Genomic DNA, 72,089 nt, shown 5'->3' with positions numbered 1-72,089 from the left:
TGAAGAAGACTTAACAACATATTTTTCTGCTGAGTTGGAGGCATAGCATGAAATGAAGCAGGAATAGGTTGCATAGGCCCCTGTGGTCGACTCAATCTCAAGAACGAGATATCCATTTTTGGTGGAGGCATCATCATTGGTGTTGGAGAAACCGCCGAAGTTGCAGTAGAAGTCATTGGCAATGTAGATAGGACTGAATGTAGAATCATGCCGAGCCTAGGATCTGAAGTAAGCGTGGTTGTCAAAGTAAGCTCCGGAGTGCTAGTAGTAAGCGCCACCGCAGGGCATAGAGGAGTGGATGACCTTGGAGGTTGAACTCCAAACGAGACGCCAGCATCAGCCGACACTCAACGCTTAGAAGAGCCTTCAGAAGCCAACTCTTTACCCTTTCTCTTTCGTTGAGCTACAATTGTAGCAGCAAACGCCTCTTCAACCGCAACTTGTTGTTCTAGAATAGCTGCATCACCATCACCACCATTACCACCGTCACCACCATCATTACCATCGTTCCCACCTGGTCCCTCCTCACGCTCAGAATCCGAATCTTCATGGATCCAGTGATCATTGTCAGGACATACATAATCAGGATTCACAATATGACTAATCAAACGTTTGGTCCTAGGTCTCTCCTTTCGATATATCTTCATTCTTCGTACCGTGTCAGCTGTCATGTGATCTAATTCCAACACGTCATCTACCAATGTTTGGTCGATGACCAAATTTGGAATCAAGTCTTGAATAATTAACTGAAGAAAACGTGGATACATCAAGAATTTCTTCTTCTGAACCGTTTTTAGACACTGTTCTTTAAGATGGTAGAAGATCATCTCTGAAAAAGTAAACTGCTTGTTAAGACCAAGTGCCACAAAGGCTGACTGCAACATGAGACGACATTCATCAAACCCGCCTTTACGTCCTCCCAAGCAATGTATCAACACATGCAATAGATATTTGTAAGTAGGACACAACCCATTCTTGTTATACATAGACTCTCCGATGTCACCACCATAAAATACTCGACGAAACAGACCCTTGATTAATTTCTTTTCAAACTCACACGGATTGTCAATATTGTCCCCAAAACTAAGAACATGTCTAATCACATCGGTGTCAACAGTGATAGAAGTTTGATTGATTGTGGCTTCGATGTGGTTCTCAGCTTCAACGTATCTCGCCGTATTCCAAAATTGACGAACAAACTAAGTCGAACGTCAGGATTAGCAGTGATTGCATAGTGAGTACGTGAGCGATGAAGAAACTCCAATAACCCTCCAAGGATGTTTTCATCTGCAAAATTTGTACCAACAAAGGCACAAATATTGTGTTTCTTGTCATAAGGTAGCAAAAGCAAATTTTGTTGTTGTTGTTGTTGCTGCTCAGCAACTGGTGGATTTTGCTCCATATTATCAGCTATATGTCTAAATAAATAATATTGAGAATCAGTAATCATCAACATTATTATAAAGTTTGTACATTTAAATAATTTAACTATTATAAACATGTTTAAGATGTCATTCGTTAATGAATCAGTCTGATTCGTTACAAAATTTATAACGAATCATCTGATTCGCTATCAAGTAAATTATTAACGAATAAGAAGTAGCGAATTACTATTGAAAGATAACGAATTAACAATTAGGTCATTATAATTTAACAAGTACACATCTGATTCGTAAATAAAATGGATTCGCTATTCTAGTTCGTGTGATTTACTTAACGAATTGGACATGAATGAGTTCCAATTCGCTAAGTATAACGAATGGTCAAAATGGCTTAATCTTTGACTTAAAAGTTCAAGGTTCCCTATATAGTGAAGAAGAAAATGAATAGTGAATAATGAAACTAACTGTCCTCATAGTTCCTTATATAGTCTGACACGTCACGTTTTCTAATGTAACGAATCAGATGATTCGTTAGAAATTTGAATTAACGAATCAGATGATTCGTTAAAGTTAATTAAACACGTGGCACAACGAATCATTTTTTATTATTGTCTAATTAATTAACATATGCATAACGAATTGAAGTCATTCGTTACAGAGTGCGGAAGCGAATTAGGGTAACGAACTAAGATGTAGTTCGTTAGAATGACCTAATTCGTTATTCATAATTAACGAATCACTCATAAATTAAAATTTAAATGGAAAAAATAAGTAAATGAAATAATAAATAAGGAATTAAATAATTAATAAATTCATTAAGTAGCCCATTTAAATTAAAAGGATTACCGAGATCCCATGTCTCGATAATAAAATACCTTACTATGTTTCATGTTTTGAAACATAACTTAATGTATTCAGTAATATGTAAAAACGACAACGCAAAATCTTTTTGTATTTTGATCTTTTGACTTAAAATATTTAAAAAAGAAATATCCAAAACTAAAAACATAGAAATGTTTTTGTGTTTTTGTATGATTTTTCAAAAGCAGTACCTATTTTTGGATTTTTTTTGAGTTTAAGCAGAGAATCATATTGACTGAATTGCCCTTCTATCACAGTTTTATATTCCAGCGATATTATGACTGGTGATAAGTCGGTCATTGATATTGTTGTCCACATAAATCTTATAACAAGCCTTCAAGCATATTTGTGATATGATTAATGGTTCAATTAGCGCACAGAATATCAGAAACTATCAGCCTCTAATCTCGGTTCAAGCTTAATTTGATTTTTGCCAAATCACCCCAACCTGAGTTAAACTATTATAGTGTTGATCAAAATTTTGAGAGTTTTAGAACTTTTGAGCAATGCATAAAGTTTCCTTTACTGTGAGTGAATATGCACAAGTCCATCTGTCGGCTTACATACATTGTATCCCATGGGGTCCGTTTCTTATTGATAATGCAGATGTATGACTAACAACGGATTTTGATCAAGTCGGTAATTTGGATTGTACGAAGTACAGTAGTGATCAAGTTTAATTACTTTGGGTTTGCTCTAAAAGCGAGTGAAATATCCATGCTTATGAATAACCAGATGATTAAGCCGCATAAAGACTCACAGTGTCCAGAATCCTAACGCTTGTTATTTGCCTTGTTATATTTTTGAGTGATCAACAGCTATAAGGCTTGAGTATGACTGGTTATTACATTTATGCCATCCTCACCGAGAATTATGCTAGAGACTAACACCTCTTTCAATTTGGCTTTTCTTTATGTTTATATCACATACTTTACTCTAACGACTTGTTTAAGACCTACCAATGCACCAATGATTAAGCACTCAGTCTTTTAAGCTTATTTCTTGCTGGATTTGGGGTCAAATAATCAATGTACTATCATTTTATCTTTTTGCTTCAAAAAATCAAAATTTTGAGGAGCATAAAACAAAATGAATTTAATCGCCCCAGTTACTTTTAGTCTATAGATTAATGGCTATCCTATCAATCTACACGTAGATAATAGGACCAAAACATGTAGACATTCTCCACAAACATAAAATAACCGACATAGTTTTTAGTGAGAAAATAAAATAGAAAGACTAACGAACGCCCCAAATACTTTCCATTTTCAGGTGAATTGTTATCCTGAATATTTACAAGAAATTATCAGGACCAAACATATACAAGTATATGTGCTTCAAAATAGAAGTAATTGACATAATTTTCAGCGAACATAAGCAAAAATCTTTTTTGGTTTTTCTCTTTACATATTTAAAACACAATCTTTTTGTCTTTTTCATATTTTTCTATACAAACAAGGAATTCACAATCCTTTTGAATTTTCAACATTTTCTTATAAATAGAACTAAAAATTTCACAATCTTTTTGAGTTTTCAAATTTTAAGATGTTTTTGGATTTTCAGATTTTTCTGTACAAACAAAATGCACAATCTTTTTGTATTTTCATTTTCACCCCCTAAAAGCCAAAACCAAAATAAAATTTAAAATAAAAACCAACTAAAAAAATAAAGATAGTTATCCTAATTTTAGGATATCAGCAAGGGTCTTTAGGCCATTTAAACCAAGCAAAAATTGAAAACGTGTTTTATCAAATGCTTTTGTAAATAAGTCAGCTCTTTGAAAATCGGTATGTACTTTCTCAAGGTCATGTAATTTCTTTTCAAAGCAACCCCGTATGAAATGATATCGAATTTCGATATGTTTCGTTTTAGAATGTTGTACAGGATTTTTGGTGATGCTAATGGCAGCAGAATTATCAATTAAGATGGGAGTAGTAAGAAACTTCAAACCGTAGTCCCGAAGATGCTGTTGTATCCACAAAACCTGAGAACTGCAACTCGAGGCTGCAAGATACTCAGCTTCGGCGGTTGAAGTGGAGACCGTTGTCTGCTTCTTACACTGCCAGGAAACAAGCCGGCTTCCTAAGAATTGACATCCCGTTGTGGTAGACTTGAAATTAATCTTGCACCCTCCATAGTCTGAGTCTGAGTAAACGGTAAGATCGAAATTATCGTCTTTGGGATACCATAACCCTATGTCAGGATTTCCCTTAGATACTGCAGAATACGCTTGACCGCTGCCAGGTGAGTCACTCGGGGACTAGCTTGGTACCTAGCACATAAACAAACAGCAAACATTATGTCGGGTCGAGAAGCAGTAAGATACATCAAAGAACCAATCATAGCACGAGAGGGTAGGATCAACGAAATCCTCCAATTCATCTGAGTCAGACCAAGCGGTAAGATCAAAAGCATCGTATTTGGGGTACCATAACCCGATGTCAGGATTGCCCCTCAGATATTGAAGAATACGCTTGACCGCTGCCAGGTGAGTCACTCGGGGACTAGCTTGGTACCTAGCACATAAATAAACAGCAAACATTATTTCGGGTCGAGAAGCAGTAAGATACATCAAAGAACCAATCATCCGGTGATAAATTGTATCCTCCAATTCATCCGGTGATAAATTGTGACCCACGGGAAGAGGAGTAGAAGGGGTTTTTCTGGCAGTAATCTTGAATCAGCTCAAGACATTGTTCACATATTGTATCTGATGTATGAAGATTCCTTTCGCAGACTGATGAACCTGCAACCCTAAAAAGAAGTTCATCTCTCCCATCGAACTCATCTCGAACTTGGTTTGCATTGATTTCTCGAACTCCTTACACAACGCGTCATTTGTTGACCCAAAGATTATGTCATGTACATAAATCTGGACGAATCACATACCCCGGTTTCAAAATCAGACACTCTTTATCTGTAAATATTGTAGTGTGTTGCTTGTCACAGATTTGCGACACACTCAATAAATTATGATCTACCTTGTCACAATAGTTAACCTAAAAAAAAGTAATATGCCCATTCGAAACATCACCTTCTTGTGTAATCATACCCCCAGAATTCCCAGCAAACGCCACATAACCCCTTGAATATTTCTCACATTTGTTAATAGGTCGAGATTCCAGTAATATGACGAAAACATCCACTATCCATAATCCAGTTTTCACCAGAAATGGTCTTGGATGTACCCTACACACAAACGAAAATGATTAGTTCAAAAAGCCAGCTCAGTCCTCAGTCTTGGGCACCCTTTTGGTTTTCTTGAGAACAGTTAAACTTAATTGAATTCAACTGTTGTTCAGCAACTTGAGAATAAGTTACAGGCTTCTTAGACTTTCGTCTTAGATAAGCAGTTTGAACTACATTTGAGTTCACATTTTTGCATAACGGTTCAGTTGGAACAAACTTTGGTTTAACAGAACCATGAGTTTCATTCGCATGAATAATCTTTCGAGAATTCACGTTTGAGAACATGATGTGAGTATCATCATCATGAGACACTGGTCGTTTCAGAATCTCAGTTATCAAAGGTACAGATTTTGATTGATCTTTGACATATGGGTGAAGATTCTGAGAACTCTTCTGACCACAGTTTCTCACCACATGTCCTTGTTGACCGCAAAGTAAACAGATTCGCATGTCCACATGATTGTGTTGAGAATTGACAGTAACATAAGATACAGAAGGTTGATAATGACTCACATTCTTTGTAAAACTCTTAGCTTAATCATCAGATAACTCATATTTCTTTTTCAAATAAAAATCTAAGTTAAAGCAATTTGAGAAACTTTTCAAAGTATCTGTTCCAGTTGACTTTACACATTAGACTTTCTTAGCATGTTTTAAAACTTGCTTAGCTTTAGTCAAAGGATCAGATGAAACTGATGTTTTAGCTTGAGCAAACCGACGTTCAAGATCTTGAATCTTGGAAGTTTCATTGTGAAATACACTCTCAATAAGTTCCGGTTTAATGATACTTATTGGAATGTATTTCTTAGTGAACATCATGTCTATCCCCTTTATTTTAAACACACGATCAGTATATGGCTTGGGAACAGTAGGATTTATGAAACGCAATAAATCCTCATCAAAAATTTTGGGTTTTTCTGGTTTCTTAGCCCGCACTGGTTTGACTTTAACTTGAATATCTTGTTTCATCTGAGTTGTGTGCGTACCATACACAGCCTCCTCAAATTCATGAGGTTCACACAGTATGTGATTAGAACTTGGAATGTTCTTGTTCTTGTGTATGATTTCAGGTTCGAACACATCCTCAATGATAACTTTGTCAAAATTTTCAACAAAGACTTTGTTGCTTTGAACATGAGGTTTCTGAGTTATAGGTTGGGCTTTAACAGTTTCAGGTTTAACTGGTTTTGCTTTTCCAGAAATCACAGATTTTTTAACAATCACGTCCTCTTCTTTTCTAGCAAAAGGATTTGGTTTGTAATCATTTTGAAAAGGTGGTGGAATTTCAACAAAACCTATTCCTTTCTTTGAATCTTTTTTCTTACCAGAAACTTCAATTATTTCATTTAGCAAAAAGGAAGAGTTTCTGAATTTGCTCAATTTGTTCTTTTAATCAAGAACCTCATTTTCAAGCTCGGTTATCTTTGATCTATGTTTCAAAATTTCTTGAAACTTTTGATCATTGATAGTCATTTTAACCGATAATTCAGCCTTAAGATCATGATTACATATAGTTAAGGCCTCAATTTTCTCTCTTGAATTCATTTGAGAGGTCAAGGATTGCCTATAAGTATCTTTTAACGAAACAATCTCTTTTAGCAAATTATCATTTTGAAGTTTTAAGGAGTCTATCTAAGGCTTGTTGATTTCACAATCAGCACATGATAACTTAGAAGTAGAAGTACTAACCTCATTTTGCTTAGCCATGTAAGCAGACGTGGTTGAATCACTGATTTTTGTCATACACACAAAAGTGGTTGGAAGCTTTTCACTTGAATCATCTGAATCAGACTCAGTATCAGCATACGAAGATAGTTCACTTCCACTCACATCTTGAAAATTTTCAGGAAATCCCAACATTTCCATATTCGCTTGACTGTTATTGCACAGCAATCTTTATGACCAGTCATCCCCATCCAAATTAGACAACATTGCTTGGCCTCCAGAAGATGACGGTTTCGTTCTAGAAGGTTTTCTCGCATCACTTTCACTTTTACCAGATGAATTCTGATCTTGCTTTCTGGGACCAGTGTACTCCTTCTTTGGCTTATCACATTTTTTTGCAAAATGCCCAAACTCTTGACAATTATAGCACTTGACCTTTAATTTATCAAACCCCAATTTCTTGTTTAAAGATGGAAGATCTTTACCCGTTCTCTGCATAAACTTTTTCACTTTCCTGACTATCATAGCCATATTCCATTTTAAGTCCATCAATTCCAAATCATCAGGATCAATTTAGTCATAGTCTTCATCAGTCAAATCGCTTGTGGCAATTTTACTACTAACCAAATTCTCATATGAAGTCATGAAGGTAGATAAGAAAGCAAAATTTTGTTCGGCCTCCCTCATGTTCACATTTGGTTGTGATGAGAATTGATTTGAAGGTGATGAATTCCCAGATCCTTTAGATGAGCCAGAAAAACCAGATGAAAAATTATTTCCAGCTGTGTAGAAACAAGCGCGTGGATCACTATAGATAGTCGTTGCATTATCGCTTACAGTTTGTGTTAGAAATGCAGTGATAGGAGAAATGGTTGAACTTAATGGCATACTCCCACCATAAAATACAGGATCTTGACTATCTTTTGAAGACTTTTGACATTTAAGATCGTATTCTCGTGCCTCGATCTTTTTCATAAATTCCGATGCAGTCAAATCTTCATTGTTGAAATAATTACTCTTTCAGGATAATCAAGAAAGTCGAGTAAGAACTCGGTAATGCACTTTTAATGGTATCAATTTTATCAATCTCAGAAGTTTCCAATCTCATCTTATCCATCTCAGCTATCAAATGATTAAATCTTGTTGTCATCTTTTCAACAGTCTCACCCTTAAGTATGTTCAAGTTTCTAAATTGAAACTTGAGCATAACCTTTTCGCTTTCAGCGGTGTTACCCATACTTCTCATACGAATATGTTGGAATAATGAGGCACAAATCTTTATACTCCCTACTTGGTGAAAGATGTTTTCAGGTAAAGCCATAGTAAGAGTAGAATAAGCCTTTGTCTCAATTTCCAATGCTTTCTTCTCTTAAACAGAAAATTGTGAGATAGCTTTAGGTGTAAAACCAATAGTCTCATCCCCAATCATTGGAACGGTGTAAACCTCATCCAAGCAATACGAACAATCAGGGTGAACTGACCCTAGATGAGCACGGAAACGGGGTTCCCATTTAGCGAAATTGCTAAATTTCATCAAACGTGGACACTTTGAATGTGAACCGATCTCGGTATCCAGCTGTAACATTTGTTGCATTAACATAATTTGGGAAGCTAATCCATACATACCATCCATGTTTGCTAAATGACAAACTTCTCAAACTCTAAGGGTTAAAATTGAAAATTATATTAACGAACTGTGAACAGTAGTAACGAACTGTGAACAGTATTTGACGAATCACACCTTAACAAAGTTAAGATTGATCAGATAACGAATCAGGAATAGTAAATTTGACGAACTGGTTCAACGAACTAAGTCAAATAACGAATTAAGTGGTCAAACGAATCAGGTGAATTTCTTTAACGAATCACTAAGTGTTTGCTTAGCAAATCAGCTACTGTTGATAGCGAATCAACTTGTAGCGAATTAGTTAGTTACAACGGTTGTAACAAACCTCTGACAACAAATGCCACGTGGCGAAAGTTGTTATAAAAACAGTTAACGAGGTGAGACACGTGTCACACGAACTAGTTGACACGAATTAGAATACGTAGCGAATTGGTTCACGAATATGCTGATAATCGTAATGAATTAGCTAATGATATTAGCGAATTATCCTGAAATGTTAACGAATTAGGCTGAATCTTCAAATCTTCAAACCTTCAAACCTTCTAACTCATATTTTCCAAAATTCTGAAAAATGTATGAACACAAACCCAGAAACCAGATCTGTAATACTTAACCAATACACCACCAAATTGTTCAATCAAACTACCAAAATACACGTAAATACATCACGAATCCAATACGACTCATTCCGTAACTCAATTAACAATTAACTCGCATCCGATCTAACCAAACCCGATTCCCTGTTTTCGGCTTCACCAGATCCAATCCAATAACCACACCAATCCAAACCAAATCTCAATTCCAGTTCATTACAATTTCCCAATACATTATCACACTCAAATCCAATCCAAACAACCCATTACATATCCAATTAATACTCAATTTGATCCGAAATCAAACTGAAAAGAAACATAACACAAAAACTATCAATTATTAGTCTATTAAAACCAATTAACATCCAAATCAAGCGTAAACGAGCACCGAAATCTTTTATACCACTTGTTTGAACTCGTTAATCAGATACCCAGATCTTAGATCTGGTATATATATAATTAACCTCTTAATTAGGATCTAGTTCATAGTTACTCTTGATTTTATGTTGTATATGATATATTAGTTGTATGTATGTATATAATATTAATACTAGATTGAAGCTTGAGAGGAGATTTTGGCAGGGATTCGATAATATAACTCACAAACTTAACTTAAACATTGGAGAGAAGCCACTATATATAGAAGATGGATCTAGTTCGTTACACATTCCGTAACGAACTAACATCCACTTCGTTACATACACTTAAATGAAATAAACTTAATGAATCACCCCTGATTCGTTAAACATCCTTAACGAATCAGAAGGGACATTAACTTAGAAATAGTTCGTTAAACATTCTAAACGAACTAGCCTATACGTTAACGAACTACAATAATAACTTAATATTTTATTACATAAATAAAACGACAAATACATAAACGATAGATACAAAGACTCGAGACGCAAAACCGTGTACTAACACTTGACTTAAACCATTATGTTGCTGATCAAAATTAAGATTTTAAAGATTTATAAACTAGACAATCTCAGCTCATAATCCCCACTACAAGGTATACCCCGAATTATCAAGTGATACACCAAGCTTCCTTTACTGTGATTGAGTATGCACGAGTTCATCTGCAGGCTTACATACATTGTATCCCTAGGGTCCGTTTCTTACTGGTAATAAGACGCACACAAGGGAAGAACAATGTATGACTGACAACGGATTTGATCAAGTCAGTAATGAATTTGTACGATATACAGTAGTGATCATGTTTAATAACTTTAGGTTTTATCTAAAAGCTATTGAAATATTCTTGAAATATTCATGTTTATGAATACGCAGATAATTAAGCCGCATAAAGACTCACAGTGTCTGAAAACTGGATGCGTCCCATCAATACAGGATTTAAGGCCATAAAGCCATACACCATTGAAGCGTTAACTATAAACCAAATGCATTTTATTTTGAATTTTTGTTTTTGGTGATCAGACAAACATAAGGCTTGAGTATGACAGGCTATTACATTTCTGTCATCATTATCGAGAGTTTTGGAAGGGACTAACACCTGTTTCATTTTGACATTTCTTTGTGTTTATATCACATACTTTACCTTAACAGCTTGTTTAAGACCACCAATGCAATTAAGCACTCAGCCTTTTAAACTTATTTATTTATGGATATGAGACCAGATGATCAATGTACTATCATTTTCTCTTTTTACTTCAAAACTCATTTTTGTGGAGCATTTTAATTCAGTCACCCCGGTCACTTTCAGTTTATTGATAAATAGCTATCATATAAATCTACAAGTAGATAACATGATCAAACATGCAAACATGCTCCAAAAACTTAAATAACTGACATAATTTTCAGTGAGAGAATTAAATAAAAACACACAACAATCGCCCTATGTACTTTCCATTTTCAGGTAAATGGCTATCTACAAGTAAATATCAGGACCAAACATGTACAAGTATATGTCCTTAAAATTTGAGTAACTGGCATAATTTTGAGCGAGAGAGTGCAAAATTTTTTTTGACATTTTTGAAATATTTGAATGTTTTTTGGTTTTTCTCTATACATACAGAAATCACAATATTTTTGACTTCTCATTTTTTTAATGTTTTTGGATTTTCTTTGTACAGATAAAAATCACAATATTTATGTCTTTTTTATTGTCTCCCCCAAAATCCAAAATCATAAACTAGGCAAACTATAAACAAAACAAAAATAAATATGATTATGCCAACTTAAGGATATCAGCAAGAGTTTTCAATCCATTTAAACCAAGCAAAAAATTAAAACGTGTTTTGTCAAAGGCATTGATAAACAAATCAGCTTTCTGAAAATCCGTGTGCACCTTCTCAAGATCAATCAATTTATTTTCAAAACAATCACGGATAAAATGATATCGAATTTCGATATGCTTAGTCTTAGAGTGGTGCATGGGGTTTTTGGTAATACTAATAGCAGCAGAGTTATCAATAAAAATGAGAATAGTAAGAAACTTCAAACCGTAATCCCGCAAGTGCTGCTGGATCCAAAGAGCCTGTGAACAACAACTCGAGGCTGCCACATACTCTTCTTCTGTGATTGAAGTGGATACCGTTTTTTGCTTCTTACACTGCCAGGAAACAAGCTGGCTTCTAAGAAATTAACAACTTGCTGTAGTAGATTTAAAATTGATCTTGCATCCTCCATAATCAGAATCAGAAAACGCAGTGAGTTCAAAGCTATCATCCTTTGGATAGCATAACCCGGTTTCTGGATTACCCCTCAGATAGTGAAGTATACGTTTAACCACTGCCAGATGAGACACTCGGGGACTCGATTGATACCTGCCACATAAACAAACAGCAAACATGATATCATGACGATAAGCAGTTAAATACATTAAAGAACCAATCATTGCTCGGTAAAGAGTTGGATCTATGGTATCCTCCAATTTATCACACCCCAACCTATGACCTTCATATGCGTATAAAATAGAATTTTGTGAACAACACATGTTGAGTGAGCAACACACCAGTTTAAATGTACATATAGTATATATTACAATAGGTAATTACAACAAGTCATATGAGAATAACAAATTAACCAAATGAGCAAGTATAATTTAGATGTCGAGAAGCACAAAGGCTAACGAATGGCGTATGATCATACTAAACTGAGATTATGTTGGACCTCTCCGAATGCGGAAGCATATAAAGCAAATAAGCACATAAACAAGTAAGGTATAAGTTGTTAACACATAAGACAATAGTTGCAGTTTTGAGTATAAGTATATACGAGAAATACATTTACGCATATGTACCCAAAACGTGGAAAAAGAAGTAAAATAGGGGAATGTGGTGCTCACCTGATCGGATGAACGAAATTAAAATGATGACGTGGAAAGATGACCCCTTCGGGATACACCGACAAGGATTCCTAGTTAAATAATATAATATAAATTAATTATAAAAGATAAAATATGTTTAATGAATTAATATTTATATGAGATTAAGTTATATTTAGGAATAGAATGTTTATTAATTGATCGATGGATTTCTAAAATAATTATTATTGCAAAGATTAATATTATTATTCATCTTTTATTATTTACAAAATCACCTTTTGTACTTGAAAAAATAACTAATTAAACAATTTAATAAACATGGTTCATAATAAAATAAATATAAGTAACAAATAAATTATAAATAATGTGTAAATAAAAATATACTTTGAATCGTCAACGAATCTTTAAAGATAAAGTTTTATTTAGCGTGCCTAATATGTTTATTATATTATCGTTTAAAAATTAATAATATATATATACATATATACATACATATACACATAGGGTAAGGTTATACTAAAAAGTAATGTTTTTCTAGGAAGTGTGGAAAGAGATCTGGAGCATTGGATCTGATGATCTAATGGTTGTGGTTCACTGTAGTATTTTTCTTAGGTGTGTTCTATTTTTGTACTTGTTTTATAACACTCTATGGGCATTATCGTCTACTGTGTTATATTAAATTTGGAAATAGACAATCAAATTAATTAGTCACATGTGAGAGAGAAAACACTTCCATAACCCACCACAATCCACCACTAAAACCACCACCATCCACTATGAACCACCGTTAACCACCACCATTCTTCCTTTTCCAGTCATCACCACTTTCTCCAGTCATATTTAGTAAGTTTTCGACGCTATGAGTAGTAAAAAAAGCTCTCCACTCATACACCCACATATCTGAAACTGGTGTGTTTATGTTAGATTTGAAATTGGTGTGTTTTTGAAAGTATGAGTATGTAGTTAATGTTACAGTCGGGTTAGTGTGTTTATACGAGTTAGTGTGTTTATGTTAATATTAAAATGCATTTAATGCGTTTAACCGGTTTATAAGGAAAGATATAGGTATTACAAATAAATTAATAATTATATTCCATAATTAACATGTCATGGTTGTTTAAAATCTTGTCCTTATGTGATATATTATATCTAATGGTTAAAATCTCTTATGTGATATAAAATCTTGTCCTTATATATGACGAGTTTGTAAAAACGTTCAATGACCAGAAACGTGAGTTAAAAGTGTCGGGTTTTAAATGAAGTAACGATTATTATATAACCAATATTGACTATAAATAATGAATAAATCATTAAAACTAAATAAAACTAAAAATAGTAAATAGATAGGGCTGGCCAGACTCGAACCTGCGTCTGATGGCCGGCTCCCATGAACACACACGCGCACAATTAATACAACTGCACTGGGTTGTGTGATGTTTATAAAATGAAAACAATGTTTTAAAACCATCAGCAGATCTAACCCAACTCAAAACAAAACCCTAGAGAATTCAATTGATTAAACCCGTTTGTAATTGATCAAACAGCCATAGGTCTATTGAAATATAGACAACGACGACCACAACAATATCACGAATTACCTTAATAGATGTTGAAACAAAGATTAATCGGCATAAAGAAAACCGGCCATAGACGAGGACGAACAGGGTAACGAGAGTTGCGATACTGTGATTAATATTGGGGGTTTAGTAGGCGCTGCTATGAGGGTTAGTCCTGCACCTTTTATTTAATTATGATGATGTATAGACGGTAATTTGAAGTTAGGTCATGGACGACTCGATTAATATGGGATAACAGATCACACTTGAAATTATTTACCAAGTTTATAACGTTTATTACGCCGAAACTAACGTAAAGATGATATTCACGAGATTAATCACAACATACAAACGAAGATTATGATCCAAGCTAACATATTATGTAAATCGGGTATAATATAAGAACACGGATCCGGGTTTCGAGTATGGATATCCAGATTGTCTAATATGTGTTATAATGGTATTTACATAAAGAACCCTGGAGTTTGAGGGTGGACACAAAAGAAGTCTATAGTTTATAATTTGGGTTAAAAGTGTTAAAACATAAAAGTTATAATTATAAATAATAAATAAGAATAGAATAATCAATTTAACTCAATAATTGCGGGAAATTATGTTTATTAAATAAAATAACCCGAACATCGAACCGAGTCGGGCAAAAATATAAATTTGAAAACCCGAGTTGTTACAGCATCCGCTACTTTAAAGAATTTCGTCCCGAAATTAATGAATATTATAACAACACCAATAGATTTTGATAAATAAAAAAATTTTAAAATGAAATATAAAATTAATCATAATACAAAACTTGGAATAGTTAAAACAACGCTCCAAACAAAATCCGATAAAGACATTTATATATAGGATGTATCAGCGGCGTATCCACCATATCCTTATCATCTTTACATTCTTACCATTATCTCAACTACTTTCAATTTTATATTATGACACACAATCATACACGTTATGATATCCATGCGAGAACTTTAGTAATTATGTACGCATCCATAATTACTTAGATCGTCGGATGGTCCACATACCTCATCTCATAGTGTGGGTTACAAAACATTTGAAAGACAAGATTTTTAGAAAAATAAAAATCTTAATACATTTTGGTGATAAATAGAAGGTAGTTATTGTGTAAATATTACTAAAAATGAATTGAATTTTTGAGTTGTTAAAATATTAAAAATTTTTAAACATCTTTTGAAAGTATAGTATTGCAAACACTTGTTTGTGAAAAAGATACATATTATTGTATGAGCATAATTACCTAAACTTAATAAATTATTATAATCAAAATTGTTTAAATTCAAAAATCGAGTGACGATTTGTTATAATGTATGATTGAGAAAGACAAATATGCTTAGATAAAAAATGACAAAAACATATTCTTCGATAAATAATTATGATCGATTTGATTTATCTGATCTAAAATAACTTGATTAATTGGATTTATAAAAATTTGATTAATTGAAGCTGATTGAATTGAAATATTTGATTAGGTTGCAAAGTAGGGTTTAATAGAATAAGATTGCAAAATTTTGAGCTTGATTAACATGATTGAATCAAGAACACTCACATGATGTAGGTGATTAGGATTTCCATAGTTGTAGCAATTACATGTAGCAGGGTATAAAATTTGAGCAAGCGTCGTAGCATGGGTTTTAGAATTAGTTGGCATAAACCGTTGAGGAACCACATGTGGTACATGGAAAGTATCTAACAAAATAATTAAACGATTACATTGGGTACAAAACGATGTGAGGGTTTAATTGAATAGTGATAGTGGCAAGTGAAGCATAACGAGTGAATTTTGACGTAAAGTTTCTTGTTTGAGGCGCTATGATTTTGTTGAGATTGATTGTTAATTTGATTAACAGTATATAGTTGATGTTTAGATTGTTGTTATGAAAATGAGTATGGGTAAAATAATTGAATTTATTAGCGAAGAAGTTAATGAGCAAGATTGAATTGATTGTATTTATATTTTAGAAATTGAGTTTATATTTTAGGGATCGCAGGAGCTATCTCCTTGACTATCATGTGGCCATGAGGCAGTTAAAAATAAATGATTGATGTTGAGAAAACGTTCTATAATTAATGAGATTTAATGAGAAGATTGGATGTTTGTGTAGATTTCATATGAGATATTTTGTAAAACGAAACTTAAATATGTTATGCTGATTAGGATAAATTAGAATCCAAATCGATAATCAATGAGTTAATTTGATGATTGAATGAGTTTATCAAAGTTTAATATGTTTTTAACAAATTAGAGTTTGAGGTTGAATGCTTAAAATATGTTTAATGGTTTATGTATATGATATCATGAGTATTAAATTGTGCTATATTATTTAAATCACTTGAGGTATTAATAATATAATAACGTCATAAGATGAATAGGTTAAAACCGATAGAGTGTAAATTGTTTTGGTTGGCTTGTGATAAACGGGTCTTAATGAATAAACAATTTGTATCCGATCAGTAGAATAAAAATTTTTTGAGTGTATAAATAGATCGAATCAACAAATCTTGATTCAACAAAAATCTAGTAAGTAACTAATTGAGTAACTGAATAATATAATAATAGAATAATTAAATAATAAAATCAAATCATTAATCGTTTCGTATAAAATTAAATAACCAAACAAATAAATAAATAATGAATGTTCTTCGATGTGTTGGGTTTCCCATGAGCTTTCCATGGCATTTTGTTTCCCCAACTTATTAGCATACCAAAATTAAAACGAATATATGAGTTGGCCTCCCATGAGAATTACATGGCAATTTGTATAACCCAACTTAATTAACGAATCAACAAATCAATTGAGTTTGTCGGCCCATGAGCATTACATGACGATTTGACCGACCAAAATAAATAACGAATAAATGAAATCAAGCATAAGTAGTTGAAACATCTCGTGTATGACCACGGATGATAATGTTCCAACAAAATATCGCAAATATAACAAATTGTGCAAATGTACAGTTGGCGTGTCCATGGCGTCCCATGAGTTTACACCCGACTAGACATTGAAAAAACAATTAAACACAATAAATGGTGTAACCGTTTAGCCGATTACGTTAAACGCTTAAAGTGTCGGTCGCATGACAATTTCCACAATGGCGGGGAATCTTGTCGCTCCTTAACTTTAAATGGAAAAGAGCAAAAATAAAGCTAGGAAATTCTCAAGGAACTTCCCGACAATAAAAGACAATCTAATAAAATTAAATAAAAATATTTTGAGGTTGAGGCGTAGCCTCAGAGTTATAAATATATTTTGAGAATGAGACATAGTCTCGGAGTAATAAAATAATTTGAGTGTGAAGCATAGCTTCGGAGTTGTGTGGGTGTGTGCATGACAATAAAATAAACAATTAGCTAAGTAGTTAAATAAGTATTTAATCTAGCAAATAATTACGTAAGCTGTAAATATTCAAATAAAACACATCATGTAAACAAATTAGCATGCATCGGGCTCCTAAGCATGTTACTAAGACACCACTAATGACCTATCTTAAACCTTCAGCTCTGATACCAATTTGTCACACCCCAACCTATGGCGGAAACACCGGGGCGTGAGCTGATTGTCACAGCTCTCAGGGTTACTATCTTGCAACATTATTTAAATGACAATATCTATTAATTAAATTAAGTTTTCAAATAAATCAAATACAAACAAATACATAATCCATAATAATACAAAAATACAACTTATATCACAAATTATCTTGATTAATTAGTCTCTAACTTAAATTCTTCACTAAGTCTTCACCAACTTGCATTAAATTTCTACGATAATCTGCATATGCGTATAAAATAGAATTTTGTCAACAACACATGTTGAGTGAGCAACACACCAGTTTAAATGTACATACAGTATATATAAAAATAGATAATTGCAACAAGTCATATGAGAATAACAAATTAACCAAATGAGCAAGTATATCTGAGATGTCGAGAAGTACAAAGACTAATGACAGACATATGATCATACTAGCCTGAGATTATGTTGGACCTCTCCGAATGAGGATGCATATAAAGCAAATAAGCAAATAAACAAGTAAGGTATAAGTTGTTAGCACATAAGACAATAGTTGCAGTTTTGAGTATAAGTATATACGAGAAATACATTTACGCATATGTCCTCAAAACGTGAAAAAGAAGTAATATATGGGACTGTGGTACTCACCTGATCGGATGAACAAAATTAAAATGATGACGTGGAATGATGACCCGTTCGGGATAAACCGAGAAGGATTCCTAGTTAAATAATATAATATAAATTAATTATAAAGGATAAAATATGTTTAATGAATTAAGATTTATATGAGATTAAGTTATGTTTGGGATTAGAATGTTTATTAATTGATCGATGGATTTCTAAAATAATTATTATTGCAAAGATTAATATTATTATTCATCTTTTATTATTTACAAAATCACCTTTTATACTTGAAAAAATAACTAATTAAACAATTTAATAAACATGGTTCATAATAAAATAAATATAAGTAATAAATAAATTATAAATAATGTGTAAATAAAAATATACTTTGAATCGTTAACGAAGCTTTAAAGATAAAGTTTTATTTAGCGTGCCTAATATATTTATTATATTATCGTTTAATAATTAATAATATATATCTATATGTAAATACATATACATATATATACATATATATATATATATATGTATATATATGTATATGTATATATATATGACGAGTTTGTAAAAACGTTCAACGACAAGAAAACATGAGTTAAAAGTGTCGGGTTTTAAATGAAGTAACGGTTATTTTATAACAAATATTGACTATAATTAATAAATAAATCAATAAAACTAAAAATAGTAAAAAGATAGGGTTGGCCAGACTCGAACTTGCGTCTGATGGTCGGCTCCCATGAACACAAACACGCACAAATAATCCAACTGCACTGGGTTGTGTGATGTTTATAGAATGAAAACAATGTTTTAAAACCAGCAGCAGATCTAACCCAACTCAAAACAAAACCCTAGAGAATTCAATGTATTAAACCCGTTTGTAATTGATCAAACAGCCATAGGGCTAATGAAATATAGACAACGACGAGCACAACCATATCACGAATTACCTTAATAGACGCTGAATCAAAGATTAATCGGCATAAATAAACCGGCCATAGACGAGGACGAACAGGTTAATAAGAGCTGCGATACTGTGATTAATATTGGGGTTTTAGTAGGCGCTGCTATGAGGGTTAATTCAACACCTTTAATTTAATTATGATGATGTATAGATGGTAATTTGATGTTAGGTTATAGACGACTCGATTAATAAGGGATTACAGATCACACTTGAAATTATTTACCAAGTTTATATCGTTTATTAGGCCGAAATTAACGTAAAGATGATATTCACGAGATCAATCACAACAAACAAACGAAGATTATGGTCCAAGTTAACATATTACGCGAATCGGGTATAATATATGAACATGGATCCGGGTTTGGATTATGGATATCCAGATTTTCTAATATGTGTTATAATGGTATTCACATAAAGAACCCTAGAGTTTGAGGGTGGACACAAAAGAAGTCTATAGTTTATAATTTTGGTTAAAAGTGTCAAAACATAAAAGTTATAATTATAAATAATAAATAATAATAGAATAATCAATTTAACTCGATAACTGCGGGAAAATATGTTTATTAAATAAACTAACCCGAACATCGAACTGAGTCGGGCAAAAATCTAAATTCGAAAACCGGAGTAGTTACACAATTCGTCCGGTGACAAATTGTGACCCACGGGAAGAGGCGTCGAAGGGATTTTTTTGGCAGTTATCTTGAATCGGCTCAAGACATTGTTCATATATTTTGTCTGATGAATAAAAATTCCAGCGTCAGACTGATGAACCTGCAACCCTAAGAAGAAATTCATCTTCCCCATCGATCTCATTTCAAATTTCTTCTGCATCAACTTCTCAAACTCCTTATATAGCTTGTCGTTTGTAGAATCAAATATGATGTCATCGACATATATTTGGACAAGGAGAAAATCATTACCAACATTCTTGTAATAGAGAGTACAGTCCACAGTTCCTAGTTTGGAGCCATTATCGGTAAGATGGTCAGGAAGTGTGTCGAACCAAGCTCTCGGGGCTTGGTGTAGGCCATAAAGAGCCTTGTTCAATCGGTAAACACGGTCTGGATAATCTGGATATTCAAACAGGAGGATGTAACACAAATACTTCTTCATGAAGTTCCCCATCGAGAAACGCACTCTTGACATCCATTTGATTAACTTTATTATTTTTGAAAGCTACATAGGCCAAAAATATTTGTATAGCTTCCAATCGAGCAACTGGAGCATATACTTCCGTGTAATCTATGCCTTCTTGCTAATAAAAGCCTTGCACAACCAAACGTGCTTTATTTCTCACAATGACCCCATGATCATCTTTCTTGCACTTAAATACCCATTTTTTTGGAATTGGCTTTTTAACTCTAACAGGCTTGTCAATGAGATCCCAAACACTCAGTCGATTAAACTTTTGCAACTCTTCTTGCATTGCCTATACCCATGAGGAATCTTCAAGCGCCATACAAACACTCGTTGGTTCCATTTGAGATAAAAATCAAGTGTATTTTGCGAGATTCATGATTCCCGATGAGTGCATATCGGCGTACGCACACAATACATTAGCATCACCTGAAGTAGCAATATAATGACGTGTTTGCACACCAGTCTCAAGATCACCAATGATGTTGTCCCGAGGATGATAAGTATGAATCCGAAGAGTCAGATTCTCAGGCACAACAAAATTATCAGCTAATTAGTCAGATTCTCTTCAGCATCATGAGACGATACACCAATTTCATGACTTTCAGGAAATGGAGCTGAAAAAGAATCAACAAAATGACCATCAGGCTGACGAGATAGAAGTAACATCAGATGTATCATGAAGATCATCTTGTGGGAACATCATCATAGTTAGAAATTTAAAGCCTTGGAGGTAAAAATTGATCTTCTAGGTAAGCACGTACCAAGTCTTCATCAGGTTGATCAATGATTGAAGTAAATGAATTAAATAGACTTCCATAGTCGAACATCCAATCAGGACCCTTTTTTGAGCGGGAGGTGTGGTGTATTTTTGATAATCGACATGGTACCACTCTTCAACACAACCCGAAGTAAAATTGAACACTTGTTTCTTAGGTGATGCATAACCCAAGAAATAACCTTCAATTGCTTTTTCTTTGAATTTTCCCGCATCTTTCTTAAACATAGTACAAGTACACCCGAATGGCTCCAGATACTTTAAATTAGGCTTTCGTTTGTTCAGAAGCTTATAACTTGTCTTTTGCAGCTTGTTCACCAGTAAGAACATGATTAAGCGTGTAGCAAGAAGTATTCACAGCCTCATTCCAGAATTGAACAGGAAGCTTACAATCTGCCATCATTGTTTGTGTAGCTTCAATCAGTGTTCGGTTCTTTCTTTCAGCAACACCATTCTGTTTAGGTTATGGAGCACTGTATTCTCGATGAAGTTCTTTCTGAATACAAAAGAAATCCAATACAATGTTTTTTAACTCCGTACCATTATCACTCTGAATATGTCTCACTTTTTTCTTGTATAGTGATTCGATCTTTGTGATTAGATTTTGTACAAAAATCGGTGTCTGATCTTTAAAATTCATAAATAACACCCAAGAATACCTTGAATATTCATCAGTGACAACTAGATAATACCAATCTCCAGCAATACTTGCACGAATCACGGGACCAAACATGTCCATATGAAGTCGTTCCAGAGGAGTATTAATTGAATTAATTAACTTAGATGGGTGAGACTTCTTTTTATGTTTGCCCTTTTTGCATGTAACACAGTGATCGGTCAGTTTGAAGTCTTTTAGGGAAACCCCGTCAACTAAATCATTAGCCATAAGATAGTTCATCTTTCTAACATGAATGTGACCCATACACCTGTGCCACATAATCGAGTCTTTCTCAGTTGCTTTTGAGACAAAACACGGTTCAACAGAAGTAGTTACCTTAGAAGTCATGTTTAGAACATAAATACATTTGATCAAGGAGATCGCATAACAACCATGTCTTCTGGAATGACATATCCTGGTTCAATTATTGTGCACTCCTTGTCATTAAATACAGTAGTATACTTCTTATCACAAATTTGAGACACACTCAACAAATTGTGATCCACTTTATCACAATAATTAACTTTTTCAAATGTATTACAACCATTTGAAACATCCCCTTCTTTTTGTAAATATTCCCCCAGAATTACCCGCAAACGCTACATACTCTCCTTGAATATTCTTGGCATTCGTTGAAAAGTTGATGTTTCCAGTAATATGACGAGAGCATCCACTATCCATAATCCAGTTGGGTTATTTACACAGAGGTGTGGAAAAAATTGCGGAAAATCGAACGATTATACAATATTTGCCTTATGTAACACGTTGGGATATTTGGCTACTATGTTCACATAAGCAATAACTGTAAATGCGCCAGAGCAATTAGGAAATATTAAAGTTCTTTCACCAGATTTAGTCTTGGATGAGCTCTGCATACAGAGGTAAAATGATTAGTTCAAAAAGGCATCCCAAGCCTCAGTCTTGGGCACTTCTTTAATTTCACTTAAAGAGTTAATTTTGACAGAATTCAAATGTGGTTTAGCTACTTGTGAATAATTACAGGTTTTTTTGACTTTTGTCTCAAATATGCAGCTTGAACTACATTTGTATTCACATTCTTACAAATTGGCTCAATAGGAACAAATTTAGGTTTCAAATCACTTACGGTCTCATCATCATGAATCACTTTGCGTGGATTCACGTTTGAAAACAAGATGTGAGTTTCATCATCACAACACATGGTCTTTTTTCAGAATTTCTTTAATCACAGGAACGTGTTTGGCTTGTTCCTTGATAAACGAATGAAGATTCTGTGATATCTTCATTCCACAGTTTCTTACAACATGACCTTTTTCGTCACATAAAAAACTTGTTCTCATGTCAACTCGCTCACGCTATGGTTTGATAGAAACTGGTGCAATAGAAGGTTGATAACACACACCAGAATGGGTCCTTTGTTCAAATCATCAAATGTAACAGATTTCTTTTTCAAGTAAAAATCAAGATTCGAACAGTTAGAAAAACTCTGTAAGTGTCAGTTCCGGTTGAATTAACAAATTGAACTTTCTTAGCAGATTTTAACAATTGTTTGGCTTTGACCAAATGATCTGTTGTGTTTGATGTTTTGGAATTAACAAATGCATGTTCAAGATCTTTTATCTTGGAAGTTTCATTTTGAAAGACACTTTCTATCAATTCGGGTTTGATAAGATTAAGCGGAATGTCTTTCTTAGTGAATACTTTTCTAATACCTTTCAATTTAAACACTCGACTAATGTTTGTCTTCGAAGGAATAGGATTGATGAAACGCATCAAATCTCATCAGACATCTTTTGTTTTTCTGATTTTTTAACCTTAACCTTAGCAAATTTTCCTTTTTCACTTTAGATGTATTTGAACCATACACAGCCTCCTCAAATTCACGAGGTCCACAGAAAATGTGATTTGAACATGGAATGTTCTGGTTTTTGTGCACAACTTCAGGTTCAATTACATCCTCAATGAATACTTTATCAGCATTCTCAACAAAGACCATTGATGTTGTCATTTTTAACCAGTTTGGGTTTTTCCTCAATGATGACTGGTTCTGAAACAAATTCTTGCTTTCCCGCAAATGGATTTGGGAATAATCATCATGAAATGGTGGAGGAACTTCAATAAAACCCAAACCATTCTTTGAACCTTTTTGTTTACAATACACTTCAATAACTTCATTTAACAAAAATGAAGAGTTTTGAAACTTGTCTAATTTACTTTTCAAATCAAAACCTCATTTTCAAGTTCAGTTATCTTAGATCTATGTTTAAGAATCTCTTGAAATTGTTTATCATTAATGGTCATTTTCACTGATAATTCTGCTTTCAAATCATGATTACTTATAGACAAATTCTCAATTTTTTCTCTAGATCTCATTTTTGATTCTAGTAATTGTCTATATGTATCCTTGATTGAAGCAAGTTCTTTCATTAGTGAATCATTATGAGCATTAAGTAAATCAATTCTAGACTTAACAGTTTCACACTTAGAACAAATCACATTTTCAGATAATTTAGCAGAGGAAGAACTAACCTCGTCAGTTTTAGCCATGCATGCAAAAGAAGTTGGTTGCATATTTCAAGAATCATCTGAATCCGATTATGTTTCATTTTCAGGGGACAATTCATTCCCACTAGCATTTTGAAAACTTTCGGTCTGTTCGAACATAGCCAGATTTGCTTGGTTATCATTACACAGTAGTCTTTGAGTCCAGTCAATTCCTTCAACTCTGAGAAGAGCTTGTGACACTGCAGCTTTAGAAGAACAACCTCCAAACGTCTTTTCAGGATAATCATTGACCTTCTTTCCATCATTTTTATCTTGATTTCGAGGTCCATTATACTCCTTCTTCGGCTTATCACATTCATTGGAAAAATGACAAAAATTTTGACAATTGTAACATTTGACCTTCAATTTATCAAAACCAACTCGTTTGTTCAGAGATGGTAGATCTTTACCAGTTCGTTGCATAAACTTCTTCACATTTCTAACAATCATGGCCATATTCCATTTGAGATCCATTAATTCTAGATCATCAGGATCAATCTGATCATAGTCTTCATCAGTCAATTCACTTGTAGTAATCTTGCTACCCAACAAGTTTTCAGATGATGTCATGAAAGCACTAAGGAAAGCAAAATTTTGTTCAGCTTCCTTCATGTTAACATTAGGTTCTTCAGTGAAGCTATTAGAATTAGTTGATCCCCCAGAATTATCATTACCCCAGAAACCATGAAGCTTACATTTGGATCATTGTAAGAAGATGATCCCTCTTGTGAAGTTTGAGTAAGAAATGCAGTGATTGGAGCTGCAGAACTACTCAAAGGCAAACACCCTCCATACAATGTCGGGTCTTGAGTTTCTTTTGATGACTTTTGACATTTTAAGTCATACTCTCTATATTCAATCTTTTGCATGAATTCCATTGTTGTTAGATCTTCATTCTTGAAGTAATTATTTTCTTTAAGCACCATGAGAAATGTTGAATATGAACCAGGTAAAGCATTCTTCACATTATCAATCTTATCAGACTCACTCGGTTCCATTTTTAACCTATTAATCTCAGCAATAAGATGATTGAATCTTGTGAGCATTTCTTCCACTGTTTCTCCTTTCAATAACTTAAAGTTTCGAAATTGAAACTTTAGCATCAGCCTTTTACTTTCTTCAGTGTTACCCATACTTCTCATCTTGATTTGTTGGAACAATAACGGACATATCTTAATACTTCCCACTTGATGAAAATTATTGTCGGGTAATGCTATAGTCAAAGTAGAGTATGCTTTCTTCTCTACTTGAGAATATTGAGTAAATGCTTTTGATGTAAAACCAGTAGTCTCATTTCCAACCACAGGCACAGTGTACACATCATCAAGACAACGTGAACAATCAGGATGTACAGACCCTAAATGTGCTCTGAAATGTGGTTCACATGTAGCAAAATCACTAAATTTCATCAAACGTGAACATTTCGAGTGAGATCCAATTTCAGCATCAAGATGTAGCATTTGTTGAATCAACACATTCTGAGAAACCAGTGCATAATAACCAGCCATCTTAATTAAATAAATGTTCAAATTTTAACAAAATTCAAACTTAAGGGTTAAAATGAAAAATTAGTAACGAATGATGAACAATAGCGAATGAAAATAACGAATGACTAAACATGAATTAGTTAACGAATGACTGATAAATAAGTTAATAAATGAAGTAGCGGATGATTGACGAATACGTGACAAATGGGTGAACGAATGAGTGACGAATGGTTGAGAATGAATGACGAATTGCTAATAATGAATTAGCTACAGTAACGAATGAGTTTGTTATTCTGTTGTAAAAAACTTGACACGTGGCATGAATCAGTTAACACTCACTAGCGAATGACCATCAATAATATAATGAATGAAAGATTTAAGACATAACGAATGTCTATGAGTCTTCAAATCTTCAAAGCTATTTCCAGAATCTGAAAATTTTCCAGATCTAACTTTTCAATCCCGAAAAATTACACTTATGGATAAATCGATCAATTTTGCATCAAATTACACAACCAAATACTCAAACTAATTGTCTCAATCTCGCGAACACACCCTAATCATTCTGGACATATCTAATCGCTCCAATATATATCCAAAATCCAATAAATCAAAAAACAGAACCCTATGTTCCATACACTGTCCAATTTCACCTCAAATCCATTCAAAACACCATTAATTATCCAATTCCAGATCCAATAACATCTATACTATTAAATCTGAATCAAACACACTCAAATTAACATCAATTTATCAGTATATCTTCAAAATTGGTGAAAATTGAAGAAACAGAACATCATATCTTGATTAACTATATAAACAGGGAATAATTGATTAATTCATATCAAATACCCTAACAAAAAAATAATCTAACCGTAGACCAGCTCTGATACCACTTGTTGAACACAGATTAGAGCATCAATCAATAAAATTCGTCGTATTGATTAAATCGAGGTTCTAGTTATATGATATACGTTATGGGATTAGTATAGATCAATAATGTTAATTGAAGTGTTGAGAGAATAAATTGGCAGAGTAACATTATACTTTAAGAACACATATATTATGAAAGGCATAAACAGCTTTATATAGAAAACGAATTGTCATTCGTTACACATCGTGTAATGAATGGCCTTCATTCGTCTTCCTTACATACGTTATCTCTCTAGTATAGCGAATGACTCATTCGCTATACCCCATTCGTCAACATTCCATGACGAATGGCTATAATAATTAACGACTAAGGTCCATTCGTTAAACATCCTTAACGAATGAACATATACCTATAACGATTAAAGTTCATTCGTTAAACATCCTTAACGAATGAACTATAAATAACTACGAATGAACTCATTCGTTAAACATCCTTAACGAATGAGCCATACATAGCGAATGGGTCTTAATTACATAACTGCCCTTTTACATTAAATAATAATAAATTACAAAGACTATTACAAAGACTCGAGACGACAAAAACGTGAACTAACAAATTCCTATCAATAAAGTTAAACAAATTAGTATAAAAATATATATTTAACATAAAACTATTCTTACAGATATATACAGCTTGGGCCAAATTAGATATGAATTTTCAAACGTAAATAAAATACCGGTTATAAAAAACTTTAAAGATGACTAAATATATGATATATGTTTAAAGATGATCATCAAGACATTAAATCTTGCATCATCATTAACTTACCGATTAGGGTTTGAATAAACAGTTCCAACAAGTGGGAGCTAAAAGCGAGCAGATGAATACATATTTATTTGATAGATACAATAACGAATTCAAACTGCGTTTGGTGAAAAAATGTAAACATTATGGCAGGGAATTAATAATTCTAGCGCTCCGAGATTATAACACGGGCAACAATATTAACATGTGTACATGATACAAATTTAAACAACGATTTTAAAACCCGTGTAACTTTTATTGTATAAACTAAGTGAACTAAGTTTTAATCAATCTTTATAATTATTTTCATTGGTATCTATTTTTTTATTTAATATATTTTTTAATGTTTATATGAAACTAAGTTCATATTCATATTAACAAAAACCATCAATTTTTCATTAATAAAAAAAAAGTAAAATACATTCATATTTGATATTCGTCCATCATTTCCGATTTATAACCGCTAAGATCAACTTCTCATTCATATTCATCAGCAGCAATAGCAGCTTCATCCTCATCCTCATCAGGAGCAGCAACCAATTCTCTCACCAACCTCACCACCTCGACTCACCGAACATCATTTGTAGGGTTGACCAATTAAAGCGTGTTAAGTTGCTTCAAATCAATCTTACTGAAGAAAGCAATATGGGAAGGTAGAATTTGAATGAGTCATCCAATCTACTCAGAATCACTTCCCTGTATCCTCATTCCATTCCCACATTGTGATCTTTTCAAATTCAACCTCATCATCATCATTATCATTATAAGCATCATCATCATTATCATTATACGCATCACCATTGTAATTAAATTAAATGACGTTACGCAAGCCAAGATCTAGTCAGTAACATGATGCATCAATACCATACACAAAGCGATTACATTAAGGAATAATTTATTGAATACATTAATGGATGAATACATTATGAGAGAAACTGACATGGTAACATTACTTGAATACATTAAGCACGGATCCCTTTTTTGTGTAAATTTGATCTGCCTATTTTTAGGCACAGACCCCATTAACGAATGAGCTCTTACTATTACGAATGAGCATCCATTCGCTAAATCCCTTAACGAATGTGCTCCTAACTTAACGAATAGGCATCTAGTCTAACGAATGTACCCCATTCACTATACAATCCATAGTGAATGGGTCATATTACATTATAGCCTATTAACTAAACTACCCTTAACTTATTCGATCGGCTATAGACAACATATCATACACTAAAAGACTCCCCTTTTTCCGTAGTTGTCGAATACTTTAACTTTGAATACTTTTAACTGCAAATCATCAGTCACGATTAATGCATTAACAAACCCCCCCCCCCTTAACTGATGATTCTCGGGCTTGTGTAGACAGACAATCTTTAAGTCTTTTCAACAAATCAACAACTTGTAGCTTCTCATATAAGATCCCCCCCCCCATTTCAAAGTAAGAAAGTCCATGTGATCATCCCGATCATCCAACTGGCATATGATATGGTTCACTCTTTCAACAATCAGCATCAAGTCATCAGCTATCCATCAGCACCGGCAAAAAAAAATATCTTTACGATTGACCTCGTCACACTTCTTCATGAACAACCCAATCATTCAAAATCTTTCACTTCAGGTTTCCCTCTGTTGATAATGTCCATCCCAAATTAACTCTTTGAAGCTCCTCTACATCCCATTCGCTTAGATGCACTAATGTTTTGGGAATATGATGCAGAGTCCAACCTCTATTAATCAATCCGGAATTATCTGATTCTTTAATCCAATGACAAGACTTGTATTGCATACTTCAACAACATCAACCCGTTCAAGAATTGTCCCCCTCAATAGAAGTAATCCGCCAAATACTCATAGCCAACATTGTCAAGATCAAAGTCCTTCAGAAAGAAGTAAACGGATAGACACTCATATCCCACATAGTAAGGTTTCAATCTCGAACAAATCAATGAGAAATCAAAGAATAGTTGCAATCTTGAACTCAGTTAAACGTAGCTTTGCAATCATGAATTACCACCCGAATTGTAGTAATTTTTCAAGAAACCCTAAACCCTTGCAAACGTAGGAAGATACAAGCCAGATAACTCCTATAAAATTTTTATCTACCCCTTTTCTTGACAAATACACAAGGTCTTGAAGAAACATCAAAAATCTCAAGCAAATTCTTATTTAAATTAACCATGGTCTCCCCCTCGGGTAGTAGTTACGCGTGAAAAGTCGCCATAAAATATATCACCAAAATTTTCATGAAGAGTACCCCATGTATTAGAAATATCACAGAAAAGTTTCGTTTACGAAATTTTTTCCAAAATACTCATTTTTTACATTTAAAATGAACGAATGAGCCTTCATTCATTATCCACATAAGTTAACCTGTCTCTCATTCTCTATTATAGTATCAACATACATTAATCTATCTCTCATTCACTAAAACAGTATCCACATACGTTAACCTATCTTTCATTCATTACACTTGAACGAATGGACACATTCTTTATAAATATTTATCCTCATTCGTTAGAACAGTTACACGAATGATGTTTCATACATTAAACCAGCCACATTCGTTAGATCCATTACCAAATGTCCTCCATACATTAGAATGGTCCTCATTCGTTATAGAATTAAACGAATGACATCTCATTCATTAAGATATCCACATTCCTTAAACCTTGTTAACGAATGACTCATATGTTAAGAACCCATAATGGATGGATACAGTGATTTAAAGAATGAGTGGTTAAGCGGCTACTGTAGATTCCAGAAAACCGTATTTCTTCGGAAAATACAGTTACGAAGCCGAAAGAAACGGTTATCTTCATCAGAAAATTTAAATCTTCATCAGATCTTCAAAATACCATTCTAAGTCTTCAACGAAGCTTCAGATTTACATTAAAAACATGATTCATACATCAATTTCATCAAACACATACTGAATCAGCACCACTTAAATTAACCAATATTTCAAGCTTTATCCATAGTTGTCCATGGTGGATTCATCAAATACACGAACTAATCCATCAAAATACATTACGAAGATTCGGTTGCAATCCAGAAACACGAATCAACCTTCATTTACATTAGCATTCACTGATTTGATCACTGATTTGATCCAAATCTAGTCAAACAGTACAAAAACCCTATGAACATTATGAACACCATCTCGGATCATAATTTGGCAACGAATTGACGTATCATGAGCAACCGTCTGCTCTGATACCAGTTGTAAATACGTTAAATGACGTTACGCGAGTCTAGATCGAGTCGCTAACATGATTCATCAATACGATACACGAAACAATTACGTTAAGGAATATTTCATTGAATACATTAATGGATGAAAACATTATGAGAGAATCCAGCATGGTAACATTACTTGAATACATTAAGCACGAATCCCTTTTTAGAGTGAATAGGATCCGCCTATTTATAGGCACAGACCCCATTAACTAATGATCTCTCATTCATTATATCCCATGACGAATGAGCTCTTACTTTAATGAATGAGCATTCATTCGTTAAATCCCTTAGCGAATGGGCTCCTAACTTAACGAATAGGCAGCTAGTCTAACGAACGGACCCAATTCTCTATAAAATCCATATTGAATGGGCCATATTACATTATAGCCTATTAGCTAATCTACCTTTAACTTCTTTGATCAGCTAGGGATAACAAATCATGCACTAAAAACCATCATCAATGACGGAGATGACATCGGGGAACCTGTGGCGGATCAGTTGCATAAGCTCATCAAAGGCTCTAGATGTGCTACACAAGTCACCCAGTAGTCGTGCATCTGCCTCAACACACTCTCTGAGCACATCGCCATTACCTGCCTAGGGTTCTTGCATATTCTATTTCTCCTGTTGGTGAATTTGATAATAAATTCACTTTGTGAACATTTCTAGTACAAAACTTGTAGATTAGCCATAACAGAGGGTATTTTAGTAGAGAGATATTTTGATAAATTTGAAAAAATTATGCAGATTTGTCTACTGAATGTGATTATCTTATAGCAGTTAATCTTCGCTTCCTATTCTACTGAAATTTAATGTGGTTTTATCGAGCCATGCACTTGATTAGACGTGATCATTCAAATTAATGCGCATACACAAAAGATTCAATTTAATTGACAAGATGCTCATCTATGATAAATCCAAAACAATGTAAACCAGTGTTTTTGACATAATGAAACAATATAAATGTTAGATATATATAAAGGTTTTTTTTAAACCGGTATAATTATTCACAAAAAATAACGAAAATTTTATAGCAACTGTTGTATATTAGTTAAAGTTTGCTATTTAGAGTTGATGTGGCTAGTACGTTATGATCCAAGTCGGGTCATACCCAATAAAAAGCTAGACAAACGCCACGATACTTATTATTAGATATTATCTAAGTAATAAATATCAACACTTACATATTTGAAAAATAGGTTTTCTAAATATTTGCATTTGTGTGTAAAGTAAATTATATGGATAATTTATGTACGAGAGAAATATTATTTATTTGGATAAATAATATTATGGTTAAAAGAAATAATAATAAGAATTGAGTTTGGGTTTTTGAGGGGAAAACCCCATGGGGTCGGCCCCTCTCTCTCCCACTCTCTATCCTCCTTGTTATTTCCAAGAAATACAATATTGTTCATTGGTAGATCACTTTTGCACATTAGATCTTTCTCTCACACACACAAAAACTCTCTCATTCTCTTCTTCCTCTTCTCGGCCGAGAGTGGCAAAGGAAGAACACAAGGGAGTTTTGCAAGAGTGTAAGGACCCTAGCAACCTTGGTGTTTTGTTGGAGCTCGTTGGGTATACAAGCTTGAGGTTTCCTCCATTGGAAGCTTGCCATTCATTCTCATTCATCCCTTTCAATCTCTAATCTTGAAGGTATGTATGTTAGATAGTTTGATAATGGAATTTGATAATCTTGCTAAAACCCAACAATTTTACAACTGTGTTGTCAAATCCGGTGTATGTTGTTTTATAATAGTCGTTGGTTTCAATAATTTTTTTATGTTTTTCTTTTAATTTTTCATATGTAAAAAATTTGTTACATATAATTTTCAATCTATAACACAACTTATCAAAAATTAAACCAAACAGTATACAAAAGAATACACAAAATTCTATCATGAAAAAACAAGCCAATATTTATTCAATCGAAAATAAGGCAAATATTTTTTAACATTACAAAGGTGACATGTCAAACTACACAAATTTTATCGATTTGAATCACATGGGTTGTCCTCCTGATCATGTTGAGCACGCCCAAATGCAAACCACACCAAGTAACTTGAGATCTAGATATGGTGGTCACATAATACAAGGATCTCAATATGTTCCGAGACCACCAATTCCGTCGTGGTAGTACGCTACATCCATATAGTGGTTTTGGAAGGGGAAGTATATCATAATTTTTAGTTAATATCATAATTTCATGTAGTGTGATAATATTATGAAAATGTGTTCTATTTATAGTTAATATTTAGCAAGGTTTCAACTAACTCATTTAATTTTTAATTAAATGTGGAGGAGTTGAATAGTTTAGAAAACCCTAGAAACTCATTCTCAACAACTTGTTTTTAGATAAATATTAAAAACTTGTGATCCACAATTAAAGTTAATACAAAAATATAAAAGCAAATTATGTTTGTATTTATTTATGTATGTATGTATGCATGCATGTACGTATCTACATATGTTTAGTATCTCTATGTTACTATGTACCTATGTGCGTGTATATGTAGTATCTCTTTGTATGTATGTATGTATGTATGTATGTATGTATGTATGTATGTATGCATGTATGCATGTATGTTTGCTTGTATGTATGTATGCATGCATGTATGTATGTATGCATGCATGTATATATGTATGCATGCATGATGTATATTTGTATGTACGTACGTACGTACGTATGTATGTATGTATGTATGTATGTATGCACGTACGTACGTATGAATGCATGCATGCATGCATGTATGCATGTATGTATGTATGTATGTATGTACGTACGTACGTGTGTGTGTGTATGTATGTACGTATGTATGCATGTATGTATGCATGCATGTTTGTATGTCTACATGTATGTGTATGTGTATATGTATGTATGTATGTATTTAATTGACAAGATGTTTAATGCGATTTTATCAAGTCATGCAACGATTAGACGTGATCGTTCAAATTTACGCGCGTATGCAAAAGATTTAATTTAATTGACAAGATTTTCATTTACGATTAAACTTAAACAATGTAAACATGTGTTTTTGACATAATGAACCTTTGTAAATGTTAGATATTAACAACGGTGTTATGAAAACCGATATAACTATTGTGAAAAAATAACGAAAATTTGATAACAACCATTGCGTTGTAGTTAATGTTTGTGTGTGTGTGCGTGTTATTATAGTTTTTAAAACAAATCGGTTAAAAGACCGGTACAACTGGTGACAAAAAGAACGGTTACCCCTTGTATTTTTTACAATATAGAACGGTTTTACGGACCATCCTACAAATAAATAACGGGTTTTGTCAAAAACCATTGTAAATCACTATATTTAACTAGTTTTTTTTCCCGCCTTTTGTGAAACTGAAGAGCCAATTAGTCTATAATAAATTCTTTATCCACCATCAAACACTTCTCGTTCCTTTCACATACAAACAAGACGATGGCTTACGACGGCTCTAGACACACTTTTACATTAACTCATAATTTGCGAATGCGAACCAAAGTCACGGGAGAATTCGATAACTTCAAAAATATGATTAAGTTGCTAAGACTGAGTGCTATAGCCTACGCCCTAAATGATCAAGTCGATGAACATCGACGATGGACAAAACAATTTTCGGATTCTGCTGTGATTGAAACCTATAGAGTAAATGGCCATTTAAAACGAGTAATTCATGGTGTGGTAAATGGGCCAGAAATCGTTGTGGGTCAAGCGGAAATTCGTGTTTCTCTACGAATAGATGATGCTCAAGCTAGAGAGTTCTTCTCTCAAGATAACGTACGCTAGACTTTTTGGGAGATGGGGTATACTGGAAATTTTCGCCATAACAATGTGAACAAAAAGCACCTATCTAAAGAATGACAATATTTTTGTACACAATTAAGTTTATTTTTCACACAAGTTAGTGAATGTAAGTTTGTGCCACAAGAAGTGCAACAAACAGTTTTTGCTATTGTGAAACAACAACCCTACAACTACTCCAAGCATCCGCTACGAGATACGTGTGACAACACTGAATAGTTTCGAGGGACATGTCTATATCCCAGATTCATCATGAGAATCATTTTGTCACAAGTGTCATGGCCAGGATTGCCGGATAATTTAGGAAGAATTGAAATGATTAATCAAAAGTATGATTTCTTCCAAGTGCTCTTCCTATTAAACATGCCTTAGGTTTAGATACACATTTCTCCATCACTTTACTAGAACTATTAGATGATTTTGACTAATATTATTTGTCTACTCTATATCTTTTTTTTACTTGTAAATATTCTACCTTATCATTAGTTATAATTATGATGTCAACCTGTTTATAATATGTATATGTGCTTTTAGATAATTATTAGACATTGTTACAATATAAATTAACAACCAATGTTAGATTCAATACATATGAGACCAGTTGACTAAAGTCAAACACAAAAAATGTTCAATGTGTTTAATTATTTTATTATATGATCATATACAGCATAATAATTTAACATAAATAAACAATATTTCTAACACTAACTAAATTAATTAGTTAAATAGTACAAAGGATATAATACAACAAGAATCTCTAAACAAAAATAATCTTTGGAATTTCGCGAAGCTGGTATATGTCTACATGATTGGGTATGTGTCTACATGATTTCACTAATGCATATTAGCATTCTTTCATGACACCAGCTATGAATAATCAGACATTATATTTTGGTATCTCAGGTAGCATATATCAATACGCTTACACCGATGCATACCTTAGTTGGATAGGATTCTTCAACATTAAATAACATTTAGGGATGTCGGTTATGCGTTTATCAACACAATTACACCAACATACCGTTTAGCATTTCAAATGCATCTCACCCGGTCATCAGTCTTTGAAGGTGTTGGGCTAAGCTTAGCCAAATAGCCCGTAAAGTCAAACCTTCGGACACCATTGAAATCATATATAAATCCATATCTATGAGAGATCCAGGAGAAAATGACTAGTCGGCCGACACATTGTCTCCAAAGTCTCAATGCCTGGAATCGATCTAAAAATCGAATAAGACAAGAGGCCGTTCAAAGGTATTATATTTCCGAGAACACCAATTCCAACAAAATTTCAAGAACATATAAAGAGGTGGATTTTGGAATAGGACGTAACATTCTGTTATACATAATTTGGTGAAGGGAGGATTTTGCAAGATGATATTATTGGAGAAGTTTGAAAGTGGTCGGGTAGATTGGATGAGGTTTGCAAGTTGAAATTTTTAAAGTGATCAATCTCATATTTATTGATATGAGATTGCACCTAACTCATTTAATCGATATTATGGTTCCACCTAACTCATTTAATCGATATTAATTCATATTAGTTAGCAGATGGACCACCTACCTTATTAAAACCATTTAGCGTTTCTCATATTTTTTTTGATACGATTTTGTTATGGTTGTACTTACCTTATTAAAAACGATTCAATTTATAATAACCATTACTATTTTAAAGTTATAAAACAGTTTAGTATTATAACCGTTCTAATATGCAAAACGTTTTAAGTTTTTGGAACGGGTCTTTGTAGAACCGTTGCAAGTAATGAATAATTGTGAGGATGTTAACTGTTTTAAAATAAAGGTTAAAACCCGTTGTTAACGGTTTTGACTATAAAAAACGTTGGTTTCCTTCTTATATACAACGGGTTGGGATAATTGTTCAAATATAACGGTATTCTGCATTTTATTCAACGGTTGGACCTCAAACTGCTGTAATTCATTTTTTAAACCGCTGCAAGTAATGAATATATTAACGGAATTTAACGTGAAGATATTAACCGTTTTAAAATAAAGGTTAAACCCGTTGTAAATGGTTTTGTCTAAAATACAACGCTAGTTTCCTTTTTATATACAAAGGGTTGGGATAATCGTCAAAATGAAACGGTCTTCTACATTTTCAACGGTTGGACCTCATACCATTGTAAATCAATTTTTAGACCGGTATTACTCTACACTTAAAACAATAATGAATAAAAGAATGCTCCTAAACTAATGCTCAAGAACTACGGATGAACATTAAAAACAAAAATGAATAGCTTATGAATCATTCAAAAGCTGTTTACTTCTCACTAGTAGTTAGGATCTTTTATGTCACTTTGTTTATTCATTGTAACAATATTAGTTGTTTGTAAACTGATATGTTAAATGTTGCTTTTAACCCTTAGCTCATAAGTAGTTTGACACATAAAAAATGATCATGAGAGTCCCATGATCGTCAACGATTATCATTTACACACACCCCTCAGTGAGTACTATTTAAAACGAATTTGAGATGATGAGCTAAGGTTGAGGAGTAGCCTAGAGACTTTAAAGCAATTCCAGTTAATCAAATGGATATAATAATGATTCTTGTACTTCTTATGACATCTTAGTTACGTTACTTATTTTTCTACACAATTGATTATTTCAAACTAAGTTGAATTTAATCAAGCAATTCCAGTTAATCAAATGGATATAATAATGATTCTTGTACTTCTTATGACATCTTAGTTACGTTACTTATTTTTCTACACAATTGATTATTTCAAACTAAGTTGAATTTAATCAACATTATTGGTGGACCAATATACCTTAAACAATCTGATCCAGCACTTGAATTTAAGTGTTGGTTCACCAATAATTGTATGTCAAACTAGTTCAACTATGCATCAGCTTATTACGAAAATATTCTTTTATGTAAATCTTATTGTTTAATCATTCGTTCCATTTTCTCCATAGCCAAAAATCGACATGACCGTCTCTTGAAACCACCTCACATCTACGATAATCAGAAGAACAATCCAAAGTAAATTTTGTTCAACCAAAATACGTGTTTCGCAAAATAATAATATATAATTATGATAAGTTCCGCATATGTCATGAAAATTAAGTGTTTATATAAACGTGCCTAAAAATGCAATTAACAGTATCTTTTTAAGTAAATCATGAATTTATTTTCTGGCCGGGTTGCATGAGACCACCATTATGTAATCATAATTTTAGATTTTGTAATACACGTTGGTATTTTTCACTTTCGTTATGGAAGCATTCAGGGGCGGATCCAGTGTTCAGCCAAGGGGAGCGTTTGCACCCACTCAAATCCGTAGTTTCCTTTAAAAATTTGTAATATATTACTGTTGGGTTTCAACGGTGGTCCGAGAAAAAAATCGGTTAAACTATTTACGGTTAAACTATTTAAAACTCGTTTTAGTTAATATTTCGTTTCGATAATTATTAATCCATATTAATAATTAAACTCATAAACGAACAATAAAACGCAGCGGATAAAAACGAGTATACTAACCATAAATGGAAACCCGAACCCAGATCCGATTACAACAATACGAGTACGAATAAACGAGTAATAAACCACCATAGAGTGTTTGTCGATATACCTCGGTATGAAACCGGGACGATACACCGCGAGTTTACGAGAAACGCTAGATCTGCGACACAATCAATGAACCCACAATCTGACCAGCGGCAACGGCGCCGTCCAACGGCGGCAGCGGCGGCGGCGTAGGACGGCGGCGAATGGTACAGTAGTGGAGGACAGGAACTAACAGTGACAAACACCAGCAAACAGCAACAACAACTTGAAACAACTATCGCCGGAAAAGATGGAGCTCGCGGAGAAGATGGAGTTCGCCGGAAAAACGATTTCGCTCCTTAAACAGTACCGGAGCACGAATAGCTGCGGTGGTGTTTATAGGGATTGAAAGGAGTGTGCGGCGGTGGCTGTGTTAAGCTAGTGGTGGCCGAAAATGTTCGCCGGAAAATCGGGGTTCACCGAAAAAACGTGAATAGCTTGCGGTGAGGTACTGGACGTCGCCGGAAGTTCGTATAGTGTAGTGGTGGTTTTCCGGTGGCCGATAAGTAGAGGGAGTATGTTTGTGACTGGCGGCGGTTTTTCGGTGGCAGGAAAACGGCGCCGGAAATGATGAAAATGGTGGTTGTGTTTCTCTTGTAGATTATCTTTTTTTTTTATAATAATATTATCTCTTATATTTATAGTAAAAGTAATTAGGGTTTAAACAATTTAAACCCAATGGGCTTAAAGCCCAAACACCAAATAAAAGCCTAGTCCATCAACATGTCCTATTATGAGATTGTGTCGGGCCCAGGTAGCGTAAACGTATAAGTGGGTTTATATCTTGTTACCCCCGGTGTAACTCTGTCCGGGTCACGTTCGGGTCGATCACGTTGACTTGACCCGAAACGTCCATAAAATCCAACAGTCTCCCACTTGGACGTATTTGGGTCAAGTATCACAACGCTGACAGCCAGAGGCGTTCTAGCTACACATAGCTGTCCCCAACCGAATGTGACATTTTAAATCCATAACCAAAGTATCTTTGAATACCTTATTGCAAGACAATGAATTTATAGTAATCGTTGTCATCTATCATTTCCGTATAAGACATTAAATTGAACAATGAGACATGGATCAAATCAATCTCATACAGTGTTCAATTATTTTAGTTCTCGATATAGAGTCAAAGTGGTCCAATCAAACACACAGTTAGTTTGGGTGAGGCCTCACACTTTACCAGTTTGAATCAACGAGGGCGCCAATATGTCTAACTGTTACATTTAAATGTAAGAGTACATAATCTCATCTTGACTACATACAACTTCCACCGAACTCCAGAACATTCCCAATCAATGCCTTTATGCTGGCAGTTACGCGACAGCGGTTGACATGATCAAAGAATATTCCTCGGTAAACGAAAGTTCTAATATGTATCTCAGGTCTAAGGATACTAAATGAGCATACTATTATCAAAACATCTTATGATCAAGATCCATGAAGATGATTTGATGCGAGTTACATCCAACGTCATTCATAATGAGGTCTGTGAGTTTGGAAGCCAACTGCTTGAGTCCAAAGTCAGAATAGTCTTAATTCAGAATCGCTCCCACGAGTCTGACCGACTACGGATAATTTAGAATACAATATTCACGGATTAAACGTATTAAAATGAACACAGTTGTATTATTCAACGTTTGCATTTAACCATTAAATCAAAAGTGAATAGAAAAGCACAACTGATTAAAACGTTCATACATCCAAATACTAAATCAAAATAAATCACTAGCAAGTCTAAGCCCGATAGCATCTCTATGCAGATCATGCTTGTCCTGAGTCATCGGCTTAGTGAACGGGTCAGCTAGATTTTGATCTGTGTCTACTTTGCTTTTCACGATGTCACCTCGTTCCAATATTTCCCGAATAAGATGGAACTTCCTTAGAATGTGCTTGGTTCTGTGATGAGACCTTGGCTCTTTGGCTTGAGCAATAGCACCTGTGTTATCACAGAATATCTCGATTGGTTTGTGAATACTCGGAACCACATCGAGATCGGTGATGAACTTCTTCATCCAAGCAGCCTCTTTAGCAGCATCTGATGCAGCTATATATTCGGATTCGGTGGTAGAATCCGCTACTACACTCTGCTTGGAGCTCTTCCAATAAATAGCTCCTCCATTGAGAGTGAAAACGAAACCCGACTGTGAGCGAGAATCATCTCGGTCAGTCTGGAAGCTAGCATCAGTGTAATACTTTACAGTGAGCTCCTCTTCCACTCACCCAAACACCAAGAACATGTCTTTGGTCCTATTCAAGTACCTTAGAATGTTCTTCACAGCAGTCCAATGGGCAATGCCAGGACTCTGTTGAAAACGACTGGTCATGCTCAAGGCATACGAGACGTCAGGTCTAGTACATAACATAGCATACATGATAGAGCCAACCGCAGAAGCATATGGAATTGCTTGCATACGTTTAGATTCAATGTCTGTTGCAGGAGATTGCGATTTGCTCAACATGGTTCCCTTAGTCATTGGAACAGCTCCTTTCTTAGAGTTTTCCATTGAGAAGCGTGCCATTACTTTGTCTATGTAAGTACTTTGACTAAGCCCTAGAATCCGCTTAGATCTATCTCTATAGATCTTTATTCCCAGAATATAAGCGGCTTCTCCAAGATCTTTCATTGCAAAACAAGATTCCAACCATAGCTTAACTTGTTTAAGCATAGAAATGTCGTTTCCAATGATCAGTATATCATCCACATACAAGATGAGGAATGATATAGTGCTCCCACTAGCCTTTCTGTAAACACAAGGTTCATCTTCGTTTTTGACAAAACCAAACTCTTTGATTTTCTCGTCAAAGTGAGGATTCCAGCTTCGAGATGCCTGCTTAAGTCCATAAATGGACTTGTTCAATTTGCAAACCTTATTAGGATATTTTGGATCGACAAAACCTTCAGGCTGAACCATATAGACATCTTCAGAAAGATGTCCATTAAGGAAAGTGGTTTTGACATCCATTTGCAATATCTCATAATCATAGTATGCAGCAATGGCAAGCAATATCCTAATTGACTTAGTCATAGAAACGGGGGAAAAGGTTTCATCATAGTCAACACCTTGAGTTTGAGTAAAACCTTTCGCAACTAGCCGTGCCTTATAGGTTTGCACATTTCCATGCATGTCGGTTTTTCTCTTGAAAATCCATTTGCTCCCTACTGCCCGACTATCGGGGGGTAGCTCAACCAAGTTCCAAACATGGTTATCATGCATGGATTGCATCTCAGCGTTCATGGCATCTTGCCATTTCTTGGATTCCGGATCCAAGATGGCAGACTTGTAGTTAGTAGGCTCGTCCCCAGATTCGGCTACTAATAAGACTTCGGGACCATCTAGATGACATAAGTATCTAGAATTTGGTACGGGAGTCCTACTACTTCTGCGAACGCATGTGTTTATGTCTGATGTATCAGCAACAACAACTTGTTGATCAGACTCTCCAACTTCCTCAGCAGCTGGTTGTGGTTCTTGAATTTCTTCAAGATCGACAATGTTACTTCTAGTTCCATGACTAAGAAATTCTTCTTCAAGGAAGTAGCCCTTCCTCCTGACAGAAATCGTATTTGTATCAGGATGAAATAAGTAATAACCGCTCTTGTAGTAGTATCCGACGAAAATAACTTTTTCGCCGTGGGGATCAAGTTTGTCATCAGACTCACTTGTGATATAAGCATCACATCCCCATACTCTAAGATAAGACAATTTGGGTTTCTTTCCCTTATGCCATATCTCATATGGTGTTTTGTCTATCTTCTTAGTTAGAGCTAGATTGACAATGCGGGCGGCGGTCATAAGGGCGTAACCCCAAAAGGAGTGAGGCAAGTTAGTTCTACACATCATCGATCGAACCATGTTTAGCAAAGTTCGATTTCTCCTCTCGCTCACGCCATTAAGTTGGGGTGTGCCAGGTGGAGTGAGCTGTGAAACAATTCCATGCTCTTTTAGATGAGTGATGAACTCTGTGCTGAGATACTCTCCACCTCGATCTGATCGAAGTATCTTAATGGTTTTATCAAGTTGTTTTTCCACTTCGCTTTGAAACTCTTTGAACTTTTCAAAAGTTTCGTGCTTGTGTTTCATAAGATACACATAAGCGTATCGACTATAATCGTCGATAAAAGAAACGAAGTATCTTTCATGGTTTCTAGTCATGGTTCTGAAAGGTCCACATACATCAGTATGTATGAGTCCTAACAGATCACTTGCTCGTTCACTTTTATTAGTGAAGGAGTCTTTGGCGAGTTTGCCAGCTAAGCAAGACTCACAATTTTTAAAAGAGTCCGGTCCTGTGGATTCAAGAATCCCTTCGGATTGGAGTCTTTTAACTCTTGCCTTGCTTATGTGGCCAAGTCGGCAATGCCATAGAAAAGTATCATTGACACTAGTCTTGATACGTTTTGAAAGATGATATACGTTATTGTCAGGTTGAACATCAATCTCATAAATACCATTTCGAGGTTTAGCCTCAAAATAAAAGATATCATTTAAGTAAGCAGAAATAGCCATGCCATTAAGAACATACTTAAATCCTTGTTCAGATAACAACGAAACTGAAATGATGTTTCTGGTCAAGCCAGGAGCATACAAACAATTATTTAAAGGAAAAACTAGGCCAGATGGACAAGTAAAATGAAATACTCCAGTTGCCAGAACTGGTACTCTCTTCCCATCTCCAACGATGAGTTCCATGCTGCCTTTATTCAGTTTCCTCCACTTCTCAGGCTCCTGCAAGACATTAACGATGTGGTAACCACATCCGGTATCAAATACCCATGTGTTGCTAGAGACAGTGAAAAGTTCAATAACGTATATGGAAATACCTCCAGAAGAGCCTTCACCATTGGCTCTCTTCTTTCTGATCTCAGCAAGGTGCTCGGGGCAGTTTCTCATCCAGTGCCCCATTTGGTTGCATTTGAAGCACTTGCGCTCCTCAAAGGGCGGCGGCTTTTTCTTTGCAACCACCTTGTTAGTGTTGGTGGCAACATGGGCAACAACAGTAACTTTCTTCTTGCCTTTTCCCTTAAAACCCCGATTCTTTGGTTTTGGCTTCTTGACACCAGCAGATCGAATCATCAGAACTTGATTGGTCCTAGAAGGAATGTTCATCTCAGCCGTTTTGAGCATGTTATGAAGCTCCGGCACTGTCTTAACCCAACCATTCATGTTGAAATTCATTACGAACTGGTCGTATGAGTTGGGGAGAGAGTTGAGAATGAAATCCGATGCCATCTCATCGGGCATGGGATAATCAAGTTTCTTGAGCTGATCGATGTGCCCCTTCATCTTTAGAACATGAGCACTGACGGGAGACCCCTCTGCCATCTTGCAACTGATGAGTTGTTTCATGGTGTCGAAACGTTCTTGACGGGCTTGTTTCTGGAACATGCTCTTGAGTTGCTCAAGCATCTCATAGGCACCAAAGTCTTCTAAGCCTTTAGCAAGCTCAGAAGTCATTGTGGCTAGCATAATACAGGAGACCTCAGCCAAGTCATCCTTATGCTTGTCAAGAACTTTTCGTGCAGCGGCTGTGTTGTTTTCAGGCTCGGTTGGAACAGGTCCATCGAGAACATACAGGCGCTTTGCCATGGTTAGAACAAGTCTTAAGTTGCGGTGCCATTCTATGAAGTTGGTACCATTCAGTTTATCCTTCTCAAGGATAGTTGTAAGGCCCCGAACCCGGTAACCTTACTTTAGCGTCGGATTCATAAACACAGTTCTTCAAATGACTGAGTTTATTAAAACTTTTCGCGGAAAGGTAAAACATCAATCATTTGCTACAAAACATTAAATCTTTTCTTTGATACCTTAACACAAAACTTATATTTAAAACATCCTTTCTTCTTCTTCAGATGCCAGCCGTTCAATCCATGCCATGTGCCATCCTCATGCTAACTCTATAATCAGCTCACCTGCGTGCATACTAAAAGTCAGCTACGCTGAGTGAGTTCTAGTTAATCAAGCAACTCATCATACAACCACTACATGCATCATATGCGTATCCGAAGACACGTAGTCCACTATCTAACTTGCTACTGCTTAACCACTTAATTACCCCTATAGCTTAGCCTTTTAATTACCCCTACAGCTTAGCCACTTATGCCACTTTATGCCACTTGATGCCACTTTAATAACGAATATCGTTATGCCACTCTGCCACTTTAATAACGGATAACGTTATGCCACTCTGCCACTTTAATAACGTAAAACGTTATGCCACTTTGCCACTTTAATAACGTATAACGTTATGCCACTTTGCCACTTTAATAACGTAAAACGTTATGCCACTTTGCCACTTTAATAACGAAGGCACGTATAGGCTTACCCTACCACGTACTATCGTTATGCCACTAACACTCTTACTATACTCTTGCCACTTTTAACACGCTCTACCTCTACTTGTCTACAACACGCTTCATATCCTTTACATAATAAGCAAGTCACATCAACAATCATACACACATAATAACGATGGCACGTACAGGCTTTCCCTATCACGCGCTCACGTTATGCCACTAACACCCTTACTAGACCCTTGCCACTTTTAACACACTCTACCTCTACCTGCCTATATCACACTTCATATCAGTTCGGTATTTACGTAATAAACAAGTCACATCATAACATTCATACACACTATCAACCACTTGGAATTTACTATCCTTGGCGATACGTGCAATATCCGAAGATCGTTCACGTACCGACAAGCATTATAAAATATATACCTCGTATAACATCTATAGCATACACTTACCACTTAAGGTAAGTGTATTCACACTTCACATCGAGTATGCACACAGCCCCGAAAACATAACAAGGAATGGGGCTAGAAACTCACCTGGACTTTGCTTCTTCCTCTGATATCTGTAAATCCCTTCTTTAACTGAGCTCGGCTGACTGTACAAGTTACACGTATCAATACTCGCCTGATCTAATCTGGTGGCCTAGTATTAGCTTACTTTAACTTATCGCTTTTAATTTATTTTCTAATCGAACTTGGCTTTAGGCGAAGTTAAACCTCAGGCGAACTTGGCTTTAGGCGAAGTTAAACCTTAGGCGAACTTAGCCTTACAGCGAAGTTGTCATCAGGCGAACATGGCTTCAGGCGAAGATGTCATCAGGCGAACTTGGTCTCAGGCGAAGTTACCAGTTAGGCGAACTTAACTTTACAGCGAAGTTGCCATCAGGCGAACTTAGCTTGCAGGCGAAGTTCATCAGGCGAACTTAGCTTGCAGGCGAAGTTCATCGCTTTGAAGGCGAAGTTGCCCAGATGCAGGCGAAGTTGCCCAGACAGCCGCTGTTCGGTTTCTTTCCAGCATTTTGAGCGATTTTAACACCCTTGCTATGGTTCAATATCACCCACTACGCTTCCCGACCATTTTCGGTCGCTTATACAATAAAAAGCTTGGATCTTTAAACTTCAAAGATCAAGAATCATACCTTTTTGAGCTTGTTTGGATCTCGTTTAACTTGTTAACACAACTAATCGCTCTCTCTCTCTCTCGGATCTGCCCGTTCCTCTCCTCGGATCTGCCCGGTTCCGGCCGCCGGCGAAGTTGTGGTGTATGTGTGTGTTTGGATAATGATAGAAATGAAGATATTTTGGGGTGCTAGGGTATTTATATCCCTGAAATCCCATGGACCTAAGGCCCATTCTCATTTAACCCGTCTCCATTAATCCAACACTAGCCCGACTCATACCAACTCCTACTCTATTATTTATTTCCTGACAACCCGAGTAAACTTCCCTCTATTAGTAAGTAATATATTTAATATCACTTTGAAATTTCGGGATGTTACAAGTCTTCCCTCCTTAAGGAGGTTTCGTCCCCGAAACCTAACTTATTCCCTATAAAAGGAAAACTTCTTATATTTACACGCTTTATTGAATCGCCTTCGCTTTCTGAGTTATCCCTCTTACTCCTGACTTGTAGTCATCGAGCGGTGATCATGTGTTTTAGCTATTACAGTAGCTTGTCCATGAAGCCCTCGATGTACCAAGTCTCGTATCGCCCTCCCGAGGAACCTTGTTTTATATAATAACGCTAACTCTTAAGGCGACGCTTTACCATCACACAACTATTTATCATAACCAACATGCATTCAAGATAAATTCATAGATCGTTCATACAAAAGCACAAGAAGTCACAAGTACTTCATAACATAAAAGGAAATCATTCAAGCTTGCTAAACAAACATAGGTTCAACTGTAACATAAAACACTCTTTAACTACTAAACATAAAACAACTGTGACATGCCACTTATTCTCCTGCAACCTCCTCAGCAGCTAATAGACCATCCTTTCACGCGTTTCCTCTTCCTTCCCCCACTGCCACGGCTTCTCCACACTCCCTAGCTATGTGACCTGACTTACCACACTTGTAACACTTCTGGTCCTCGGTGCATTCACGGGAGATGTGCCCCTTCCTCCCACATTGGTAGCACTGATTTGGACCAGCCTTGCATTCCCCCAAGTGCATCTTCCCGCACACCTTACATGCTTCCCTTCCTGCCATCTTCTGTGTCTTTCTCCCTGCACGCTCCACGACATCCCCAGCTCTTTTAGTTCCCTTCCCTTTTTCCTCATCTTCCACTTCCACATCATCCGCCGCCAGATCATCATAGACCATCTCCGCCAACTCGACCGCAGACTCAAAGGTAACAGGTTTGTTGGCCCTGACCAACATGCGGACCTTCTGGGGAAGTCCTCTAACGTAGCACTTGATCCGTTTCGCCTCGGTGTTCACCATGTCAGGAACCAGCCTAAACATGCGGTTGAATTCAGTGGTGTACTCACGATGTGTCATCTTGTCCGCCTTTAGATTCAGAAATTTCATCTCGGCCCTCTCAACCTCAGCATCAGCACAGAACCTTTTCATCACTAACTCCTTAAGGTCATCCCACCTCATGGCCTTAATCTCCTCTCGGGTCTTCCTTTGTTCGACAGTTTCCCACCAGTACATGGCCTCATCATCAAATGACTGAGTGGCATAACCCACTGCTTGGTCGGGACGGCATTCGCTAATGCGGATAACCTTGTCCATAGTGGCTATCCATTGGAGAGTAGCGATTGCGTCTCCCAAACCAGTCAGTTTTGGCGGGTCGCATCCTTTGAAGGACTTATAGTTGCACCCACCTTGGCCTCTTCTCCTGTCATCAACTTTCACAGACTTATCCTCACTCGAGGCCCCTCTTTCTCCTTCCCCATCCTTCCTACCATCACCACCAGCCCCTTCAGCAGTTCGTTCACGGCTTCCAGCAGACCCTTCGGGATTCAGGTTCTTCACAGCAGCAACTACAGCTTGAACAATGGCTGCTTGAACTGCAGGGCTAAGTTGAACTTCTTCGTTGTTGTTCTGGTCTCCTCCAGCGGCGCTTCCTTCATCTTCGGTGTGGGAAGCTTCTTCTACCGAGGGTTGCCGGACAAGACGAGGCCTGCCACGACGTCCAGTGCGACCCCCGTTTCCCACAAATTCTCCAGCTCCAGCCATCAGTATTCTAGAAGGGACAACACAAACATCATCACTCAAGGAACTATTTAGTACAAGGATAGCAAGGCTAACAGGTAATAACAGTGGCCAGCTGTGACTAGCTGATCACGTTGCTTTCCGTGTCCTATACACTTCCCTTTATGAGTCTCTTTGTGCTGGTTCTACTTAAGCAATTAGTCAAATCAAACAATCAATTATTCCTATCCCTGTCGTTCACATATCTTTTCTTTCTCATTAACATATATCATTTAATCATACACTTTACCTTTACTGATCTTGCTTGAGCGACACATGGCATTCTTGAACTGGCATCTTCTTTCCTTTCTTACTTAAATCCTATTCTCTGTTCGAGTCTAAGCATGTAGGATGCTTAAATCTCTCGAACTTTGCTCTGATACCAACTTGTAAGGCCCCGAACCCGGTAACCTTACTTTAGCGTCGGATTTACTCATAAACACAGTTCTTCAAATGACTGAGTTTATTAAAACTTTTCGCGGAAAGGTAAAACATCAATCATTTGCTACAAAACATTAAATCTTTTCTTTGATACCTTAACACAAAACTTATATTTAAAACATCCTTTCTTCTTCTTCAGATGCCAGCCGTTCAATTCATGCCATGTGCCATCCTCATGCTAACTCTATAATCAGCTCACCTGCGTGCATACTAAAAGTCAGCTACGCTGAGTGAGTTCTAGTTAATCAAGCAACTCATCATACAATCACTACATGCATCATATGCGTATCCGAAGACACGTAGTCCACTATCTAACTTGCTACTGCTTAACCACTTAATTACCCCTATAGCTTAGCCTCTTAATTACCCCTACAGCTTAGCCACTTATGCCACTTTATGCCACTTGATGCCACTTTAATAACGTATATCGTTATGCCACTCTGCCACTTTAATAACGGATAACGTTATGCCACTTTGCCACTTTAATAACGTAAAACGTTATGCCACTTTGCCACTTTAATAACGTATAACGTTATGCTACTTTGCCACTTTAATAACGTAAAACGTTATGCCACTTTGCCACTTTAATAACGAAGGCACGTATAGGCTTACCCTACCACGTACTATCGTTATGCCACTAACACTCTTACTAAACTCTTGCCACTTTTAACACGCTCTACCTCTACTTGTCTACAACACGCTTCATATCATTTACATAATAGGCAAGTCACATCAACAATCATACACACATAATAACGATGGCACGTACAGGCTTTCCCTATCACGCGCTCACGTTATGCCACTAACACCCTTACTAGACCCTTGCCACTTTTAACACACTCTACCTCTACCTGCCTATATCACACTTCATATCAGTTCGGTATTTACGTAATAAACAAGTCACATCATAACATTCATACACACTATCAACCACTTGGAATTTACTATCCTTGGCGATACGTGCAATATCCGAAGATCGTTCACGTACCGACAAGCATTATAAAATATATACCTCGTATAACATCTATAGCATACACTTACCACTTAACGTAAGTGTATTCACACTTCACATCGAGTATGCACACAGCCCCGAAAACATAACAAGGAATGGGGCTAGAAACTCACCTGGACTCTGCTTCTTCCTCTGATATCTGTAAATCCCTTCTTTAACTGAGCTCGGCTGACTGTACAAGTTACACGTATCAATTCTCGCCTAATCTAATCTGGTGGCCTAGTATTAGCTTACTTTAACTTATCGCTTTTAATTTATTTTCTAATCGAACTTGGCTTTAGGCGAAGTTAAATCTCAGGCGAACTTGGCTTTAGGCGAAGTTAAACCTTAGGCGAACTTAGCCTTACAGCGAAGTTGTCATCAGGCGAACTTGGCTTCAGGCGAAGTTGTTATCAGGCGAACTTGGCCTCAGGCGAAGTTACCAGTTAGGCGAACTTAACTTTACAGCGAAGTTGCCATCAGGCGAACTTAGCTTGCAGGCGAAGTTCATCAGGCGAACTTAGCTTGCAGGCGAAGTTCATCGCTTTGAAGGCGAAGTTGCCCAGATGCAGGCGAAGTTGCCCAGACAGCCGCTGTTCGGTTTCTTTCCAGCATTTTGAGCGATTTTAACACCCTTGCTATGGTTCAATATCACCCACTACGCTTCCCGACCATTTTCGGTCGCTTATACACTAAAAAGCTTGGATCTTTAAACTTCAAAGATCAAGAATCATACCTTTTTGAGCTTGTTTGGATCTCGTTTAACTTGTTAACACAACTAATCGCTCTCTCTCTCTCTCGGATCTGCCCGTTCCTCTCCTCGGATCTGCCCGGTTCCGGCCGCCGGCGAAGTTGTGGTGTATGTGTGTGTTTGGATAATGATAGAAATGAAGATATTTTGGGGTGCTAGGGTATTTATATCCCTGAAATCCCATGGACCTAAGGCCCATTCTCATTTAACCCGTCTCCATTAATCCAACACTAGCCCGACTCATACCAACTCCTACTCTATTATTTATTTCCTGACACCGAGTAAACTTCCCTCTATTAGTAAGTAATATAATTAATATCACTTTGAAATTTCGGGATGTTACATCGCCTATTTAAAAGATTTTCATTTAATTTAAAGATTTTCCCTACAGTAAACAGTTCTTTTGAATTCTTACACATCATGGTTGTTTGAAATCATGAAAAAAATTTGAGTTCTTGTGCATGTTTTTTCTAATTGTGCAGCAAACTCATCGGTGCACAATATTCTCACATCGGTACACGGCCCGACCAGAACTTGTCACCTGAAGACAAAGAAGGCCACGGATCCCACACAGCCTCAACAGCTGCAGGTGTACCTGTGGAAGGTGCTAATGTTTATAGTATCGGTAAAGGGACCGCAAGAGGAGGTGTGCACTCAGCGCGCATAGCAGCTTACAAAGTGTGCTGGCATGGCAGTTGTTCAGAGATGGATTTGTTAGCCGGATTCGACATGGCAATCGCTGATGGAGTGGATGTAATAACTGTGTCAATTGGTGGTCATCCTAGACAATTCTTCCAAGATTCACTCGCGATTGGAGCGTTTCACGTGATGAAGAAAGGCATCTTCGTTGCGTGCTCTGCTGGAAATGAGGGTCCTCATCAGCTCACAGTAAAAAATATTGCACCTTGGGTTACAACTATGGCTGCATCAACTTCTGATAGGCAGTTTGTATCTGATGTTCAGTTGGGCAACGGTGCAACCATCACGGTTACTCTCTCACTCTTTACCTCACCTTACTAATAGAAATTATTCAATTATTGATCCGTACCTTTTTAATCTTGTACATTTAACATAAAATGTCTACGTTATGCATATAAAACATTAAACTGATTAGTCGCATATATATAGGTTATGTGTACGAAATATACCTACACATGTTTTGTACATGTGTAATTTCAATAAGTATACGAATTCTGTTTATATGTATATTTTTAAATGTTAGAATAGGTGAGTAAGCAGTTATATTTCAACCATTTTCTTGTGTTTTAATATATCTTAAAACTGAAAAGTTGAATGATTTAATTTTTTATTTTGTTATTTCTGTGGCTCACTGTAACCATTAGAATTTGTGTTTATCATAGGGAATTGCTATGAATACATTTCCGTCTACGAAGAAAATGTATCCCTTAATAAGTGGTGCTCGTGCGGCCAATGCCAGTCAAATATACAGAAACGCAGGGTATTATATTTGATCTCTGTATACTCCCTTGACTGCAAGTTTACTTGAAGGATATGTTATATATATATGATTGAAATATGGGATGACTGTGTGCAGTGCTTGCGACTTTGACTCATTGTCAGATGAAATGGTGAAGGGGAAGATTGTGCATTGTTTGGGAAAAAATGAACAAGATGTTACACTGTACACCAAACGTGTAGCGGGATTAATTTTGTCACAAGATAAGGACTACGATTTACCTTCTTCGTTTCTAATCCCTGGAAGTACAGTCAGTATCAAAGAGGGTTTAAAAATCGATCACTACATCAACTCCACCAGGTAAGACTTCAATGTTCTAACTTGTTGTCACGAAACTGTCCATTAATGAATATTATCTTTGCATAAACACAGAAAACCGGTCGCTACCATACGAAAAACAAGATCCATTAAGATGGCTGATGCACCATTTGTCGCGTCATTCTCTTCAAGAGGACCACAATTCATAGCTCCCAACATCCTTAAGGTATTTTCTCAGCTTCATTTAGCTTCATGGTAGACCTTGACTCGCTAATTAATGAAGTTTATGGTAGTGCAGCCTGATGTCGCTGCACCTGGACTGGGCATATTGGCTGCATACTCGAAACTATCAAGCATGACCGGACACCCAGAATTTGACAAACGGTTTGTTGATTACAAAATTGCGTCGGGAACTTCAATGGCTTGCCCTCATGTCGCTGCGGCTGCAGCCTATGTTAAATCATTCCACCCCACTTGGTCGCCGGCTGCAATAAAATCAGCTCTCATGACAACAGGTAGTTTGTGGTCCTCCTAGCAATGTAAAGACATCTGATTTCAATTTTTTAAATTTTAGATAGAATATATTAGTTAGGTTTATTATAATTATCTCTACCATGGTTATAAGATGTGAATTTGGTTAGTTTTTTATTTTAAATATACCGACGGAATTTTCGTTATTCTTAAAACAACGTTTGAATTGATGTTCTGTTTTCTTTCAGCAAAACCAATGAAAGTGAACACAAAAGACATGGCACTGGCATCAGGTTCGGGTCTTATAAACCCGGCCAAAGCAAGAGACCCTGGTTTGGTCTATGACATCGACATGAGTGCCTACATTCGTTACCTATGCAAAATAGGCTACAACTCCACAACTCTTGGCATACTCATTGGCGGAGACAAAATCTATGATTGCAAAAGTTTTAAACCAACAAAAGGTATTGACGGCCTCAACTATCCATCAATACACTTGCAGGTTGAAAGCAACGTCACAACCTTTTCGGCAGTCTATAAACGGGTTGTAACCAACATTGGTAATGCAAAGGCCACGTACGAAGCAGAAGCGGCAAGTCCTAAGGGGCTTTCTATTAAGGTTGAACCGAGTACTCTGTCGTTCGACAAGTTAAACCAGAAAATAGCATTTACTGTTACGCTGAAGGGGAAGTTTAATCGGAAGGATGCGACTTTGTTGTCAGGATCACTTGCTTGGAAGAGTTCAAAGCATTCTGTAGTAAGCCCGGTTGTTGTATACAGGTATATACCTCCAATATGGTAGTATAAATAGCTGTAGGTGCGAGTTAATTAGGCTTCTTTCGTTTTTATTCATATCAAATCTTGTTCGATAAATTTGAGATGTGATCAGATCGTTATTCAAATGTTAATGTTTATCTTTGTTTTGAATGATGCTTCATTTCTCGTCCAAAACATTTATTAATCTAGTTGAATTAACTTATATGAATCTGGATGTACTATATATATTTTGATTAACCTGAACACGATTTATATTTTTATTTGTCAAAGGCTTTAACCCTAGCCTGGATGTGTCCAAAACTGTATGACTCAGAACCGTGTAAACCATTTAACTAAACAAATCAAATATGGTTGTTGGGCACGCTGCACGTAGGTTCAGGGTGACAATTAAGTTACAAGTTATTGAGTTGACCTTATAAAAATACGTATGTATTTATTTTATTTTAATATTAAACTTTGTGACGGTCTATTGCGTAATCAATCTTTCACTCCAAACATGAATTCTTCACTAAACATATATATCAGCCATGACACTTGTTATCTTTGTATAGGTTTAGTGTCGTGTTACCCACCTTGTTATCTTTGTATAACATGGCTTAAAAAGTAGCACTTGAAAATTGTTCATTTATGCACACTACTAGAAAACAAGACTTTCATTGACGATAATTTTCCAATAAACTCAATCATTGGAAATGTACAGACAGACTTCAAACGGATTGCGCCACAAATTAAAATCTTTCGTTTATTTATTTAATATTAATATTTTTAAATGTCCGTCATTGGTAATCTGTCACAGTTATTTGACACATACAAAATCTATAGGTAATTTTGTTTACCAGTCAGAATTTCGGTGTTTAGCAATTAGATGTTCGGTGTTCGGTAGTCACATTTTTTGAATATCGACCGTTTGGGACTAATTTCCCGTCGGTGTGGCTACTAAGGTTTGTTTAGAGTTCTAATCTTCGGTGTTACTTTCAAAAGAAAATACGTTAGAAACTAGAAAGATTAAAATTTTGATATTCATTACTAATATAAGTAATAATGGTAATAAATTAAAAACAAAGTTAATAATTTTATTTTTCTAGAAGATGGATTCTATAAAATAAAATTAGAAAAGAAACTAAATTAAAGGTAAAACAAGTTTATCTAAATTTCATTATTAAAAAAACACAAACACACATTGCATTCTTATAAATATAAAATTACTAAATTAGGCCTTAATAGGTCCGTCATACATTTACGAGCAATAATAGACAATAATAAGTCGTATATGTCTTAACATGCTTTATTGGGCCTTATTAGGTTCATTATGCCTTAATTGGTTTCATTGGGTCATAGTAGGTCAATCAGACCTTAATGGTCTCCAACGGCAAATGATAGATCCTATTAGGATCGTAAGTAGGGGTGTTAAACGAATCGAATTTTGAATATTCGAATTATGAAATTTTGAAGATGGATTCGAATTCAATTGGAATAGGAAATCGACTCGACAAATTTAATTCGATTCAACTCAAATTTACTATAACTAATTCGAAGTTCGATTCGATTCGAGAATTAAGGTCGAATCAAATCGATTCGGATTCAGTTAAAAAAGTTTATTTCAATTTCAAAACCACTATAAATTTGAAGTTTTTTTTAACAAAAAAAAAATATACAAGTCCATCTACCTATACTACTAAAGCAATTAAGTTTGTGTACACTTGGTATCTTTTTATTGGACCAATTCTATTGTTTTCATATATAACAAGCAAATCTATTATTTTCTTAACAATTAAATAATTCAAAATAAATTAAATCTACTTATTATATTAAAGTAAGATCATTTTTGGACACATGACCGTTTACTATTGGTTGAATTCACTATTTTCCATAAATAACTTTTAGTCTTATAATTTCTTTCTTATTTAATAAATCAAAAATAAATTCTAAACAGGTTTTAAATTTAAATCAGAAAAATTAAATGTCTTCTTTAACCTCTGCTCAACTTCCGTTCCAATATCTTCCCTAATTTCATTCATGATTTCTTTGCTTCCAAACAGTTATTGGTGTTATCATTGTCATTGCTCTTCTTGAATGAGGTACGTTTAACAGACACCTCATTGTTAATTTTTTACACAATATACATGATCTATTGTTTGTTAATCAAATTTTTAATCGATTTAGGGTTTTAGTCAATTGATTGTGTTTTGGTGTAGGATTTTGATTTTGATCTTTGTGTTCATTGTTTATTGTTTGACAATCATGGTAAGGTTTGATTTTGTTTGTTTACTATGTTTTGACAGTTTTGTTAATAATCTAAGTGTATTATGGTATTACTTTCACTGTTAATCAATTAGGGTACTCTTAATAAACTTTTTGTTTAATTTTTTAGATTTTCTTTGCCAAGTTCTAATTGTATATTATATTATGTTCATATAAGACGCCAAATACTTTTCTTTTAAACGTTTATCAGATCCTCCATCTCTTGATCGATCAAGGTAATCAATCTCTACATCCACCATCTGGGACTTTAATTCGTGTTTTGCATATCAATAGATTTAACTATCAATAAGTTCATGTAGTAACATAAAATTATAATTTGAAATTATATATATAGAAATAAGTTGACATTACATTTTTTTGTTTAAGAATTTAACATAAAGATTAAGTTGTAAATGTTTTTAATGTTAATCACACATTTTCTCAAAATAGAATTACAACTGTTATTTCTGTTGATTATAAAATTAAAAACCTTTAAATAACTTCTAAATTTAATTAAAGGTAACCAAAATAAAACATGTTTTACCTCTCCATATAAGAATGTAATAGATTTTTCAAATGTTTGGGTTTTTATTCAATTCTTTTATGGATTATGATTAATTGTGGTTCACGTTATTTTGTTTTTTTTTTTTTTGGATTATGATCCATCCACTTAAATTTGTTTGTTTGATACAGATGATAAATTTCATGAATATTCAAGTGTTGATTTGTTTGATTTTGTTGTTATGCCGACTTACTCAATTATTTAGTTAATTTTGTGTTAGTTGTAACCCTGATCAAAGGTGGCAGAACATGTCGAGTACAACGATTTCCCGCAAGAGCATGACACTATTTAAAGCGACAATAATTAAAAAACTCATTTCATTTCACAACATCGAAAATGTCACATAACCAAATATTCATAAGTCAAATACAACAACATATAACAAAATGTATCAAATCAAATATTGTTCATTTTTGCTAATATCCTAGAGGTATATGTGACGTTTTCTTCTCCAAACTCCATAATCAACCTAGATGCAAACCTATAACATTTTATAAAATAAAGTTTATCAACACAAAGGTTGGTGAGCAATTCATAAGTTTTAGCACATATTTATATAGTAAGAAAAGCCACAAAACTTGTATACAGAACAATAAATAAAAGCAATAACTTGGATAAATAGATAAATTCGCTAAGAGAATTACGTTAGCGACACCTTGCTATAAGGGGATGCCAAATAGTCTAGGATTTCATAGTTATCGTTAATTGCATTACGTTAACGACACCTTGCTATAAGGGGATGCCAAATAGACTAGGATTTATAGTTCAACCAAACAAAAGCGATAAACACATAGGCATATAATCATAGAACACCAAATCGAGCAATTATTTAAGTAAGGTATACAAATAACGTTTGTGGTTTAAAACCCAAGTATAACACATTTAGTTTAGATAAGATGAAATGTCACCGCCAAAACAAAAGATAGAAAACGGGGGATGAATATACACACGTTCACGTAATAAACTTGAAAAGTTGGTAATTTGAAGATTTGCCGGAACGATGAGTTTAACGTATGAAGCCTAAATAAAAGAAAGTCTTGGATTTAGAAAGTTTGTCTTGAAGCTCCTTAAATAAAATAATTGTTGCAAAAGGTAAATAATTAAAGTTCAAGGTTTAAATGTAATTATTTAAGAATTTATAAAAATAACCCTTTAAAAATGTAAGTTTGCTCGAAACCGGGTTAAAGTATCTAACCTTAATATTTACTTAACCTATGTTAATTAATAAGGTGAGAAAAACGCTAAATGCAAGTTCCTTTGGGAGATAGATACTAAAACGGGTCTTTAGCGAGTGTTCGGGTTTTTAGCGAGTGTTCGGGTTGTTGGTTTGGGTCTTGATAATTGGTCAAACCCAAAGTCAACTTTACAAAATAATGAATGTTATGATATAACTCAATAAAACTTTATAAGACTTAACCAAGTATGTAGATCTATTGTTTTAGAACTAACAACGTATGTTAAGCGAGTGTTCAGTTTTGTCAGTCCAAACTTTGTTATGAGATCAAGTTGGATCCAACATTTCCAAGTACTTAAGAAAATAACTAAAATCGGTTTGTAAACTATTTTTAAGGAAATATACAAGTCTTGATAGTTAAAAACACACTTGTGTGTCTTAAGCGAGTAAAAATCGGATCGGTTCGGTTTCCATCTCACAATACGTTCCTTGATGGTCTCCACATGCCCAAATAACCAAGAACTTGTATAAATGAATTTAGAAACTTAAATCTAACATAAAGCATGTTTAAAACAATTATTTAACAAAACTAGTAACAAGTTCGATTCACGGTTTGGACTATTTACGGTTAAACCGAGGTTAGTCTTTACAAAACTCCACCATGGAACTTCATAAATATGACAAACAAACAAAAAAAGCATAAGTTAAACAAGATTAATATGTGCAACAAGTTGTGCGTGTGTGTGTGTATATCAAGAACACGAAGTCCTCCATGAAGCCTTGTCTTACGAGGTCCGAAACTTAACCAACCGAAGTCGGAGAAGTAACAACCAAAGGTAAAAAGGGGTGTGTATTATACATATGTTGTACCACCATAAACAAGTATTAATAAAACTACATAAGCTAAAAAGAATGAAAGATGAAACTTGGTTTGACATTTGGAAGTCAAACCTTCAAGAACACATAAATAACAACCTTGAATCTATGGAGTTTTGAGAGAGTTTTTGGAGATGTAGCAAGTGTAAAAGTGAAGGAGATGGGTGTGTATATATAGGGTAAGGGTCAAAGGCTTCTTTACAAGGTTCTCTTTTATGATTTGCATGAAAATAGATTGGTTAAACAAACAAGCAAAACACAAAACAACAAACAAAAACGAAATAATGCTGCTGGTGTCCCGAGGCGCCGCATGGCCTCCCCCTTGCCCTTGGTCGCGCGGCGCGGCGTGCTCCGGAGGGGTGGCCCAACTTGTCTTTTGTGGTTCGTTTTGTGTCCAGAAGTTCGTTTTTGATGTAATTTGCTCGTTTTAAGGCCGTTTTCCAATCCTTAAAAGAGGTTTTTCAAATTGATCAAATTGGAATGTTTTGGTAACATAAAAATACAATATTTTATATATCATGAGTTACGGTTTACAAAACTGGTCGGTTTATAACATAAAACAATACAAATACGAATACAAACAAGACCCGAAATTGTCGAATGTCACAGTGTTCCCTACTTTAGGAAATTTCGTCCCGAAATTAAGATTAAGACGACGATGCAAACAAATGTGGATACTTCTCTTTAATTGCGTCTTCTCGTTCCCATGTAAATTCCGTGCCACGCCGTGATTCCCATTGAACTTTGACTAACCGAATACGACTACGCTTGGTTTTCTTCTCGTTGTGATCCATGATCTCAACGGGTCGTTCAACCATGATCATCGACTCATCGACGTGTACTTCTTCGAGAGGTATATGGAGATTACCCTCGGCTAGGCACTTTTTGAGTTTGAAACATGAAATGTCGGATGAACACCGACAAGTTATTGCCGTAGTTCGAGTCGATACGCTACTTTCCCAACACGCTCAAGGATTTTGAAAGGACCAACGAAACGAGGAGCTAGCTTACCCTTCTTTCCGAAATGGACTACCCCTTTCCAAGGAGATACTTTTAGAAGAACAATATCGTCAACACTAAATTCGATAGGTTTTCGTCGTTTGTCGGCGTAACTCTTTTGACGACTTCTAGCGGCTAGGAAGTTCTTACGGATTTGATCAATGACATCGGTAGCTTCTTGGACCAGTTCGGGTCCCGAGATTTGAGCTTCACCGATTTCGTTTCAACTAATCGGGGAACGACATTGACGACCGTAAAGAGCTTGAAAAGGAGCCATATCAATGCTAGAATGGTAGCTATTGTTATAGGAGAACTCGATGAACGGAATGTGAGAATCCCAATTCCCACCGAAATAAAGAACACACGCTCGTAGCATATCCTCGAGTGTTTGAATCGTACGTTCGGATTAATCGTCCGTTTGAGGATGATAAGCGGTGCTAAGATCGAGACGTGTTCCTAAAGCTTCTTGAAGAGATCGCCAAAAATGAGAGGTAAAACGGGCATCGCGATCGGAGATGATAGACAATGGCAAACCGTGTCGACACACGATTTTCCGAACATAGATTTGAGCAAGCTGCTCGACAGAATACTATTCATGATTGGAATGAAATGAGTAGATTTGATCAATCGATCGATGATCACCCAAATGCTATCGTTGCCTTTTTGGGTGTTGGTTAATTTGGTGATAAAGTCCATAGCAATGTCTTCCCATTTCTAAACGGGAATCGGTGGTTGCTCGAGTAGACCAAACGGTCATTGATGTTCGGCTTTGACTTTTGAGCAAGTAAGAAATTTAGATACATACAACTCTACGTCATTTTTCATACTCGGCCACCAAAAGGTAGCACGAAGATCGGAATACATCTTATCTGCACCGGGATGAACAGAATACCGCGAATTGTGAGCTTCGTCGAGTATACAAGTACGGACATCATCGCGATCGGGAACCCACAAACGATTGAGAAAGTACAAAAGACCATCGGGTTTGGTTTCTAGTTGAAGCTCGGCTCCACATGACATTTCGTCGTACATATTACCTTCTTCGACGGAGGTACGTTGAGCTTGGAAGATACGGATTTGGAGATCGGTTTGAACAACAACGCTTAGAAGCAAAACGGATTTAACATTAACCTTTCCACTTAGGGCGTCGGCGACAACTTTCGCTTTACCGGAATGGTAGAGAATCTCGCAATCGTAATCACTAAGTAATTCGGCCCATCGTTGTTGTCTCATTTTGAGATCTTTTTGGTCAAAAATATGTTGAAGGCTTTTATGATCGGTAAAAACCACACATTTCATACCATAAAGGTAATGTCTCCAGATTTTTAGAGCGAAAACGACGGCACCAAGTTCGAGATCGTGAGTCGTATAGTTCTTCTCGTTGACCTTTAGTGTCTTGATGCGTATGCGATGACTTGACCTCATTGCATGAGAACACAACCAAGGCCTTGACGGGATGCATCGCAAAATACAACAAAATCGTCGTTTCCATCGAGAAGGGTTAGAACGGGAGCATTGCAAATCATGTCCTTGAGAGTACAAAAGGCTTCCTCTTACTTCGAACCCCAATCGAAGGGTTTCCCTTTATGAGTGAGAGAGGTAAGAGACAAAAAGATCTTGGAAAAATTCCGAATGAAACGCCGATAATATCCGGCCAAACCGAGGAAGGATCGAATTTCCGTGGGAGTCGTTGGAGTTTTCCAATCCTTAACGGCCTCAATTTTAGCGTGATCAACATGAATACCTTTGCCGTTTACGATGTGTCCTAAAAATTGAACTTCCTCGAGCCAAAATTCGCATTTAGAGAATTTGGTATAGAGTCGTTCATTTCTAAGGAGCTCGAGAATGGAACGCAAATGATGTTCATGTTCGGCTTTAGATTTAGAAAAGATAAGGATGTCATAAATAAAGACAATAACGAATTTATCAAGGAATGGTTTGCAAACGCGGTTCATGAGGTCCATAAACACCACGGGTGCATTTGTTAACCCGAAGGACATAACCAAAAATTCGAAATGTCCATATCGAGTACGGAAAGCAGTTTTAGGAATGTCTTCTTCGCGAACATGCAATTGATGGTAACCCGATCGAAGGTCGATTTTGGAGAAACAAGTTGCGCCTTGAAGTTGGTCGAATAGGTCGTCGATACGAGACAAAGGATAACGATTTTTAATTGTAAGCCTGTTAAGTTCTCGGTAATCGATGCACATACGAAACGAACGATCCTTCTTTTTCATGAAGAGAACGGGAGCGCCCCAAGGAGAAGAGCTTGGAGGAATGAAACCTTTATCGGAAAGTTCTTTAAGTTGGTTTGATAATTCTTGCATTTCCGACGGGGCTAGAAGATAAGGAGCCTTGGCCACGGGCATCGCGTCGGGCACAAGATCGATTCGGAATTAAATTGGACGAACGGGAGGAAGACCGGTGCCATCATCGGGAAAGACGTCGAGGAAATCACGAACGATGGAAATATTTTGGATTTTCCTTTCCATTGTCTTTTGTCACCGCGAGAACTCGAAACAGGACATACTTTTGGCGTAAGTACTTTTGCGATTGGGCGCACGACATGAGATTAAGCCTTCGAGATGTTGTGTTGCCGAAAACCTTAAGAATTTTACCATTGACTAGCGGAATGCGAATGAATTATCAAAACAAACGACTTCAGCACGGTGCAAAGATAACCAATCCATGCCTACTATGACATCGAAGCTTCCCATTTGCATCGGGATGAGATCGATGGAGAATGTATGCTTGGAGAGGATGAGGGAACAATCGCGGACGACGGAATTGATGGTAATAGAATTGTCATTGGCGAATTCAACGGAGAACGGTCGGGAAAGCTTAGTTCGAGGCATCGCAAGTTTCGAATCAAATTTCAAAGATATAAAACTTCTATCGGCACCGGTATCAAATAAAACATAAGCTAAATGATAGTTCACCAAAAACATACCGTTCACGACATCGTTTGCCACTTGAGCTTGATTTTCATCATCATGAAAGCTCGCCCTTGATTGCCATGGTTGACTTGAGGTGCTTGTTGTGGAGGTGGAGGTGGTGCTTGGATTTCTTGGATGGGTTGGATGAGTGGTGCATTGAGTTGGGGAATTTGGGGTTGGTAAATTTGGACTTGGTAGGCTTGGGTTTGGTAGTAGGGTACGGTCATGGTTTGGCTTGGTTTGCAAAAGTTAAACTTGGGAAATTGTTGCGGAAATGGTTAGGATCACCACATTAAAGCAAGCTCGGGGTTGTTGAGGTTGGTTTGGTGGGTAGGGTGCATATCGGTTTTGGGCATTTTGGGAAAAGGTTCTTGGTTGGTTTGTTTGGTTAGGTTGGGTTCGTTGGGCGGATCAGCATGTGGTGTGGAGATGACCAAGTCGGTTACAAATGGTACAATGGCGACAAGGCATATTTGGTGGGTGGTGAAGTTGGCAAGTGTTGCAAAGTGGGGCGGTACCGGTATATGGTCTTCGGTTTGGTGGTGGATCTTGAGTTTGTTGTTGAGGTTGGGTAACGGCAAAGTTTCGGTAGTTGGATTTGGGTTTCTTCTTGTTGTTGTTGTGGTGACGGGATGAGTTGGAGTAGTTAATGGCTTGCGTTGCGGGTTCAACCTTGGCTTGCGGTGCGGGCTCGGGTTTGGCTTTCGCACTCGGTTTCTTGAGGGTTAGGGTACCCACCTTCACATGATTTTCCGATAGCGCACTGGCTAAAGTGATGGCGTCCTCAAGGTTCACGGGTTTGCTATTCATGACGGACTCCCGGATTTGCATTGGTAAACCCCCAATGTATTTATCAATTTCACGTTCGGTTGGGGTAACCTAATGAGGAACAAGGATGCTCAACTCATGGAAGCTGAGTGAGTAAGCGACGTTATCACCAATTTCTTGTTTTAGGTTCCAAAATTTTACCTCAAGCTTTTGGAGCTCATGTTTGGGACAAAACTTCTTCATCATAAGTGCCTTGAGATCGGCCCATGGAAGAGCCATAGCCGTATCCGAACCTTGGAGGTGCATAACACTACCCCACCATGTTAGAGCGGTTTCTCTAAACATGCTTGACGCGAAATTTGTATTTTTCGCGTCGGGGATTTTGCTGTGTCGGAACACACTCTCGGTCGATTCGAACCATTGCAACAAGGTAGCACAATCGGTTCCAAGGAACTCGGACAGGTTGGCACTAGTAAATTGTTTGTACAAGTAAGCTGCGGGTTAGGGTTCAACGGGTGCAACAACGGGTGCGTGTTGGGTAGCTTGGATTTGGGTTATAAGTTCGGGAATCACAGCGGTCATACGTTGGGTGGAGTTCTTGCGCGGTTGGCGTCTTAGCGGAAGCATGCTAAAATTCATAAAGAAAATGGGATAAGTTTTGGGTAAAAAGAAATGAATACGAGGGTGTATAAAATAGAATAAGATTTCAAATTTTGTGATTGTGAATCCTAGAGTTAGTATGGAGAAGATGTTAGTGTTAGATAAAATATAAAACTTTGTTTATAAATAACAAAACCGAAAACAAACGTAAATTAGGATGGCGACCGGAGCGCTCGCATTCGACTACTTAAAGTATTGACGAGTTAAGTGCCATTTTAGTACCTGTGGTTTTATCAACTACGCAACTTTAGTACTTTTTTTGAATTTTTTGCAACTAGCTACTCCATGTTTCTAAAACTGGCCATTTTAGTACTTTTTCGTAACCCCGTTTAATTTGTCCGTTAAGTCAAGGGTAAACTGGTAAATTCGTTATTTTTCTTATTTTTTTATTTTCTTTTAATCAATTTATCTTTCTCCTCTCTTTCAATATTATCTTTCTCTCTCTGTACACCTATACACCAACACCACCATGAACACACCACAAGATCCATCTTCTTTATCTCTCTACCCACAACTATAGTCATTGCAAACCACCAGCACAATTTTTATTCATCTATCACCTCCATTGAACTACCACCAGTTAACCACCAATGCACCACGCCGCAATTACCACCACCATTTAACCACCACAACCGCCGCTACCACAACCGCCGGCAGGCCCGACACCACCACACACCTCCCATCTCAAAATCTGACATAACGAAACTCACGACATCCCTACCCTTCTCTTCGTCTTCCCCTATTGCTCCTCTTCATCATGATAACTCAAATTCACCGAAATTAGGGCTTTATAGTGTTGATGAAGGTGCATATGCTTTCGTTCCAAAGCCATTGATTTGGGTGTAGTTTGAGGTTTTTTAGGCTACTCCATATATAACACGGTTTGTGGCCTAGAAAACGAGCACTATAACACAACCATCCCAGGTAAGTAAATCACAATCGATCCTTGGAATCTTTTTGTCAAATGGTCATTTTATAATGTCTCGTTTTCTATGATGGCTACAAACCTGATATAATCGCAACCTTTAAGGGATTTGAAACAACGGGATCCAAGTTAATCTTGTAATCCATAAACATAATGAAAATCTACTTTTTGCGTTTTAAGGTAAGGATACCTTGGAAATACTATGAAAGTGTGTGTATGTGAACATTTAAGATATTGGTGAATTTTAAACAAGTTTATAAATAAATAACATGCGATATGAACAATCAGTTATAGAGTAAACACGTATAGTACCCTAAGCATAACAATACTGGGTCGTTACGTCTAACCACCTATCCTATTGTCAAGGCTCTGATACCAATCTGTCACACCTCAACCAAAGGCGGCGGAACATGCCGGGGGGCAACGATTGCCCATAAGCGCATGACACTATTTAAAGAGACAATATTTAACAAACTCATTTCATTTCACAACATCAAAAATTTCACATAACCAAATATATATAAGTCAAATACAACAACATATAATAAAATATAGCAAATCAAACATTGTTCTTTTTTTTAATATCCTAGAGGTATTTGTGACGTTTTCTTCTTCAAACTCCATAATCAACCTAGATGGAAACTTGTAACATTTCATAAAATAAAGTTTATCAACACAAAGGTTGGTGAGCAATTCATAAGTTTTAGCACATATTTATATAGTAATAAAACCCACAAAACTTGTTTACAAAACAATAAATAAGAGCAATAACTTGGATAAATAGATAAAATCGCTAATAGAATTAGGTTAGCGACACCTTGCTATAAGGGGATGCCAAATAGTCTAGGATTTCATAGTTATCGTTAATTGCATTACGTTAACGACACCTTGCTATAAGGGGATGCCAAATAGACTAGGATTTATAGTTCAACCAACCAAAAGCGATAAACACATAGGCATATACTCATAGAACACCAAATCGAGCAATTATTTAGGTAAGGTATACAAATAACGTTTGTGGTTTAAGATCCAAGTATAAAACATTTAGTTTAGATAAGATGAAATGTCACCCCCAAAACAAAAGATAGAAAACGGGGGATGAATATACTCACGTTCAAGTAATAAATTTGAAAAGTTGGTAATTTGAAGATTTGCCGGAACGACGAGTTTAACGTATGAAGCCTAAATAAAAGAAAGTCTTGGATTTAGAAAGGTTGTCTTGAAGCTCCTTAAATAAAAAAATTGTTGCAAAAAGTAAACAATTAAAGTTCAAGGTTTAAAATGTAACTATTTAAGAATTTATAACAATAACCCTTTAAAAATGTAAGTTTGCTCGAAACTGGGTTAAAATATCTAACCTTAATATTTACTTAACCTATGTTAAGTAATAAGGTAAGAAAAATGCTAAATGCAAGTTCCTTTGGACAAAGATACTAAAAACGAGTCTTTAGCGAGTGTTCGGTTGTTGGTTTGGGGCTTGATAATCGGTCAAAGTCAAAGTCAACTTTCCAGAATAATGAATGTTATGAGATAACTCAATAAAACTTTATAAGACTTAACCAAGTATGTAGATCTATTGTTTAAGAACTAACAACGTACGTTAAGCGAGTGTTCGGTTTTGTCGGTTCAAACTTTGTTATGAGATCAAGTTGGATCCAACATTTCCAAGTACTTAAGAAAATAATTAAAATTGGTTTGTAAACTAATTTTAAAGAAATATACAAGTCTTGATAGCTAAAGACACACTTGTGTGTCTTAAGCGAGTAAATATCGGATCGGTTCGGTTTCCATCTCACAATACGTTCCTTGATGGTCTCCACATGCCCAAATAACCAAGAACTTGTATAAATGAATTTAGAAACTTAAATCTAACATAAAGCATGTTTAAAACAATTATTTAACAAAACTAGTAACAAGTTCGGTTCACGGTTTGGACTATTTACGGTTAAACGGAGGTTAGTCTTTACAAACCCCCACCATGGAACTTCATGAATATGACAAACAAACAAAAAAAAGCATAAGTTAAACAAGATAAATATGTGCAACAAGTTATGTGTGTGTGTATATATCAAGAACACGAAGTCCTCCATGAAGCCTTGCCTTACGAGGTTCGAAACTTAACCAACCGAAGTCTGAGAAGTTACTACCAAAGAACAAAGGGTGTGTATTATATATATGTTGTACCACCATAAACATATATTAATAATACTACATAAGCTAAAAAGAATGAAAGATGAAACTTGTTTTGACATTTGGAAGTCAAACCTTCAAGAACACATAAATAACAACCTTGAATCTATGGAGTTTTGAGAGAGTTTTTGGAGATGTAGCAAGTGTAAAAATGAAGGAGATGGGTTTATATATGTAGGGTAAGGGTCATAGGCTTCTTTACAAGGTTCTCTTTTATGTTTTGCATGAAAATAGATTGGTTAAACAAACAAGCAAAGCACAAAACAACAAACAAAAACGAAATAATGTTGCAGGTGTCCAGAGGCGCCGCACGGCCTCCCGCTTTCCCTTGGTCGCACGGCGCGGCATGACTAGGGGGGCTGGCCCGGCTCGTCTTTTGTGGTTCGTTTTGTGTCAAGAAGTTCGTTTTTGATGTAATTTGCTCGTTTTAAGGCCGTTTTCGAATCCGTAAAAGAGGTTTTTCAAATTGAACAAATGGGAATGTTTTGGTAACATAAAAATCCAATATTTTATATATCATGAGTTTCGGTATATAAAACGGGTCGGTTTACAACATAAAACAATACAAATACGAATACAAACAAGACCCGAAATTAACGAATGTCACATTAGTTATGTGTATTTGGTGTTAATTATATGTATATTGTGTTAACTACATGCTATAAAATCAAAGAAAGTAATGATTCTAGGAATGATTTTGAAGATATGGTTGAAGTTCATGTGAATCTAAGTGAGATACTTTGAATTTTTTTAAAAGAACTTGTATGTCATCATATACATCCAATAAATTACTTGGAAATATGCTTTGATTTGTTTTTTACTATGATATTGTTTGGGTAAGAAAAAATCCTTATGTTTTTAGACCTAATTGCGTATTGTGAAATTTAGTTAATACATGTTTTGTAAATTATGGTCTAATTACTCTATAATTTGGTCAAATTAGGGGTGCAGGCTTGTCCAGGCTCAAGATCGGAGACCTTGGATGGTACTTTTTTTAGTGTTCTGGATAAGAAGTATGGGAATGGATCACGTTGAAAAGTGGAAAATTTTTGGGGAAAACTGGTCTGTTTACCATAAGTCCCAACTTCTTGGCATGAAAAAGATGTTAGGATTAAACACACACACGAATCGAACACAAACACGAAAGCAATAAACGAACACGAGGATTTAACGTGGTTCGGCCTAAACTGACCTACGTCCATGGGTGATAACTAGGTATTTCTTTTATTGAGTGACAACGCTTACAAGTACCTAACATCAAATATATAGAGGTACACTTAGAGTTTGTATCTTATTAAACAAGAAATCTAAACTGGGTCGGGCTTTGGTCTGGTCGTCTGCCCTTTAGACTTCGAATAATAAACCGGGCCTAAAAAAGGCCTACGAACCCAACAATCTCCCACTCGGAGGCCTTGAGTACTCTCGTCTGCACTCCTGATTGTACTTCTGTAATCTAAACATTTAACTTCTAGTTGCCACCGCCTTCTCATCAATTAACCTGAAGGCCCGTTGAAGCTCCCCGGAGCTCCAACACGTCAGTCATGGCTAAAACTGCCCCTGACCCGTTCACTGTCCCTACCGGCTCCCACTAAAACAAACTACTGGATCCTGAGATACCCTGAGAACAAACACTCTCCATATTCAGCAAGTAATTCACTGGAGAGACTTTAACAGCTGGAATACTGGTTTTCTTAATCCACTGTTGACCTGGAATTGTAACTGAAGCACGACATGTGCTCCCACTGTCACGATGTCCTTTGACTGATTTAACCTTCCTAGCTCGTTCATATTGAATATTCACTTTGGCTTTGGGTTTGTTACTTGCAAAACAAACCTTCTTCTGCCCACGAGATTCTGTGAACCGGACTTTGTCTTTCACCAAAACTGGATCCACTCCTTTCGGTGACATATCGACCATATACAACGAACCCATTTTCTTGCCACGAGCAACCACGAGCTTCCCTTTGACAACCTTCCACTGCCCATTCCCGAACTTAATATCGTGCCCCTGGTCATCCAACTGCCCAACTAAAATCAAATGTTTCTTCAAACTTGGAATAACCCTAACATCTTTTAAAGTCCAAGAAGTACCGGCTGAAGTTATCAAATCAACATCTCCCAAACCAGTAACCTCTAGAATATCTTCGTTTGCTAGTCGAACCTTTCCAAAATCCCCAAACTTTAGATTCTTCATCGTTTCACTACAATGAGTGGCATGAAACGATGCACCGGAATCCATCACCCAAGAATCAACGTTACTCTCAACACTAAGAACTAAAAACTCATCACTACTGACTCTGTCATCTGTGTCGTCTTCTGTGACGTTCACCTCTTTCTTACCATTCGGACACTAATTCCTGAAGTGTCCCTTCTCTTTACAACCCCAGCATTCAATATCTTTACGAGTCCTAGACTGACTCTTCAACCTGCTCCCACTGCCTCGTTGTTTTCCCCTACCTCTACCTTCTGTGACTAATATATTACTTGATGATTCACCTGAATTTCTGCGTCTTGAATCTTCTCCAAGAATCAAATCCCGAATCCCATTAAAAGTAATTTTTGTAGACGAACTACAAAACGCAGTCACTGTTTGTGACCAACTGTCGGGCAAAGAGGATAACAACAAAAGACCTTGAACTTCATCATCAAACTTAATGCCGACTGACACTAAGCGAGAGAGATTCGAGTTAAAATTATCAATATGGTTGTAACTGACCCACCCTCTGTCACTACTCTGATAAGATAAACCTTATTTGCTGCCGCAGGTTTCTCATACATGTTGGATAGTGCATCGATCATACCACGGGCTGTGGTTTCTTTTATGATGTTAAACGCCACATCTTCCGACAACGACAGTGTAATACAAGCCCTAGCTTTCTTGTCTAATTTCTTCCAATATGCTTCTAACAACTTTTTTGGTTTTTCATCCTCAACACTACATCTAAGTCTTTCTAACAAAGTAGTGCCTCAATTTGCATCTTCCACAAACCAAATTTCTGTCCGTCAAACTTCTGTATCAAAACCTTTCCGCCTTCTGCCATGACAACGACTAAGCGAAAAACTGGATAAAAATAGAAATAGACACATCAATGGCACGAGCCTGAACTTAACGAATGTTCTACTGAACTCTACTAAATAATCAACCTATTTAATCCGTAGCGGAATAACAAACTGTAAATCAGAAAACTGAAACTTTAAACTGAAACGATAAACCTGAAAAACGCGGTTGGAACTGGTTATGTGTTTCTTTACACAATTTCTTCTGATGAACAACTGTTCTTCTAAAAGAATAGGATCTTGATTCAACTGTTCTTGGCACGCTCTTTCTTAATCAAATAAGATCTCGACCCAAATAATAATCTCTTGGCTAGATTGCCCAAATTATTTTTAGCTTCACCCACACAAATTAAAACAATTGTTTATTTAGTCAAACAAAGTTGGTCTATTTCACCAACCACAAATGTGCTACTCTATTTTCTTAAACCAAGAAAATATGCCAAATGGGATGCTGCCCAACAACCCCAAAAAAATTTCCAACTTTGACGTACTTTCCTTTTAACTTGTGAGACAAGAAGACAAAACAAAAAAAATCTACTTTTGCTTCTTTTTTCTTCTTCTTGAATGGCGCACAATAACCAGCAAATTATAACAACTGCTAACTTTGATAGATGGCCACGAGATGCAAAACAATGGTTGTAGAATAATCGCTTTCAACAAAAATAAAAAAACATGATAATAACGATCGTCGGCGACTAGTCCTAGCGGTGTTACCGCGTCAGCGAGAATATCGGCGGGAACGGCGGAACCCTAACGACCATTAGCGGTGACGCGGCGGCGTAAGAAGCGGTTCAACGTGTTCTTAGTGTAATTCGAACCTAAGCTCTGATACCACTTGTTATGATTAAACACACACACGAACCGAACACAAACACGAAAGAAATAAACGAACACGAGGATTTAACGTGGTTCGGCCTAAACTGACCTACGTCCACGGGTGGCAACTAGGTATTTCTTTTACTGAGTGACAATGATTACAAGTACATAACATCAAATATATAGAGATACACTTAGGGTTTGTATCTTATTAAACAAGAAATCTAAACCGGGTCGGGCTTCGGTCTGGCCACCCCTACACCCGTCTGCCCTTTAGACTTCGAATAATAAACCGGGCCTAAGAAAAGGCCTACGAAACCATCAAAAGATTTTGGTTTATCATATTGGTCAGACACCAAAGGACGAAGGCAATGATAAATGCAAAGGAAAAGAGTTCTCTGCAATCAATAGGTATATAAACAAACACGTAAACCAACTTGAATATTTAGTATTAACCAATTATCTTGCGTTTTTCTTTTTTTCTTTTTGACCAACCTTTTGAAAACTGGACCTGTATACGAACCTTTATTTGATCTACCAGTTTGATTCCCCGGTGCAGTTTTGCTGGCTCACTAATTGCCTTTCTCATAGCTAAAAAAATTTTTCATAACTATTAAAAAAGTGATAAAAATCATGGTTCTTAATAAAACTACATAAATTCCGTATACAAAAAACTTTAAATAGCTTCAAATGTAGCAATTTATTTTAGAAATGGCAAAAAAAAAAACTGCAACTGTTAATATTTGACTAAATACTACAACTCTGTTTTGTTTTTCAAAAAGAGAAGTAAATATTAAAACTGTGTTATGTTGGAGTCCTTCCAAATAATAAAATGTAACTCAAAAAATAGGAGTATACCATTTTAAGGCAACAAACACACTATATTCTTTAGTAAAATGTGATATAATAGTTCGCTTTGAGCTCATTGTGTAGCTTCGTGCTTTTCATTGATGCTACTGGGCTGCTTATGAACACCTATCCTCACCTTCTAACTCCATAAACCAGCCGACGTGAGACAAACCCAGTCCCTTTCAAGAATATGGTTGTTATTTTACTTCATATTTTATCTTTAAAACTCAAGTTTATTATATTTTTTTCTCATATTGGTATTATAATCTTTTAATCCTTAGGGGTTGTTTGGGATTGCTTATTTTTACTAACTTATAACTTATTAACTTTTGAAAGAGAATAAGGTGTTAAGGATTACTTTTGATGTGAGAGAGAAAAGTTAATAAGTTACACTTTTGTAACTTATTAACTTAATAAAAAGTCATAAGGAGGTAAAATAAGAAATCGCAAACACCTCCTTAATCTGTTGATTATTAATAGACATATGATTACATGTGTGCAAAAGATTAGCGAGCTAGGAGGATATATTAAACATTTTTTTTTAAATAGAGATTCGTATACATTACTTTCCCTTGATGTTGGATGTGAGGTAACAAAACAAACAAAACACTATTTTTTTTAAAGTTATGGTTTTAGTTTATATTTGATTAATGGTGTTTTAACTATATTAAAATCTTATATTCTAAGGGCGGAGGTAGTAAGATGTGGCCAAGTTCAACCGACACTGGTATTTTTTGCGGGTTATTTGCAACAAACCCGATCTTTTTTATTAAAATCCGGTGGAGTCTTTTTGGCAAGCGAAGTTCGTTGGTTAAGAGCTCTATAACTTATCTGCTACAGCGATTTCAACAAAGATAAATAGAAGGTTAAGACCCCTGCTGCTAATGGAAAAGGTAACTGAAACATAGGTGCAAGTAGAGTTATTTGATTAATGCTATTCATATGTTTTGAAACTAATGGTTTTATTTTGCAGCTCAACTGGACACCTCTCCTATGGAGGCAGTGATGGAAGAAAACAAACAGAACACTGTGAGACAATAATTGTCTGCCTTTTGAAATTAGAAATTACTATTTAGTATACTAAATATATTTTGTCGTATCATATTGTCGGGTGTGCACGGTTTGGTTCGTTTAATGACAATAACTGAAACGATAACTGATCAATTAAATTATTAAAAAACAATAATCGTTTAGTTTTTGTTAATTCGG

At 35.9% G+C, this 72,089-nt stretch overlaps 1 protein-coding gene across 1 annotated transcript; it reads left to right on the top strand.

Annotated features, from left to right (window-relative positions):
• Window positions 1-34,227: 34,227 nt before the first annotated feature.
• On the top strand, window positions 34,228-52,144 carry LOC143610307 (subtilisin-like protease SBT4.15). The gene is made up of 7 exons (XM_077084824.1): window positions 34,228-34,566; window positions 35,947-36,008; window positions 50,327-50,831; window positions 51,206-51,303; window positions 51,400-51,621; window positions 51,694-51,805; window positions 51,878-52,144. Exons 1-7 carry the CDS (start codon window positions 34,228-34,230, stop codon window positions 52,112-52,114), a joined length of 1,575 nt encoding a protein of 524 aa, XP_076940939.1. The 3' UTR covers window positions 52,115-52,144.
• The last annotated feature ends 19,945 nt before the right edge of the window (window positions 52,145-72,089 follow it).

The sequence above is a fragment of the Bidens hawaiensis genome, unplaced genomic scaffold (genome assembly GCF_021521415.1).
Source record: "Bidens hawaiensis isolate Kalapana, Puna unplaced genomic scaffold, B.hawaiensis_p1.1 tig00025640_1, whole genome shotgun sequence".
Taxonomy (NCBI): Eukaryota; Viridiplantae; Streptophyta; class Magnoliopsida; order Asterales; family Asteraceae; genus Bidens; species Bidens hawaiensis.
This window is presented reverse-complemented; position numbering and strand designations above follow the sequence as displayed.

Excerpts from the sequence above, each read along its gene's own strand:
- LOC143610307 (XM_077084824.1), top strand. The coding sequence starts at position 34,228 with ATGGCTTACGACGGCTCTAGACACACTTTTACATTAACTCATAATTTG. Across the intron at positions 34,567-35,946 it reads AGTTCTTCTCTCAAGATAAC|GGAGGATTTTGCAAGATGAT; the intron begins GTACGCTAGACT and ends AATTTGGTGAAG. Across the intron at positions 51,806-51,877 it reads TAGCTCCCAACATCCTTAAG|CCTGATGTCGCTGCACCTGG; the intron begins GTATTTTCTCAG and ends ATGGTAGTGCAG.